This window comes from Schistocerca nitens, chromosome 5, assembly GCF_023898315.1.
Source record: "Schistocerca nitens isolate TAMUIC-IGC-003100 chromosome 5, iqSchNite1.1, whole genome shotgun sequence".
NCBI lineage: Eukaryota > Metazoa > Arthropoda > Insecta > Orthoptera > Acrididae > Schistocerca > Schistocerca nitens.
Window position 1 is genome coordinate 474,871,988 of NC_064618.1, and position 72,089 is coordinate 474,944,076.

Consider the following 72,089-nt stretch of genomic DNA (forward strand, 5'->3'; position numbering starts at 1 on the left):
TTACGCTTTTTAGTTAGGTGATTCTTGGAACTTTACGCGTAGGAGCGAAGGTGAATGCTAGCGTACTTCCTTTTAACAGTCTACTGAAAAATTCAGCCAAATAATAGGACAGATAATACACTCTAAGACAAAAAAAAGTTAGGGCGCACCATGAAAGAATTATTCGAATGAGACGGAAATCGGTAGAGGTGATATACGTGTAGAAAAAAACAAATTATTAAAATTAAAAAAAAAAAAAACTGAATGGTTTATTCAAGAGAAAGAGCGTCATAAACTGACTAAGTTAATAATGCGTTGGTCCTCCTACGGCCCTTATCCGAGCACTTACTTTACTTGGTATTGATATGCACAGGCCGGATACATTTCATCAGGTAGTGTACATTACACTGTGATCAGACGTCACAATGATAATGTGGAACGAGCATTGTCAACAGAAATTGCCTGTCAGCGCTAAAATGTTGTGCTATGTAGGGGCACCGACGTATAGACGTCTAGAGCGTGGCAGCAATTATAATAGTAGTGAAGTCTGTGCTGTTTGGCACACCCTCTCAGCCCGATCACTGAAACTGCGTAAACACGAAGGCACTACTATCCCGTCTTGGCTTCCGGCAGGGTACTACGTGTGCTAATTTCGATTAAAGTTAATTCCTGCTTGATACTTCAAGGTGTCAACAGCTAGAGGCCAGGAGCCAGCAAAGCGTAGTTTTTACTCAAGCACCGCTTGCTCGCTGTGTTGCCTCTTTTTTAGGTACATGCAGTGGCATGTCATGCGCAGCAGGCTGCACATGCACTGCACTGACCCACGCCTCCGTAATCTGTCTGTCACAAAGTAAATTTATTCGAACTTACACTGCGATGTTCTCTCGTCTTCATTCACTTTCAGCTAATTATTCATATTATATACGGACTGGAGAGTAAAATGGGTATTGAAATGAAATTATACACTTGTGGAGACCTTTTCAAGTCTCATACGTGTATGATATATATGTGTAGAATGAAGCGGCGAATGAAAATCTGTATCAATGCTAGGATTCGAACCCGGATCTCCTGATCACTATGCAGATGCATGAACCACTATTCAACAGTGGCGCAGCGATTTTGCAGAACTTCACGAATTACCGCAGCACGCCACTGTCCTCGAACTTAATTCCCATTCACGCTTCAGCCCACTTGGTATTCTCCCTAAACTCGAACAGTACCTCAGCATCGAACGAAACAGAGGACCTAACCCAGCCATACGTGCTTTAATCAAATGAAACTGTATGGTTCCAGAGACCTTTTCAAGTCTCTAACGTATATATATATATATATATATATATATATATATATATATATATATATATATATATAATCCTAGGGCATACACGTATCAGACAAGGCATACAAAGTAGTGTGGAATCATTACAACAAGAAGTCTATCTCACAAAAAGCCAAATTACGCCATTACGACACGGTGGTGCTCCCCGAGGCACTATATGCAGTAGAGACCACACTAATCCTAGGGCATACACGTATCAGACAATTAGAAAAAGTAGAACGGAAAATACTTAGGAAAATATTTGGCGCAACTAACAACAATGGAACTGTACAAACATACGGAGACAATCACAGAAAAGATTAGAAAACGCAGACTACAATTCTATGGACACCTATACAGAATGCCATCACACAGGCTGACCAAACAGATCTTTGACTGGGTAACCACTAGAAACAACAAATGGGTGGCAGAGGTAGAAAACGACCTGAACCAGCTCAACATAACAGCAGACACAATAAACGACAGAATAAAGTTCAGAAACATCATTAAGAAAAGTAAACTACATGAGATACAATGCGACAAACGAACAGGCATAAAATGGACCGAAGAACGCAAGCAAGATCACAGCCAGAAGATGAAAGAAATATGGGCAACCAAAAAGGCAATCAAGATGAAGCCGAAGACACAAAGCCGACAAGAAGCATGGACAGAGGACCGGAAACAGAAACACAGCGAGCGAATGAGGGAAGTTTGGGCAGCAAGGAAGGCAGCAAAAGGAACTGGCCATGTAGTTTAGTCCAAATGCGCTCTTTAAGGGCAAAACACCAATAATATATATATATATATATATATATATATATATATATATATATATATATATATATATATGCAGATGTCAGCATTTTATAGAGGGCGCGTAGCTGGAGTCAAAGAAGACTCTTGGATTAATCGGCGAATCGCTCGACATTTGGATAGGGGCGATGCCACTATTTGGCGATGTTGGCAGGACTGGATGAACCATTGCCAAAGACAGCGTCAAGAAGAGAGCGGAAGCAACAGAAAGTGAGGATCTAGCAATAGTCAGAGAGGCACTCAGAACCCCAGTTTCATCATTATCATCGATCCGACGCGCGAATGGTGCTTCAGTGAGCACAAGGACCATTAATGTTTGACTATCAAGAAGGAGATGTGCTCACGGCGGCCCTCGCACTGACTACCACTGACCTCTGTATACCAACAAGCCCGTTTGCGACTGTGTCGGACTTTTTTGGCTTTGAATCTCATTGACGAGCAGAACTGTCTTCATTGGTGAGTCTCGCTTCTAATTGAGCCCCGATGACCAGCGAAGACGTGTCAGAAGACGTCCAAGACAGTGATGTGACGCTAGACACGCTGATGTCCTCCACACAGCTCACATCCAGGACTGATGGTCTGGGCAACCCCGTTGGTTGTCATCCACTGTACCCTTACAGCACAATGATACGCTGACGACATTCAGGGCCTCGTTTTGTTGCCCTTCATGGAAAAACCATCCTGGACTTACGTTTCAGCAAGCTATTGCCCGCTCGCACACAGCGAGCGTTTATATTACTTGTTTTCGTCCTTGTCGAAACCTACTTTAACCATCAAGGTCACTGGATGTCTCCCCAATTTGTTTGGAGCATTGTGAGCAGTGCCGTCCTACCAGCTTGGGCTTTTCACGATCTAACTGGTCACTTGGACATAATTTGGCATGATATCCCTCAGAAGGACATGCAACAAAGTCACATATCAATGCCAAGCCGAAGAACTGCTTGCATGAGGGCCAGAGGTCGACCAACGTGATTTTGACCTGCACAGTTTATGATGCTCTTTCTCTTGAAGAAATCGTGCAATTTCTCTGAAATTGTAGTTATATGTTGGTTTATACATGTGCATCACACCTACCGATTTCCGTCCCATTTTGTTAATTCTTTCGTAGTGAGTCATATGTTGTTGTTTTTTTTTTTTTTTTTTTTCTCAGAGTGTATTTTGAGTTGGCTTATTTGGATGAATTTTTCAGTAGACAGCTGAAAGGAATTGAGCTAGCATTCACCTTCGTTCCTCCGTGTCAAGTTCCCATAGGTACTTAATGAAAAAGCGGAACACTTCAGTTGGCAAAACTGCTAAGTCGTTTTAAACAAAGGGTAAGGGAATTTTGTCACAATGATACGACTTAGATTCCATGGGGAACCGATTTCTTGTACATCTCATTTCATCCAAACCAGTACGGATCAAACGTAGAATATGACATTCCTAATATCATATTCATTCTAAGAATGTTACTGACGCCGGCCGCGGTGGCCGTGCGGTTCTAGGCGCTCTAGTTCGGAGCCGCGCTGCTGCTACGGTCGCAGGTTCGAATCCTGCCTCGGGCATGGGTGTGTGTGATGTTCTTAGGTTAGTTAGGTTTAAGTAGTTCTAAGTTCTAGGGGACTGATGACCACAGCAGTAGAGTCCCATAGTGCTCAGAGCCATTTGAACCATTTTTTGTATGTTACTGACACTTGTAATCACAAACAGCAGCATATTAAAAATACAGTTGAGCATTAACAGACTTCGAACGTCCATGATAGGTTCAGAGGTTTTGCATCACTCACTAAGTTCTGAAGATATAAGTAGCCGCATTTGTATGAAGGCGGAGAGAAAACCGATTAGCAAGTAAGATAATTTATAAAGTTAATTTGAGACTGATTATTTGGGGCAGTACTGTATTTGAAATAAATACAGTTAACATTCATTTAGCAGACACATTCCTTTTGTTATCTCTCATTTACCTAAGAGCATGTTCGGATAAAGTTGCAATATGTTATTTTCAAAATTTAAGTACTGATTTTAGCATGCACTTGTATTTAAATATATTGTTCTTAAAATAGTAATCATATACTCATGTGCTAAACTTAAGGACGAAAGCAATTTTCGCACAATGTAGTGTAACATTACTGTCACATGTCGCTAAGCGATATTGTTTCATTTTACCACATTACACATTTATTTTTTCAAAGTACTGGGCGTGTGTGACTGGGAAGAAAGGACTGCATTTTTCTCTGAGAAAGTGCGCGCCTGGTGTGGTCTCATCTTGTCTCAGTCAGCAGAAGGTGGTGAGTAAGTCTCTTTACAAGGAGCGAGTATCCCCGTGGAGTTTATCAACTCCACGGAAGTGTGGCCGCCTGCACTGGGAAGTTTCTGCTGCATTCTCCTGTTTTTCCGTGAACTAAGCGATACTCTGGTTCGCCACACTGGCAACAGCGTCGAGTTGGAGTCCCCCTTGTGGACTTTTTTCCCTCATTAAATTTGAATTCGTGAGCTGTTCAGATGAGGAAATTTTGCTACGTTTTATCGCTGTAATTTGATTCCCCCAACAGCGTGTGTAATTTCTGTTGATATTTTACAAAACATTAATCTCTGTCAATTTTTTGTAAATTGTTTGTATTATGGTATAAAGAGCAAGTAAAAATCTGTTATGCTGCCATATTTTAAGATCCCTTAATTGTCCTACATCTTTTCCATAGGTGACCTACGAAAAATAATCATAGCAAACAAAACTTCTTTAGTACCTAAGTTGTTGTTCTCACTTTGGTGATGTTTTCACCGGATACGGCGGCCAAACACAACCAACTGCTTTTCCGAGTTGAACAGGGACAGTGCCAAGTTTCTTGGTTACCCTTAAATTGAACATGCAGTCGGTCGGCGCCACGGCATTGATTCAGTACAAACTCCGTAATCTCTCGTACGATAATATACAACAGTTTTTCTGTAAGTGTGATCATGTTTGCAGAAACATGAGCAGAAAATACAGGTTTCAAAGAAAATTTACTGACACCCTTGTGTTCTTTAAAGTAAAATCCATCACGTCACTGTTAGGCAAACCCACTAAGCAAGAACTATTAGCTAATGAGCTGACCGCAGCAGGGACAAAGGGGAAACTATCAGTAACTAGCTGAACTTGCTGAAGCTATCCCAGCCTCATGGGATTGTAGCGTAAAGTTAGTTTCTCGACGCAGCTCTCACAGAATAGGTTTAGCGTGGGCGACTGGCGCTCGTCTGTGCGTTGTTGTGCGGAGTTGGCCGTTCGCAATTATTTTTTATAAACTGTGGAATCAGTGAAGGGAAGTTGCTCTGTGATGTTATCACTCGCTTATTCGGCTGAGTGCGCGCTCTCTATTTCAGCGTGGGTCAGTGGATTTTAACAAGCAGTAGCAGAGACCTCAGCACACAGGATGAACCGTTGGAAACTGTATGTACAACACAGAGCGGAGCAACATTAATCGCGTAATTAAAGAGTCTGAGGTAGTTCAGAGAGGCCACCTCAAATAAAGGCAGAACGAGCAAATAGACCGATGAGCCAAAAACTTTCTGACCACCTTCCTCTTTAGTAGCGCGTTTGTCTACCTTTGGAAATCAACAAAATAGCGATTCTGCGTGTCATGGACTCGACAAAGCCTTGGTAGGATTCCGGAGGTTTGTGACACTATATATTCACGCACAGGTCACGCAATTCCTGTAAACTACGAGCCAGTTTGAGGGAGCAAAGCAGGCGCCCAATAGCCTCCTGGATATGCTCCATTGGGTTCAGATCAAGCATATTTGGTGAACAAGAAATCATAGTTGAGTTTACTACCATGCTCATTCATACAACTGTATCAGGATTCTGTCCAATCCCTTGAGAATGAAATAACTGACACCTGCAGGGTAGCCAACGTGAACTGACTGCAGGAAAAACGTGAAGGAATCGAAAAAAAAAATGATTGTCGGGAGGACTGACTCAACATATATAAACCTCAAAGTGATCTAAAGTGAAATTAAAAGCGAAACTGATAACATTAAGGGTGCAGTGGGAATTCCACTGTTAAAAACAGAAGATAATGTGGATGGATGGGAAGAGCACATTGTCTGTGAGGGGGGAGGGGGGAAGGGAGGAAAACTAGTCTGAAGACGTGATAAAAGAAGAAATTGGAGTCGCAATGGATGACAAGGGATCCAGTATTAGTGTCATAATTTAAAAAATTTAAAGGAATTTTGGAATACTTGAGATCAACTAAGGCACAAAGGACAGATAACATTCCATCGGAATTCCTAAAATCATCGGAGGAAGTGACAAACGAAGGACTATCCAAATTGGTGTGTATAAACTGTGAGATTGGCGACCATCAGACTTTCGGAAAAATAACATCCACACAATTCCGAAGATAGCAAGGGCAGATAAGTGCGAAAACTATCGCACAGTCAGCTTAACAACTCACGCATCCCAACTGCTGACAAGAATTGTACACAGAAGAATGGAAAAGAAAATTGACGACCTGTTAATTGACGATCGCTTTGGCTTTAGGAAAGGTAAACGCACCAGACAGGCAGCTATTGTGTTGCACAAGACAAATAAACACGGGTTCACACGATTACTTGACCAATAAAAAGCGTTCAACAATGTAAGATGTCGCAAGATGTTCGAAATTGTGCGAAAAACAAGAACAAGACTCAAGAAAAATAAAGACAGGCTCATAGGATTAGTCGACCTATTAAAAGCGTTCAACAATGCAAAATGACGCAAGTTATTTGTAATTGTGAGAAAAACAGGAATGACTGATAGGGACAGAGGGGTAATGTATAATATGTATAAGAATCAAGAGCGAAGAATAAGACTGGAAGATCAAGAATGAAATGGTTGGATTAAAGGTGTGTAAGACAAGGATGCAGTTTTTCGCCCCTATTTTTCAATCTATACATCAAAAAAGCAATAACGGAAATAAAAGAAACGTTCAAGAATGGAATTTAAAATCAAGATGAAAGGACATCATTGATAATATTCGCGAATGACATTGTTATTCACAATGAAGACGAAGAAGAGTTATAGGATCTGTTTGAGGGAACGAGCGGTCTACTGAGTACAGAATATGGACTGACAGTAAACCGGAAAAATACAAAGATAATGAGTTCACCAGAAAAGAGAATAGCGAGAAACTTAACATCCAAATTGGTGAACACGAAATTAGGGTATTCAGTTAATTAAGCTATTCAGTTACGTTGGAACCAAACTACCCATGACGGACGAAGCAATAGAGCATAAAAAAAGAACTAGCACAGGCAAACAGGGCATTCCCGTCTAAGAAAAAAAAATGGTTCAAATGGCTCTGAGCACTATGGGACTTAACATCTGGGGTCATCAGTCCCCTAGAACTTTGAACTACTTAAACCTAACTAACCTAAGGACATCACACACATGCATGCCCGAAGAAGGATTCGAACCTGCGACCTTAGCGGTCGCGCGGTTCCAGACTGAAGCACCTAGAACCGCTTGGCCACACTGGCTAAGAGAAGTCTGCTGGTATGAAACAACGTTTCTGAGAATGTTCCTTTGGGACATATACCGCATGATAGAGAATCACAAACAATGGGAAAAATCGGAGACAATCTAAGAGCCTGATATGTAGTGCTCCAGAAAAATGCTGAAAATTAGGTGGACTGATAAGATAAAGAATGAGGTAGCTTTCCATAGAATCGCCCAGAAATGAGCACATGGAAAACACTGACAAGAAGAAGGGACAGGATGATAGGACACGAGTTACGACATCAGGGAACAACTGCTACGGTACTGGAGGGAGCCATAGAGGGCAAAAACTGTAGGGGAAGACGGAGAATGGAACACATCCAACACATAATTGAGGACGTAGGTTGCAAGTGCTACTCTGAGACTCTTTGGTCATATTTCGCCATCATATTCACAGTTACCCTGGGTAAATGCAGACAAATATTTCCACACCCTCTGTCTTCTCTACTGTCTTATCAACTTTCACTGTCCCTCGTATCTCTCCTCGACCTTAACATGGCAGAAACATCCGTTTCCATCAGAGAAAAAACCCTTCCGTCACACTCAATCGTTCAGCCACTTAGTCGTGGTTCTATTCCCGGCCGGGTCGGAGATTTTCTCCGCTCAGGGACTGGGTGTTGTTCTAATCACCATCATTTCATCCCCATCCACGCGCAAGTCGCCGAAGAGGCGTCCAATCGAAAGACTTGCAGCCGGCGATCGGTCTACCCGACGGGAGTCCCTAGTCACACGACATTTACATTTAGCCTCTTTCTCGAAGTTAATTTCAGTAGCATGAACGGCACTGTGAAACAACCTTCTGTATTTTATTAGAGAAGTGAATAACGTCTCCAGTTCCAGAAGAAAGTTATTGAGATATCTCATAAAGCAACATTCATGTTACCATTGTCCCTGTATGCATTCGTTACTCTTATATTATGGCGGTGCATACTCCGTACCGTTTTTGTTTTGCATATTGGTATTCCCGTTACTATGGGTTAATTTATCGATTTTATTTTTACGTTCACTGTTGCTATTCGATTTTACACATTGTCAACTTGTCATGTTACTTAAAAAGTCTCCGAACCACGCACGTGTCTCAGTCTCTGTTATGTAAGGTCAGACCTTCGTTAACAATCTGCACTGTGACGCTGTGTCAAAGCTTTTAGGAAGTCTAAGAATAAGGAATTTGCCTGCTGCCCTTCATCCATGGTTTGCAGTGGAACGCACGAAAAAAGCACAAGCTTTGTTTTGCACAATCGGTACCTGCTAAACCTATGTTGATTTGTGGAAAGAAAATGTTCAGAATGTAAAGTTGTCTGTTTCACAAAAGTAAGTAAGTTTAGTATCTGATTATTATTAGGTTGGGGCGTAAGTTCGTAGCGTTTTTGTTTTGCATATTAGTATTCCGGTTGATATGGGTTTATTTGTCGATTGTCATTTTTTATTTGCAGTTCACTGTTGATATTCGAGTTTACATGCTGTTATTTTGTCATTTTGTGATAGCGAGAGGAGCTATGGAGTTAGAAAATGCAGTGCCCAGTGGAGAAATCGGAACACATCCGACCTATTCTTTTGTTTGATTTCAGTAAAGGAGTGACAGCTGTGGAGGCAGCCAGAAACATTTGTGCAAAATTTGTGCCGTGTTTGTGCACATTAGTGGTTCTCCACGTTCAGGAAGATCTTCGGAGTTTGGTGAAGATCCTTTACATACATTAATCCACAATGATCAACTTCAATGTTCTCGAGAACTGGGAAATATAGTGAACTGTCATCATTTCACCATCGCGTGACATTTGCATGCAGTGGAGAAGGATCAAATATCGGATGTATGGATACCGGCCAAAATCACAAAAATTTGCGGGTGGCCTTATGTACTTCTCTGCTTACTCGTCATCAATTGGCTCGTAAACAACGCCGACCATCACTATCCTCTATCGTTTCGGTAGCGAGAAACGATGTCTTTATGTTAACATAAGGAAAAGAAAGGAATGGTTGAGCCCAAACGAAGGAGTCACCCCCCCTACAAAGACCTACCCACATTCACAAAAGACAATGCTATACATATGGTGGAATAGCGACAGTATGGTGTACTCAGAATTGCTTCCCCGAGGTGTAACCATCACTGCATACGAGGTGCGGCTAGAAAAAAACCGGACTGATGCTGGAAAAAACATTTATTTACAATTATTTACAATTTCATGTTATCTCCTTCAATGTACTCTCCTCCTCGGTCTCTACACCGCTCCATACGAATTTTCCACTGTTCATAGGAATGCTGCAGATCATTTTCGGTAAGTCCATACATTACTTCCGTCGCTTTTTCTTTTACTGCTTCAACAGTCTCAAATCTAGTTCCTTTCAAAGCTGACTTGACTTTAGGGAAAAGAAAAAAGTCACAGGGGTCCAAATCAGGTGAGTAGGGTGGATGATCTAAGATGGGAATGTTGTGTTTTGCCAAAAACGTTTTCACTGACAACGCACTGTGAGCTGGGGCATTGTCTTGGTGAAGGATCCATGTCTTTTTTCTCCACAAATCGTTCCGTTTTCTCCGTACTCGCTCACGTAGGGTAGCCAGGACGCTAATGTAGTAATGCTGATTCACTGTTTGTCCCTCTGGTACCGAATCAATGTGCACAATCCCTTTGATGTCAAAAAAAAAAAACAATCATCATTGCCTTGAATTTCGATTTTGACATTCGTGCTTTTTTTTGTCGTGGAGAACCAGGAGTTTTCCAATGCATCGATTGGCGTTTAGTTTCGGGATCGTAAGTAAAAAACCACGATTCATCGCAAGTAATAACATTTTGTAAGAAGGTGGGATCACTTTCAATGTTTTCCAGGATGTCAGAACAAATCATTCTTCGGCGTTCCTTCTGTTCAATTGTGAGACACTTTGGAACCATTTTTGAACACACTTTGTTCATGTTGAAACTTTCATGAAGAATCTGCCTAACACTTTCCTTGTCAACTCCTGTTAACTCAGACACTGCTCTGATTGTTAAACGGCGATCTTGTCGAACAAGTTTACCGATTTTTTCAATGTTTGCATCAGTTTTTGCTGACAATGGTCTGCCAGTGCGAGTGTCATCACTGGTGTCTTCGCGGCCATCTTTAAATCGTTTAAACCACTCAAACACTTGTGTTCGCGATAAACAATCATCGCCGTACACTTGTTGTAACATTACAAACGTTTCACTTGCAGATTTTCCTAGTTTGAAACAAAATTTGATGTTAACATGCTGTTCTTTCTGTACACTCAACGTTTTCCGACGCACAGACAAAACGTCAACTACTTACAACAGACGCCACGGGCAGACTGAGTGCAGGAGGCAGATGAAACTCGAGCAGTAGGCGGAGCAAGAGTCACGTGACAGGCCACGCGACTTTCAGCCTTATTGCATTCGTTTTATTGTTTCACCAGTACTAGTCCGGTTTTTTTCTAGCCACACCTCGTACATTTATTGTCAACAAATGAGACGTCTTGCAGACGCAGTCCAAGAACAACGACCAGGAAGACTGCGTGGAATGATGCTACTTCACGATAATGCTAGACTGACGAAAAACACCATACAGGATTTGGATTGGGAAGTTATTTCGCATCCATCTTATTTATCTGAGTTTTCGCCCTCAGATTATCACCTTCCCCGCTCTCTATCGAACAAACTTCAAGGAACTTCCTTTCTGGATAGAAATGCGCCCCCAATATGGCTCGACGAGTTCTTCCTATCTAAACTACATGATTTCTACAGTCATGGAATCAAAAAGTTACCTCGGCGTTGACAGACTCTTGTAAATAGTGAAGGATAACATATTATTGATGACTGAAGTATATGTTATGTGTATCTGTTAAGTTTAAGTTATTGAAAAACGCTTCGAAGTTATGCACCAACCCAATAAATGCTTCTTCCCAACCTGATCATCCTCTTTTCCCCGTATTATTAGCTGGGGAGCAGCCTCCTTAAATTTCCTTTCCCCAGAGCTCGCTATATGAGAAAAATTTGCCTTTTACACTTATAAATTCTTTTTATATTTCCAATTATCAGTTCTGTTGTTGTTGTCATTATTATTGTTATTCACTACTAGAGACAGCAGCTGAAGTTGTACAGGTACTACCTGCATTAAATTTACTAATTCATAGTGAGTACTACTCACATTGCCACTTCAGACACTCAGAGCATTGGTTAACTAATTCTCATACTAAAATTGTTATTTCATAGGGAACTTCGATGTAAGAAAGGTACTGTATGTATGAAAGCCTGGCCCAAGTAAGAAAGGGTCTGAAGGCCCTAATCAGATGAGGTTAAATAAATAAAATAAATAGATTAGTGGAGAAGAAGAAAAACGCATGGCGGGACGCATCAAACCAGTTAGCAGACTGATGAGTCAAAAATAAACAGAAGTCATGGAGCAACTACCTCATGTAAGTTTCATGGAAACTAGGGTGGATGTCTCGTACAGCATAATATAATACTGCTCCTACCTCCCGTCCGCCTAGCTGACGGCGGGTCTACACACGACTATCGACCTCTTTTAACAGGGAACATGATTCATCCGACCGGGTGACACATTACTATTGACCCACAGTCCAATTTCGACGATCCTGAGCCCATAGCAGTGTAAATGTCTGTGCTGTTGGGTCCGCATACTGACACGTAGGAGACGCCCACTTCTGAGGTCCATTTTGAACTCGGTGCGCTTGATGGTATGCTCCAAAATACTTGTGGCTACGCCAGCGCCGTACTTCGTCATCAGATCTGCACAGATAGTTGCCTATTCTGTTATATAGAGCGGGAGAGGCTCCGACTTCCAAGGTCTGTGATGTGGCGTGGACGTCCAGCAATTTATCGTCTACTCGTTTTTGAACCGTCCTTCAGCTGCTGTCGTAAACTTTTGCGGAAAGCAGCTGAAGGACGGTTCAAAATCGAGTAGACGATAAATTGCTGGACGTCCACGCCACAGCACGAACGGCTGACCAGTTTCGCCGTTTCCTAAATGCCCGTTCCTAGGCGCCGAGCCACAAAAGACTTCCCCTTGTCGAAGTCGCTTGTACTCGTAATAGTGGATTTCCCAAATTGAGCCTCCATCGTTGGTAGAATAATACCCCTGTCGTGTCTGTATTTCGGTTCTATATAGGGTGTCCCAAAATAACGTACACACTTTTTTAAACTGAATATCTCTTTAATTAAAGGAGATAAAAGTGCAGTTTTTGTGTGTAATTATTCAGAAGGCAATGAAAAACATAATAACATAATAACATAATAACATGGTGTTATTGTTGGCTCTACGGAAATGCGTGCTAAGGTGTTACTGGAAACCAGGGAATGTGAATAGGGTATGATGATGTTGGACGGCTGAATATGGAACACCGTCACCACCAAGGGAAACAATTGCAAGAATCTGATACGTTTGATATCAGAAGAACAGTACACGATTTGAAGAAGGGGCATTGCGGAAGGAAGAGATGTTGAGAAGACAATGAAAGGGTTGATGCAGTGATCCAAGCATACACACAATCACAAATAAATCTGCAAGGTAATGCTCTCGTGCGATTGGGCCCTGCAAATGCAGTGTTCCTAGAATTCAGTGGGCAGAGAAATGCCTTACATTCCAAGGCTTTCTCATGCTCTTAATGAGGATGATCCCAACAGATGACGTGAATTTTGACAGTGGTTCGTTAACAGAAGCGAAGAAGAGCAACATTTCCACGATCTAATTCTTTCGTCAGATGAAGTTAGCTTTAAACTTAATGGAACACTAAACTGCCATAATTGCGTGTACTGGGCCAGTGAGATCCAGTACGTAACACAGGAAAGACATGTTAATCTACCAGGAGTATGAGTCTAGTGTGGTATGTCTTCTGGAAGGTTAATTGGTGCACTACTCTGAAAATACTGCGACAGGTGACTCTTACTTAGAAATGTGGTATATGATAACCGTTAATCTTAATGACTTTTTTGAAAATGAAAATTATTGCTTTCAGAAGGGTGGTGCACCACATCACTTTCACACTGATGTGAGGGTATTTGTCAGTTGTACATTGCCTGCAAGATGGATAGGACAAAGAGGGAGTGTGCGGTTTCCAGCTTGGTTCAATGATTTACCTCCTCTAGACTTCTGTCTGTGGAGTACTCTCAAGAACACAGTTTACACTCCCAGACCACAAGCACTGCATGATCTTAGAGTGCAAATTGAGGAGGCCTGTGATGCTATTCCATTAGGATCAATATAGTTGGCATGTCGTTCTGTTCTAAGTATTTGTCAATAGTGTATTGTGGCTGAAGGAGGCCATTTTCAATATTTACCACCTTTAGTTGGACCTTACGGTACACCACAAACATTGTACTGTATTTTTATCTCCTTTAATTAAAGAGATATTCAGTTTCAAAGAGTGTATACATTATTTTGGGACAGCCTGTATATTTCGTACTGCGACACATGCACGCAATGCCACAAGCCGGCATTTAGCATCGCGGTGAGTTGTGGTCATTACGTTTCGGTTCATTCGTGTCTATCGAAATGCAATTTATCGGACAACTAGCGCAGAAACCCAGAGCTGCTCAGGAATTTCTTTATAGCTGTGTGTGCACGCCAGTACCATGCGGAATCTGGCCTTGACCTTACAATGTTTATGACGTTGTATCTCCTGAACTACGGGTCGTACAACGATATAATTTTGTAGTTACATTCAGCGGTATATGTGGATATTGTGTGCAAAATGTATTGCTAATGGAGGTAGTAGTGAATTTAAACGCCATGCATGGTGCGGTAGAATCTCACGCATCTCATCGCGTTTATAACGTCATATCTCCTGAACTGTGTCGTAAAATGATATGATTTTGCAGTTACATTCAATGGTATATGTGCATACTGTCTGTAAAATGTGTCGCGAATACAGTTAGTAGTAGAGAAGTAATAAATTATAACGTCGTGCCTCATTCTGTACTTTTACTGCATGAACAGCGGAAAAGTAGTAAACGAGAAACGGTTTGTAGGGTTTGTCAGAGAGGAAATTTTTTTAAAATGTTTGAAAGCATAGGTAAAGTTTGTTGCAAGTCGCTAAGTTCTCTCATTCTCAAATAATGGAGTAATAAATTCTTTGAATTTGCGCATCGTGGGTACGCTTCTGTTCGACCCCCACCTCCACGAAATCTGTCCATTTGTTTCGGAGGCGTGACCGGTATGGTCGCAGGTTCGAATCCTGCCTCGGGCATGGATGTGTGTGATGTCCTTAGGTTGGTTAGGTTTAAGTAGTTCTAAGTTCTAGGGGACTGATGACCTCAGAAGTTAAGTCCCATAGTGCTCAGAGCCATTTGAACCATTTTTGTTTCGGAGGAGATGTGGAAAACACACACACATTCACTTTAATAATATACATGTGTGTGGCAAATTTTATAACAAAACGCAACTAATTTTTATCATTTACAGCTGCCGAATCATGAGTAATTTCTTTTAATGGAAGTATATACTGCGCCGTTTTCTCTGGCATTAGAAAAAAAATGGTTCAAATGGCTCTAAGCACTATGGGACTTAACATCTGAGGTCATCAGTTCCCTAGACTTAGAAACTACTTAAACCCAACTAACCTAAGGACATCACACACATCCTTGCCCGAGGCAGGATTCGAACCTACGACCGTAACAGCAGCGCGGTTCCGGACTGAAGCGCCTAGAACCGCTTGACCACAACGGCCGGCATCTGGCATTAGAAGGAGCCTTCGAACAGAGCAGAGTTCACGTATAGAACTTGAGAAGAAAACAACGCCGCAAACCACCATCATGCATTCAGAACAGGTCCATCAAACGCCTGCGCTGCTGCACCAAACCTAAACATACAAGTGACACAGGTACGGTCCATGGGTTCACTTGCACAACTGCACCCCTTTAGTCGTCAGCTACAGAAGCGATCAGACAACCTGCTGGTGAATCTATTCTGACTTTTACAACAGGATAAAAACTGGTTCCGGTTTTCTTTAAAGTGTAGGAGCAACAGTGCAGTTGTACGCTGGATGGTATCACGATTGTACGAAGCTGTCACGCTCTGTTCTTAATAAAAACATATGAAAAAATTAATGAAACTGGAAACGCGAAGAAACAAATGCGCCATCGAGAAAGAACAGCAACTGGTGAGAGATCTGCATCTGGCGTATTAGCAGTGGTAACACATAATGCTTAGGTCAGTACAAGATAGTTTGAATGTGGGAGTAGAATCAGGCAAACGAGTCTTTTGCGATTCATTCACTCCAACGCGTTTCATTCTTTGCACATTCCGTTCCATCAATATGACAGTGTCTTTGAAACGGTGTCTACGGTACTGTTAAGTGATGTGTCTTTTCTATGTAAGATTTTGTTTAAGTGTGATGCATCGTTCTTTCCATGAGTTTAGTTCATTTAACGATTTACCCTGAGTCGTGTATGGTACTGGTTTCATGTACCGATATTATGTGCAATATGTCTGACACGTGAGTTCGTGGTGCTAGAGGCTTACGCGTTTCATCGTTCTTACGATATTGGGTCAATTATTCAATTTAAATTCAACCACTTTTTTCTCATTTCTAATTTCCTGGTTCGTTTATTGCGTACTTAAGTGTCATTTGGTACAAAATTTTGTCCTCCCCCATTTCGTGATCTCGTGTTATGAGACGCAAACTTCCTCTGAGGACAACGCTAATTTTGGTGAGTCCCATTAAATATTTCACTCCTCAGATAATATTCCCTACTTTTAGTAACAAATTTCCGGTTCTAATGCAAGAAATTCTAGATAACAAGGTAGGTTCTAAAGACGGATACTGGCTGGAGTGACGCTGTGGCTGACTCTTCAAATGCGTGTTTATTCGTATCTCACAAGCTATTTCAAGTAGAGTATTATCTTGAGGTGAGTAGTACGCGTTTGCGAAGCATGCATATTGAATTCTTTCGAACTGTGTCATTATTCAACTGACTAAGTCGTATTGACAGCAGTTATTCTGTGCTTCATACTTGACTACTGTGATTACCGTACTGGATCCACGTCCCATTGCATAGTGAACAACTATAAATTTTTCACTACAGCAGGATCTTGTGATTGCTCTTAGAGCTCACAATTATTTATTTTCTTATATTATGCTCGATATCTTTCCGTTGCAAATATAATGCAGGTGTGTGCCGTTCACGGCCCTCTTTTTTTCTGTTATTTTCCGCCTCAACCTGTATCTATGACTTAACTGTCAGCCGTGTTATTCAGCAAATTGATCTTTCAGTCTTTGTCGGCATAACCCCGATGAAGACTCATGCAACACCCACCCACGCTCCATCAGAACCAGTGACACCTTTTTGAATGTTGAAGAAAGCAACAAATCTTGCTACAATTAAACTGAAATTACTCATTCTAACCTGTCAGGAGCGAAATTCCAATGAACAGGCGAGGCAGAACTTTTATAACAAGGTGGATGTAGATAGATAAGCTGAAAAATTATTCCACTCACCTACAGCAACAGTTTCGAATTATTTCAAAATAAAATAGCCTTGGTTGGGAAATTATATAATATCAATGTCGCGTTTCACCATTTTGAGGCTTCATCGGATTGATATTAAATTCTCAACCAAGACAGTTTTTATTCTGATCTAGGCTTAGCAAGCAAGATGCCTGTAAATAAGGTAGCCAGTGTAGATAGGTGCCAAACGATGAATGTTAGTGAGAGCGCAGATCTCACAAGACCTAATTAAAGTATTAACCGTTGAATGTCAGTCGCTTTGTCATTTTATATATGTAGATTTAAGTCAGAGGACTAAATATATTGTAGTTTGAAACAATTGACTGCGTGCTTGCTATCGAAGTCTAAGCGTACGTGATGCTACACTCTCAAGTTACATCGATACAACGATAAAAATTATTATTACTTAAATAAAAGAAAACTTGAGATTGAAAGTAATACACAAGTTTTTGTTTATTAGTGGCTGTGCATGTATGCATAACAGTCTTACACGTCATGTGAGAACAGCCAGAGATGACAGACAGCTAACGACGATAGAAACACAAAAACATGGTGGTACTTTTCCCTGACGTTTTCGAATCGATACCTAGCTGTATTAAAAAGGTACTAATTACCTTCAAGATTGCGATATCCGTTAAAACGAAGTCTCTGCGTGTACAAAAATGGTTCTGAGCACTATGCGACTTAACTTCTGAGGTCATCAATCGCCCAGAACTTAGAACTAATTAAACCAAACTAACCTAAGGACATCACGCACATCCATGCCCAAGGCAGGATTCGAACCTGCGACCGTAGCGGTCGCCCGGCTCCAGACTGTAGCGCCTAGAACCGCACGGCCACTCCGGCCGGCTCTCTGCGTGTACTTGAATGCATTCACGCTCAGGAATGCACGTAAAAAGTGAAACTGCAAACTTAATATTGTATATTGTTCCTCCCAGAACAGCTGCTGAAAAGCGTTGACCATAAAACTTTCGTCTGTCGATTGTTTTTCATGAGTGGAGAGATTTTATGTAGCGCCGACGTTTACTAGAAGCTCACTCGTCTGGATCACGTATGCACTACACGGTGTACAGCTTGTTTCAGGGAAGGCACCAGACTTCCAACGAGCTAACTACTTAAGCTTCTTCTTCGCACGGCACGTAACTCGACGGAATGACATTACGATGAAAGCTCGAAAGTATCACTGCAGTCGAATCAAAAGTTATCTATGTTGCCACTCACATAAATCTTTTTTAGTGTTTCCATCGTATCTTAACTTGACAAAGTTAACTCACACTCTCCTCTATGTTCTTTTGTATTTACGAGTAAATTTTACAGAGTGATTTTCTTCTGTTCAGCGAGTAATCATTCTAGCTCCAGTATTCTACAACGATGGACAGTTTAAACACATTTCGCACTGATTTTAGTGGATTCACACCAGACAGAGCTTCTACCATCGGTGATTAAATGTTTCATTCAGTATATCTTGATCATAATCACAGTGATTAAGCGAGAGGCCAAGGTTACGTACGAGAGGAATCCGATCCTGGGTCACGGTCAGTACAGAAAGTTGTGAGGCATGTGCCCATTCATTAAGTACTAATACACTACCTGATCACTGGCATCCAGACGCCTATTAATGAACATTTATTTACGGTGTGTCCCTCCTTCGCTTGTAAAATTTGTGGTAAAGACTATGGGACCAAACTGCTGAGGTGATTGGTCCCTAGGCTTACGCGCTACTTAACCTAACTTAAACTAACGTACGCTAAGGACAACACACACACCCATGCCCGAGGGAGGACTCGAACCTCCGAGGTGGGAGCCGCGTGAACCGTGACAAGACGCCTGAGACCGCACGGCAACCCCGTTTGGCTATGACAGCTTGAACTCTCCCTTGGACACTTTCAGTTTTGTAAACCCTGACGCCAGTTTTGTAAAGGTCTCGTCGGTACTGTAATGAAGGTCGAGTTGCCACTGTTACAGTAGGCCGAGTTTGTGAGTTCGTGAAATGGCTTCTGGTGCTTTACACCGCTAAAAAAATATCTCACTGCCACTATCACATAGCTCTGTCCCAGGGTCAGGTAACAGGATAGATGAACAAAGGTTCTACAACACTCCAAAAAATCTGTAACAAAGACACACAAGTGAGGTAAAAAGTTTACTCATCTTTGTGTCTTGACGACTAAAAAGTCTGCAACACTGTTTGTAGTATAACACAAACACGGCCCTCAATGGCTAAGTGCAAATAATCTTACGTAGACTTCGCAGTACGTAGCAAATGCAAATACAACTGTATGTCATTGGTGGATTGTACTCGTTCGGCAATTGTCCGAGTCGAAGTCGATATCTTGATTCTCACAAGGGAACCTCCCCATCGCACCCCCCTCAGATTTAGTTATAAGTTGGCACAGTGGATAGGCCTTGAAAAACTGAAAACAGATCAATTGAGAAAACAGGAAGAAGTTGTGTGGAACTGTGAAAAAATAAGCAAAATATACAAACTGAGTAGTTCATGGGAAGATAAGCAACGTCAAGGAGACCGGGAACGCAGGAGCGCCGTGGTCTCGTGGTAACGTGAGCAGCTGCGGAACGAAAAGTCCAAGGTTCAAATCTTCCATCGAGTGAAAAATTTGATTTTTTATTTTCAGTTTATGTGACAAACTTTTATGTTTTTATCACTTTTTTCGGAGGTATATCACATCCACAAGAAAACCTAAATCGGACAAGGTAGAAGAATCTTTTTACCCCTTCGCCAAGTGTACAAGTTAGGTGGGTCGACAACATATTCCTGTCATGTCACGCACATGCCGTCACCAGCGTCGTATAGAATATATCAGATGTGTTTTCCTGTGGAGGAATCGGTTGACCTATGACCTTGCGATCAAATGTTTTCGGTTCCCATTGGAGAGGCACGTCCTTTCGTCTACTAATCGCACGGTTTTGCGATGCGGTCGCAAAACACAGACACTATACTTATTACAGTGAACAAAGACGTCAATGAACGAACGGACAGATAATAACTATGCAAAAATAAAGAAAAGAAAATTTTCACTCGAGGGAAGACTTGAACCAAAGACCTCTCGTTCAGCAGCTGCTCACGCTACCACGGCACCACGACGCACCTGAACTCATTTTGTCCATGATGTTGCCTATGCGACCCGTGGACTACTCAGTTTGTATATTTTTCTTATTTTTTCACAGTTCCACACAACTTCTTCCTGTTTTCTCAATTGATCTGTGTTCAGTTTATCAAGGCCTATCCACTGTGCCAACTTATAACTAAATCTGAGGGGGGTGCGATGGGGAGGTTCCCTTGTCAGAGCCGCCCGTGGCGCTAATGGAACACGCACAAGCGACGAGTCCCTATCACACCGGCACGAGCTCGCGTCTTTGTGCCTGTGGTGCTTTTGACCTGGTTGTATCTTGTTCGGAAAACAGAGCGTTCAGTCGTGTGTCTGAATGTCTACGAAGAAATGGCAGTCCATTCATTCTCAACAGCTGCATCCAGAGAAGCTAGTGGAGATGAATGTTGTCGACTGGAGCGAAATCGACGTTCTAACTCACCCCAAAGATATTCCGTGGGGTTCAGGTCCACACTATCGCCGTTGGCACTACACATAATGAGAGCTAGCGTTCTCCACATATTCGGCAAACCCAAACCCTCCAATCGATTGCCGCAGGGTATAGCGTAATTCATCTCACTCGTTCACAGTCATCCACTACCCAGTGCTGTCGGTATTTACACCACCTCAAACGTCTCACGACGTCTGTTGATTAAACCCGCACTACATGCGAGCACCCGAATATTTTTGTTGAGGTAGTGTAATACCAGCCGCTCGGAGTTTCTGCGTGGTTTGACACGCCACGTCACGGATTGCGCGGCCCCTCCCGCCGGAGGTTCGAGTCCTCCCTCGGGCATGAGTGTGCGTGTCGTTCTTAGCATCAGTTAGTTTAAGTAGTGTCTAGGTCAAGGGACCGATGACCTCAGCAGTTTGGCCCCTTAGGGATTCACACACATTTCAACATTTGTGTGATACCAGGAGGGTATCTGCTACATAAGAAATGCGATGGATTGCTTATGGCGGAGAAGTTTGTTGATATATCATCATACTTTCGAAAACAACCATCCACACAATCACGAAGATGGCAAGGGTTGATTAATGCCAGAACTACGACACAGTGACTCTACCCAACTGCACGGAATGCCCGCACGCCTCTCCTCACCCAAATTCCCACATTCCCATTCACACCTCTTCGAACTTGTTATTCCTCCTAAACTCGAAGAGCATTGGGGAGGCTCATCAAGTGTATTGTAATAGCACCTCAGCATCAAACGAAGCTATACGCTTTCGGAGATTGGGTTCGAATCACTGTCTTGGTGCAAAATTTTCATTCGTTGCTTCAGTCTGCGTATATACGTGACTTGGAAACGACTCTGGGATTATAGTGTATAATTTGATTATGTTTGTTGTGTTTAATTTTTTCTGTTGCGTGCCTAATTTTTCTACGGTGCCACTTACACTATTTAAATTTAAGTCGACGATTCCCGTAGTGTTACAGCAGCAATCAACATCCCCACTGCTTGGTAGCTGCAAGGAATGTAATCATAAATTAGTGTTTTTAGCTGCGTTTAGCTTGAACAGTGGCGCGACTGGCGCCAGTGTTCTTGCACTTACAATGGCATCCCTGCCATCGATTATAGGGTCACCATCTTTGCCTTTCGGGATTCAGACCGGTGGTTGGATGGTTAAGGGAGAGAGAAAAGAGACAGCTGAGTGGAGTTCGCAGGGTCGGAGGTGGCTTGTTGACGTTTACCGTGAGGCCTGTGGTACGACGCCTGTACGCTATGGGCAGGGTCAGCGAGAGATCCCGGCAGTGACTTGATGGGACCTCGGGTTTGGAATCGCGGTGGTGCACTGTTGTGTTTTGGGGCTTTTCTGTTGCGAGAGCTTGTAAAGGATCTTGTTACTGGCCATAGAAATGGAGATGTGTCTATGGCGTGACGGAGGAAATGTGTGATACTCGCCGCTGTTGCATGTTCAAACGCTTCGTCTGCCTTGTGTCTGTGCAGGAAATTATGTGAAGTAAATAGCTGATACCATGGGGACTTCTTGCTCTCACGCGTTGTTGAATATATTTCGGAATTACTGAATGGTGAAGATATCCCACGTGTAAAGCAAATGAAGCCATTTGCGCCATACTAAGGTAATGTTTTATTCTGCTTCAATCTGTGTCAGTTATATGTGCATTTATATGCCCTTCTATAGTTGCCGAAGTTATAGAAATGTTTAAACAGAGAGCTATGTGGAAAGGGATGTAAAGTTGACACCCTTCCAATAAGTGAATACAATCGAACTCTGTATTACCAAAGGTGCCTTTCGATACCAGCACCTACCTTGTGAAATAAGTGTTATTCGGAGGATGTCATGGTACTGTAAGTAATTATTATACACAAAATTGTTTATTTTGATTATACTAAATTGGTGATGTAATGTCGGTTGTGTGCCGCTGTAAATTACTATTGTATCCTCTGTGTGGCAGCCTAGCATTGTCAGTGGCTTCAGTAATTATTCCTGTCATACTTCGAGTTTTATATTCGCGGGTTAGCTTAAGCTAACACTGTTGAGTTGTAAGACCTATAAACAGGCAACTCAAACTGAGTATTCTATGAGCTCAAGACGATATTCTATTAAGTGGTTCCAATGTGTGAAATCTTATGGGACTTAACTGCTAAGGTCATCAGTCCCTAAGCTTACACATTACTTAACCTAAATTATCCTAAGGACAAACATACACACCCGTGCCCGAGGGAGGACTCGAACCTCCGCCGAATCAGCCGCACAGTCCATGACTGCAGCGTCTTAGACAGCTCGGCTAATCTCGCGCGGCTCTATTAATTGGTACCTTAATTTCTTATAGGTTAGAAGTATTTTACGTGTTATTAATATTCTGGTGTTTGCTTTGTCTAAAGAGGAGCTAGTTCTGTGAAGTAGTCGTTCATATTTTATAAGTGTGTTACGCGTTGTGCCGTTTCGTGTTAATTGTTTTTAAGAAGCTACAAATGACTCTGTGTATGTTGCAGGTAGCTGCAACTGACGTGTTCACGGGGGTCGCATCCTGACGGGGTTGATAGTGGCCCTTTTTACTACGGCACATCCGGCTAGCCTCCTTCAGCACCTCGGGCATGGTTGTGTGTGATGTCCTTAAGTTACGTAGTTAGTTTTAAGTAGTTCTGAGTTCTAGGGGACTGATGACCTCAGATGTTAAGTCCCATAGTGCTCAGAGCCATTTGAACCATTTTTTTCCTTCAGTACATGTGTCTCGCTTAAATCGTTACTATGTTTGTCAAGTGGACTCGGGGCTTACTGTAATCACCTTATATGTTGAAGTTAAGTATCTCCGTTGCCAGGGTGCGAACCTTCGTGGATATAGTCGTATTCTCATATGTAAAGATTGATAGTGTTATTCATTTGTTCTCGTCACATGTATGATTGTTTATCTTGTTATATTTAATGTCAGTGAAATGTAAATGTTAGCGAGGTCCGAATTGGGACGTTTTATTCTCAAAAAAACGTTCAAACGTGTGTGAAGTCTTATGGGACTTCACTGCTAAGGTCATCAGTCCCTAAGCTTACACACTACTTAACCTAAATCATCCTAAGGACAAACACACACACCCATACCCGAGGGAGGACTCGAAACTCAGCCGGGACCAGCCGCAGAGTCCATGACTGCAGCGCCTCAGACCGCTCGGCTAATCCCGCGCGGCGTTGTATTCTCCGCTTGTGGAAATGCATACATTTTGCCTCCATGTTTGGTGTTTTTATGGCTTCCACGTTAATTAGAATTACAATAAAAATAAATTTGGCAAAGGAGGTTTTCGTGTATTTATTAGTTCCTAAGTGAATCCTAAGTTAAGTGCAGGAACCCTACCATAGCTTACAAGAGGAGACTCACTTTCTTCTCCGCAATGAGGGAGTTATCGAGGCCGGTATTAGCGTGATGTGTCCTCTGGGTGACTAATTGTTAGTGCGTTATGTTTATCCGAGTCTCCCAGTGACGGTGCCTGGCAACTGGGGGCGCACCGTTGCTGTGGCCGGCGACCGGCCACGGACGCAGCGAGGAGCGGTCGCCGCCGCCGGCGTCAGCTGCTGCGCGGTCCGCCGGCGTGGCACATCCATTACGGGCGGCCGCGCTTCCCGCCGGCGCCCGTCAGCGCCCCGACGCCGCCGCCACTCGCCGCACGGTGCGCCGCTGCGCCGGCCGCCCGGCGATCCGTCAGCGGCTGTCAGCGGCGCCACCTGCGCCACGCTTCGCCGCCCTTCCGAGTCCGCAGTCCGTCCCGCGGCAATCTCGCGGCCCTGACCAGTGTGAAGTGAACGACTCTGGCCAGAACGAGGGAAGGCGCACAAGTCAAACACCATCCGTCTGATGTGAGCTGCTCACCGTCTGGCGGTGTCAGTGGGCAGGTAACGACAAGAAACTTGTAGCACTCCTATCTCGCTTGCTAAAGAATATTAACTGAAGCTTAAGATATGGCGACTACAAATGTATCTTAACGATGTCGAATTACACTGAAGCGCTAAATAAACTGGTATAGGTAAAACACATAAGCACTTTGAGTAAAAGCCTTAAAAGGTACTGAATTGGAAAAACACACAACAGTTTTTGCTGACTAGAAACAATATAAAAAAGTCCACTACAGCGTACATTAACAACCTTGCCTTTTATAGCCAAGTATACATAAACACAAATTTACCTAAGTTACAGCTTCCAGATGAGCAGGAATTCGTTATGTAATTGACTAGTTCTTACCACGAGGTAAAAGGAATTTTTCTTCTTTCTCAGAATACCTTTTACACGTGAGTCTAGTAATACTAGTTATGGCCAGTGGGAGAATGGATCAGCTCTTAGTGCCTTGCATTTGAAACAGTAGTCATTGCTGCCTTAGACTTTCACAGTCATGGCAGAGGCTAACAGTCGAATAAACCCGTAAGTAAGCTGGGAGGGGAAAGAAGCAATGCGAACCACAGATTTACTTTGACTCCCCCCCTTTCGTCCTCAAAAGTGAACAAACCGACCACCCTTTCTAATATTACCACCTACCCGCGGGTGGGCAGACGAGAATGGAGAATGAATGGCGGTACCCCCCCCCCCCCCCCCCCACAAAGAAAGGTTGGTATAATTAACAAGAATAAGTAAATTGAATTCAGTTGAACTTCGTAAAATCTGTTAACAATCAATACTAAACTTCTGGTGCGTTACGACTCCCAGGACTGAACCAACGCAGCACCTCCAAATACTCTGCCGAGCCGCCCGCTGGCAGCCGTTTCAACGGACGCAGGAAGGCGCGCCGATTTTCAGAACCTCCTCGCCGGTCGACTGCTTACGGGGGAACTGCAGATTAGGCCCCTTGCGGACCCACGCTCAGGAACATTCCTTTCGCGACGAGCAGTTAACGCCCCCATACTACGGAGCCGCTGCTCGCGTCGCTTACGCTGATGCCGCGATCTGCGTGATGTCCCTCTAGCACCGGCAGAGAAGTCGCTTCTTGATGCCCCGACTGCTACTCACTACGAGAGCCCATACAGCTACTTCTTAAACCCACGTGAACAGCACACTTTTCCCCTTTCCCGCTAGATGCCTCTAGGCTTCAATTGCGACAACGGCGCCACCGCCAGAAAACGGAGGGCGACTGCTTCACGCTACGCGCTGCGGCGCTCTTTTCAAAGCTAACTTTACTACGGCTCAGTAGGCATGCGTATTCAAGTACAGAGATCTGTAAACAGGCAGAATACGGCGCTGCGGTGGGCAACGCCTATATAAGACAACAAGAGACTGTCGCAGTTCTTAGATCTAACAACTGTTGCTACAAAAGGTTATCAAGATTTAGGTGAGTTTGAACGTGGTGTTACAGAAGGCGCACGAGCGATGGGACACAGCATCTCTGAGGTAGCATGAAGTGGAGATTTTCGAGTATGAGCAATTCACGAGTGTACCGTGAATATCAGGAATCTGGTAAAACACCAAATCTCCGGCTACGATGCCGCAGGAAAAGATCCTGCAAGAACGGGACCCCGGCCGCGGTGGTCTAGCGGTTCTGGCGCTGCAGTCCGGAACCGCGGGACTGCTACGGTCGCAGGTTCGAATCCTGCCTCGGGCATGGGTGTGTGTGATGTCCTTAGGTTAGTTAGGTTTAAGTAGTTCTAAGTTCTAGGGGACTTATGACCTGAGATGTTGAGTCCCATAGTGCTCAGAGCCATTTGAACCATTTTTGAACCAAGAACGGGACCAACTTAAGAGAAGTGCAGACCTTCCGTAACTTACTGCAGATTTCAGTGCTGGGCCATCTAAAAGTGTCAGCGTGCGAATCATTCAACGAAACATCAACGATATGGGCTTTCGGAGCCGAAGGCCCACTCGTGTACCCTTGATGACTGTACGACGCTAAGCTTTGCGCCTCCCATTGGCCCGTCGACACTTACATTGGGCTGTTGATGACAGGAACCATGTTACTAAAATGTAGACTTCACGGCCGGAAATGTCATGTCCATTATAATTATCCGGGCTGCTATGCCGTGGTCGGTTGATGAATTCTGTGTCAATTCCCAACGTTTCGTCCCCGTCTGCGGAGGACATCTTCAAGGGGGTCTGTAGCTCGATGGAAGGTCCAACACACCCACTGGCTCGCTACTGATTGCCGCTAAATTCCGTGTCCGCGTGCTCCCGAGGCGTGACGTCACGTGTTTTGAGAACGTCAGTGTAATTGGCCGCTGTCCGCTGCCGTCGATCGCCGTTGCCACCACCCAGTAGTGGACGGGTGGTACACATTTTCTTCAACACCGGCATCCATATAACGTTTAATTACAAGCCCTTCTCCTTTCGACTGAAATTATTAGGGTGTTTGGCGAATTCGATTGGCTCCCTGTAGAGCCTTTCGTAATATCCGCTTGTGAATGCTAGTACTTGCGTCTCCTCGACATGAATATGGTGGTTACCTGGTTGGAAAGCATGCTCCGCAACAGCTGATCGTTCCGTTTCTCCTCTTCTACAATTGCCCTTGTGCTCTTCCAAGCGTTTCGAAGCAGTTCTTTCAGTGGTACCCACATAAACTTCTCCACAGCTGCATGGGATCCTATACGTTCCAGCTTTTTCCAATGGTTTGCGAGCGTCCTTGGCAGGCTTAAGGTATTCCTGTATCTTCCTGGTCGGCTTGTAAATTACGGTAATATTCCGCTTCGTGAAGGTCCTCCCTATTCTTTCCGTTACATTTTTAACAAACGACAGGAAAACCTTAGATTTTGCAGTAGCCTGTACGTCACTATGATTTCTGCGTGGCTGTCTCAACGCACGTTTTATTTTGGCGGACGAATATCCGTTAGTGCATTGTGGAGATGTTCAATCTCAGCGTCGGACAACTCAGGTTCACAAATATTTCTAGCTCTGTCCGCTAACGTCTTGATAACACCCCGCCTCTGTTGTAGGCAACTGACGCAGAGTTCATCAACCGACCACGGCATAACAGCCCGGATAATTATAATGGACAGGAACCATGTTGCCCGGTCAGACGAGTGTCATTCAGACTGTATCGAGCAGATGGACATGTACAGGCATGGAGACAACCTCATGAATCCATGGACCCTGCATGTCAGCAGGGGACTGTCCAAGCTGATGGAGCCTCTGTAATGCTGTGGGTCGTGTGCAACTGGAGTGATAAGGGACCCCTCATACGTTTCGAAACGACTCTGACAGGTGCCACGTGCGTAAGCATCCTGTCTGATCATCTGCATCCTTTCATGTCCACTGTGCCATCCAACGGACTTGGCCAATTCCAGCAGGACTATGTGACACATCAAACACACGTCCAGGATTGCTACAGAGTGGTTTGAGGAACACTTTTCTGTGTTTGAACACTTCAAGTCGCCACCAAACACTCCAGACATGAACATTATTGAGCATATCTGGGATGTATTGCAACGTGCTGTTCAGAAGAGATCTCCACCCCCTCATACTCTTACAGATTTATGGACAGCCCTACAGGATTCATGGTGTCAGTTCTCTCCAACTCTACTTCAGACATGAATCGACTGCATGTCACATTGTGTTGCGGCACTTCTGCGTGCCCACCGGGGCCCTACACGATATTAGGCTGGTGTACCAGATTCAATGGTTCTCCAGTGTAATGGACAACGAACTTCAATAAAGATCGTAATTTCACGAAGCTACATAAAAGACAATACCATATACCACAGATTGGTTAGTTAACGACATCTATAGCCGCGCGGAGTGGCCGCATGGTTTGAGGCGCCATGTCACGGACTGCGCGGCCGCTCCCGCCGGAGGTTCGAGTCCTCCCTCGGCATGGGTGTGTGTGTTGTTCTTAGCGTAAGTTAGCTTAAGTTAGTTTAAGTAGTGTGTAAGTCTAGGGACCGATGACCTGAGCAGTTTGGTCCCTTAGGAATTCACACACACACGACGCCGTCTATAAACTATGTTTCTAACACAAGAGTGATCGTAAAAGTATGCAGCTACTGAGTAACAGTACTCACTCTCCGTCTGTCGATTTCTCCCAGCGCGCTCCTTGTGGTGCAAGCGTAGTTGGATCATAAATATACGAGCTATTCTCACTAGCGGTCGTGGCTTTTCCTCATGACTTGCTCTTCTGTAATAATACGCCTGCGCGTCTTAAACAGGCGTACGGTAGTAAACAAATAAATCAAATAAACAAATAAGTGATATTCCAAACATGTTAGGCTCAGATGACTTCGTCCCTTCCTTTATTTTCTTTACATTCATTTATTAACCTGATGATATGTACACTCCTGGAAATGGAAAAAAGAACACATTGACACCGGTGTGTCAGACCCACCATACTTGCTCCGGACACTGCGAGAGGACTGTACAAGCAATGATCACACGCACGGCACAGCGGACACACCAGGAACCGCGGTGTTGGCCGTCGAATGGCGCTAGCTGCGCAGCATTTGTGCACCGCCGCCGTCAGTGTCAGCCAGTTTGCCGTGGCATACGGAGCTCCATCGCAGTCTTTAACACTGGTAGCATGCCGCGACAGCGTGGACGTGAACCGTATGTGCAGTTGACGGACTTTGAGCGAGGGCGTATAGTGGGCATGCGGGAGGCCGGGTGGACGTACCGCCGAATTGCTCAACACGTGGGGCGTGAGGTCTCCACAGTACATCGATGTTGTCGCCAGTGGTCGGCGGAAGGTGCACGTGCCCGTCGACCTGGGACCGGACTGCAGCGACGCACGGATGCACGCCAAGACCGTAGGATCCTACGCAGTGCCGTAGGGGACCGCACCGCCACTTCCCAGCAAATTAGGGACACTGTTGCTCCTGGGGTATCGGCGAGGACCATTCGCAACCGTCTCCATGAAGCTGGGCTACGGTCCCGCACACCGTTAGGCCGTCTTCCGCTCACGCCCCAACATCGTGCAGCCCGCCTCCAGTGGTGTCGCGACAGGCGTGAATGGAGGGACGAATGGAGACGTGTCGTCTTCAGCGATGAGAGTCGCTTCTGCCTTGGTGCCAATGATGGTCGTACGCGTGTTTGGCGCCGTGCAGGTGAGCGCCACAATCAGGAGTGCATACGACCGAGGCACACAGGGCCGACACCCGGCACCATGGTGTGGGGAGCGATCTCCTACACTGGCCGTACACAACTGGCGATCGTCGAGGGGACACTGAATAGTGCACGGTACATCCAAACCGTAATCGAACCCATCGTTCTACCATTCCTAGACCGGCAAGGGAACTTGCTGTTCCAACAGGACAATGCACGTCCGCATGTATCCCGTGCCACCCAACGTGCTCTAGAAGGTGTAAGTCAACTACCCTGGCCAGCAAGATCTCCGGATCTGTCCCCCATTGAGCATGTTTGGGACTGGATGAAGCGTCGTCTCACGCGGTCTGCACGTCCAGCACGAACGCTGGTCCAACTGAGGCGCCAGGTGGAAATGGCATGGCAAGCCGTTCCACAGGACTACATCCAGCATCTCTACGATCGTCTCCATGGGAGAATAGCAGCCTGCATTGCTGCGAAAGGTGGATATACACTGTACTAGTGCCGACATTGTGCATGCTCTGTTGCCTGTGTCTATGTGCCTGTGGTTCTGTCAGTGTGATCATGTGATGTATCTGACCCCAGGAATGTGTCAATAAAGTTTCCCCTTCCTGGGACAATGAATTCACGGTGTTCTTATTTCAATTTCCAGGAGTGTATATCCTAAGGCCCTCTCTTACATCGCACCAGCGTTTTACACATACCACACTTTTTATGTCATAGTTGCTTAATAAATGACAATAATGTTAATACGATAGGTAATAATAAAATGGTATTAAAAGGATTAAAAATTGCAATGTATCTAATGACTAAGCGGGTAACACAAAAATGGTTGAAATGGCTCTGAGCACTATGGGACTTAACTTCTGAGGTCAGAACTTAGAACTACTTAAACCTAACTAACCTAAGGACATCACACACATCCGTGCCCGAGGCAGGATTCGAACCTGCGACAATAGCGGCAGGTAACACAACGATAATAATAATAATAATAATGTACTTTTACTCCTTATTTTTTTATGGCATAAATTTAATGAAAGAGGAGCATCCATATTGGAAAATGGAATCACCACAAAGCCATTGTAGGTATCAAAGTAATTATATCATCGTTAATTAATCATTTTCGTCTACCTGAATGCTCATAAATAATATTAAATAAACAATACAATCCAGAAGAACATAAACCACAATCATAATATCGTAGCCTGTTTCGACCAGCCATTGCTTAACTTATCTTCAGATAATAAAATGAGAAAGAAGAATCATTACAGAATCCATAAAATCTACCAAATATGTACATATCGATAGAAAACAATACAAACAGACGGCAACAATCCAGTTGGTAGGTGCGTTGAACCTTAGAAAAGGTCCGAACTTTGTAAACTTTTTATGTGTTACATGTAGGTGGTGTGCATTGTATGATCGAACGTGTCGACCTCTAAAACCCTGCACTAACTTGAGAGGAACTGTAAAACCTTGAAATTTTGCGAATATTTTCAATTTTTTTTCTTTGCATCCCATGGCAAAAACAGTTAGACCCTATTTTTAGAGTGTGCACTTTCGTACAGTTTCAAATGGTCAATTGTACGTTTGTGTCACATACATAGCCTGATCTTTGGTATTCTCGGCGCTCTCTTGGCACTGTTGATCTAGGAATACTGAATTTCCCAACGATTTCCGAAATGAAATGTGCTGTGCGTGTCGCTGGAACAAACATTCCTCGTTCAAGTCTGTTAAATTCCGCCGCGCGGCGATAATCTCGTCGGAAACCTCTTCACGTGAAGCACCTGAGTTCAGATGACAGTCCTCGTGCGCCACGGATCTTCAGTGGGGGTGGACTTCAGCCCGTGTGTGTATGGAGTGTCCAGCCTTGCGGCTTCTCCTCCCGAGTCGTGGTATGTTTGTCTTCCGAGCGATCCATGAAAATGACAGCCCTGCCAATGCACAGACCTTTTATACCTTGTGCACACGACACTACCGCCATCTCTATATCGCAGTCCCATTACTTCTCTCACCTGAGTGTATAATGTCACGAGTAATCTTTCCCCGCTTCGCAATTTGAACTGCTATTGCGTCTGGCTGTTTGAAAGCATCACATCACACAGGGAACTATTTTTCCCAGAAACGGTGCAGTTTTTCATTTTCGCTAGTCAAAAGTCGATTGAAGTAGTATCACACCCACTTCGTAAAGGGAAAAAAATATCTTGGGGGATCGCATTTACGTGATGTTGACGAGTGGCGAAGAATGATAGCGGAATTATCCTTCCTACTCGTCCAGAAATAGATTATTTTGAGAACAGGCTAACGCTGTCAGCAATACTGAATATATACGCCTTCGTCTGTGATAATAACACTGTCATAGTAACCAATCTTTGAGATAGGACTCTTCGTTATCATTACACTGCCTTCTTAACCACAATGTCTGTAGCTGTAGATAGTTAGGAGAAGAATGGCATTGGGCGGCACCTCGAGTGGGCGGTAGTCATTTGGTTTGGTACTTTGGTAACGGACGTCTCTTGGATATTCATCAAAAACTAGTGTGGTATTACATCCCAACTGTTTTTCCACATAGTCCACGTAAATCTTGCACACCGACACGAACATGGCTGTTGTAGTCAACGTTATGTAGATGATATCCACAGCCTGTTAGTGCACAGTTGTGTATCCAATGCCCCTTTTGTATCGTAGTGTATACAGCATATAGCGCTGACTTTGCGCTCTTAAAGATACCATCCTGAGTGAAGAAACGCATTAGAAAGAGTGCAAGGTCAAATCATCACCGGACTGCTTGGCAATGCACACTCGTTGGAAGAGAGCAAGGCGGTCGACTGTCCCTTTTTTGTCTTGAGTTTACATGGCACACGAAACTGAGTGTAGAGTAACAACATGGCACATGAAAGTGAGGCTAGAGTAACAACACTGTTCTTCTGATTGAGCTTCACATCTTCAAAATTTTCTCCCGCCATTTTGTTCATGCACTTGATGATCATTACACGAGCTAAACAACGGTTCAGCTCGTCGTGACAAGTTGTTATGTTGCTATGTGACACTATCTCCTTAGTCTCAAGGAGTGATAGATGTTCAGCGGAATGCTGGTTGTTCAGACGTTGCTGAAAATGTATCAGCGAACATCTGTTACTTGTTTATAGAAGTGTTCCAATCATGGCATTCCCAAAGTCCTACACAGCCCATTATGTGTTATGAGTGACCATGAGTCAACCCACCATAGCTCTTCACCGACGTTATTGGCTCGCATGTCTAATCGGATGCACGATCAGATTTTTTCAGTGTGACGAACAATACAGCAGCTTTCAGCCGCAAATCTGTGAACTTTCTGAGAATCCATTTTGTGTTTTTGGCTGATCCTGTCCTGATACTACACATGTGCAGTCTAAGCATAGTTCAAACGGTCTGTTGGATGTAAGTAAGGATTCATTTCTTTTACACATTCGATGTTCACGGTTCAATAATACACACTTTCGGCTTTCATGTTTTCATTAAGCTGTTCATACGAAAGTACTGAATCAATATCACAGCAGCAGGAGCACGATCCCGCATGGAGAAGTTCGGTGGTGAGACGGTGGAGGATGCCGACCACTTTGGTCCTCCCAAGACGGGCTGACCAACCGAAACGGAAATAAACATTGCACAAGCAGGCAAAGTGGGGGGGGGGGGGAGGGCAGAGGGGTCGATTTTTCGAGTTCATTAACGTCGACCGTTAGAGGCACAGTCCATTACGTTTTTTAAAATGTACAATTAAAGTTATAATGCTAAAATGTGCACCTGTTGCAGTTTCTTGTCATCACCATCATCATCATCATTTAAGACTGATAATGCCTTTCAGCGTTCAGTCTGGAGCATAGCCCCCTTATAAAATTCCTCCATGATCCCCTATTCAATGCTAACATTGGTGCCTCTTCTGATGTTAAACCTATTACTTCAAAATCATTCTTAACCGAATCCAGGAACCTTCTCCTTGGTCTGCCCCGACTCCTCCTACCCTCTACTGCTGAACCCATGAGTCTCTTGGGTAACCTTGCTTCTCCCATGCGTGTAACATGACCCCACCATCTAAGCCTGTTCGCCCTGACTGCTAGATCTATAGAGTTCATTCCCAGTTTTTCTTTGATTTCCTCATTGTGGAGACCCTCCTGCCATTGTTCCCATCTACTAGTGCCTGCAATCATCCTTGCTAATTTCATATCCGTAACCTCAACCTTGTTGATAAGGTAACCTGAATCCACCCAGCTTTCGCTCCCATACAACAAAGTTGGTCGAAAGATTGAACGGTGCACAGATAACTTAGTCTTGGTACTGACTTCCTTCTTGCAGAAGAGAGTGGACCGTAGCTGAGCGCTCATTGCATTAGCTTTGCTACACCTCGCTTCCAGTTCTTTCACTATGTTGCTATCCTGTGAGAATATGCATCCTAAGTACTTGAAATCGTCCACCTGTTCTAACTTAGTTCCTCCTACTTGGCACTCAATCCGTTTATATTTCTTTCCCACTGACATTACTTTCGTTTTGGAGATGCTAATCTTCATACCATAGTCCTTACATTTCTGATCTAGCTCTGAAATATTACTTTGCAAACTTTCAATCGAATGGCCATCACAACTAAGTCATCCGCATATGCAAGACTGCTTATTTTGTGTTCACATATCTTAATCTCACCCAGCCAGTCTATTGTTTTCAACATATGATCCATAAATAATATGAACAACAGTGGAGACAGGTTGCAGCCTTGTCTTACCCCTGAAACAACAGTTTCTTGTTGATGTGAGAAATCTGACGTTCCTTTGAATCTCTGTATCTTGTAACAAAAAAAAAAAAAAAAAAAAAAAAAAAAATTACGATACGTAAAAAACCCTTTTTTATTGGAGCGCAAAGGGAAAAGTTATAGGTGAAACTTCGAAAAACGTGCCAAAGCTTCGCAGTTTTTTTCAACTCCCTTCAAGTTAGCACAGGGTTATCGTTGTCGAAAATTCGGTTCTGCGCCTCAGACCACCTACATACAACCTGCTAGAAGTAAAGGAAATTATGACTTTCCGCACGGTGAAGTACCTGTCGACTGGATTATAGGCAGATAAGGAAATTCTATTGAATAACTACTTCAGCAATACAGTTACAGGCATCAAAGCATTTTCGATAACGCAATGAAAATATCTTTCAGTGTATGCCTTTAGGTATAATTTTATATCTTTCTGATCATGAAGTAAATACATCATAGATTTTATACATTCTGTAGCGGTTGTCTCTTCTGTTTATTTATTGACAGTCGAAAGATGACCACTGAACAGTCGAAACCGGTTATAGGAATGTGAAATATTCATATGAATGTGTTATAACAATAACAAGAAAAATAAAAATAAATCGTCAGTCAAATATTTAATCCCCAATTTTTCCCAAAAAGCTATAATATAAAAGTAACAATAAGATGAACTAATTTAACACTAACTGAGGTCATATTTCCTTAAACAACGGATATTTTCAGACAGAAATTTAAATAGGCTGCATTAGTTAAGGGCTTTTGGAAATGAGGAAGGTCTGGATGAAAAAAGGTTACTGAGTTGTAATGGGATAAGGCGAGCTACAGGATAAAAATGGATATTATTGTTGTTACAGTAGATGTATCATTAGTTGTCTTGTGAATCTCGGTATTCCAACTCGCTGATATTATGAGCGACTTCACGTTTTTGTTGTATAGCTACACTTCGATCAAGGTATCTTTGTATGAGCCGTTATGTGAGTCGAGTGGCAGGGTGGCATCCACTAGCTCTCGCACATTTCTTTCTCGTGTGCCACACACTCACGGTTCGGTTTTGAAGTAGATACAGTTTGCTTCAGTTTCTCCTCTCCCTCCCCCCCCCCCCCCAACCGTCCTCCGCTCTCCCTCATCCCTTATCCCGAAATAAAACTTCCCGTCGCCCAAAATTTTAAAGTCCCGTAGACACAACGACCTTAATAACAACGACAAAAATATGTGATGACGATGATGAAGCATTCTTCTGTACTCCTGGCGTTCCGTCATGCTGTTTGTAGCTGCGTACGATTCGTTTATCGTGAAGTCGTCGATCGTGTGGTATCTCCTTCCTCTGGTCCTCTCTCGAGTTGCCATTTCTTTTAATGCAACCCTTATTATGCAGTATATTCTCGTGGTCTGCCCTAGCCGACTTTCTTACGCTCTTCATCTGAAATAGTCCATTAGAAGCGTTACATACCGAGAAGCTTCCACTGTCAGCGCCATCTGCAGCTGACGCTGTAAGCGACCTTAACGTGATGGTGACACGTCTTTGGAAGAGAGAGTGCCTTTATGCACGTGTAGTAAAAATATGTAATGTGATTTTGTCCCTGTAACCCTCACACATGATGCGGGATTGGGTTTAGTTTGAAACTTGTCGCGTAACTGTTCAAAAATGGCTCTGAGCACTATGGGACTCAACTGCTGTGGTCATAAGTCCCCTAGAACTTAGAACTACTTAAACCTAACTAACCTAAGGACAGCACACAACACCCAGCCATCACGAGGCAGAGAAAATCCCTGACCCCGCCGGGAATCGAACCCGGGAACCCGGGCATGGGAAGCGAGAACGCTACCGCACGACCACGAGATGCGGGCTGTCGCGTAACTGTACTCCGTAGCATAACATGCTTGTTTTTCTAACTTGCAGTGGTCATGGAAGAGAGTAGAGAGTTTGTTTACATCCGTAGGACACTCCAAGGAGAGTTTCCGCATTCGGAGCAACATTTGGCCAGAGGCTCCAAGGTGCCTCTTTGATAACTCCCACAACCTTTCCTTCCGAAGGGCTCTGACCTACCCGTGTGTGCCTATACTCTAGATACGACAGTGAGTATTGGCGGTTGTGCTTCTGAGGATACTTCGTAGAGGTTCAGGATACAGAACCACCATACAAAATTCTGCTCTAAAGGCCGTCCCTGGTATCTTGGGGAAATTGCTTGGCTGTACAGTGAGAATCAGGATGTGTGCATCATCAGGTACCCATCGTGGTGTTGTTTGTCTCACCTGCTGACGTCTTTTAACAGAAGATCTCACGTGGTCATGGCTCCGTTCATGAAGTGGTGCTGCAACTGTTAGCTATTGTGGGAGAATACAGCTCTGTTTTTCAATACAGATCAAGTAAGTTTGTTTTAACGCATGCCTATAATATATTCAGTGCTGCACCCCTTGCCACAGCGCTACTATTATTGCTCACGAAAGACTGCGTAACATTTCAACTGTGTAGATCAGTGTTTAACAGTTGTGAATGGTAATATGGATCATACTTTATAAGCTCTTATTGTAGTTAACACTTCCCTGTATAAATCTCTCAGTAATTAAAACGCTTTAGGAATTTTCTGTTCCGTGACTTATCACTCGCGACCGTTTACTTCGTCCGCCGCCATTCAGCTCTGCCGGTAACAACAGTGGAGCTTCTATCTCGAACGTTCCGACCAATCACAGCCTAGGTAACTCCACGTTACTTCACGTGCTCATGCTTCAGTCAGTCAATGAAATGCTAGATGCATTAACTCGCGACCAAGACGCCACAATATCGCTATATTCTAACCACAAAGTATGGCTTGAAACATATTGCACAATATTAAGTTTTACTCGCTACCAGTTTACAATAAATAGTACAAGGATACCTTGTAATCATAGTGCTAAACGTTTTTTCTTTAATATTCCGCAAATATAGAAAACGAAATATATCCACGAGGACACACTGGTCTGATCCGAGGTGGCACCACGATATCTACTGGAGCAATGTTGTCGTACTTATCTAAATTCTATTCCCCCCTCTCCCTAAGTTTATTCTGAGTTTCACTGATTCATGCAATTTTGGTTTCCCTTACTTCTGTGTAATCTGACTCGAGTAGTGCACGTGACTCCTGTGATTATTTTACAATGCATTTACTCACAATTTTAAAGAAGTTAGTGAATCTTCATGAAATAGAAAGTTTTGTTACTCACATCCACCATGTGTGATCACGGGGCCACGAGATCCACTTTGGCTCTAAAGTCTAATTATTAGATGCGTCCCGCCCCTTCTACTAAATCATCAAGGCAAAGCTAATAAACCTCTGCTATGAATTTTGGTACCGCATTTTCCTCGTGTGTGGAATGAGGTGCACGTGCTTCAGTATCACCAATGAGAAACTAAACCTGTTTATTTGGAACATAACACAGTACCTTCCTCGCTAAACGGGTACCGTATTTTACGGACTACAAGACGCAATTCATTTCTTCTAAAAATTACCTCCAAAATTCAGGTGCGTCTTATACTCGAAAGTAAAATAAAAATGTCCAGCATTTGATTTAAAATTCCCGCCAGTCTTAAAAATGACCATATATTAGATGGCGCTGGAAACCTATTTCTATCTGGTAACACAGTATTCAATTGGAAGCAGCATTGCACCGATGCGACGAACATGAGTTGCGGGGATTCAGAAGCTTGCTAACACTGTTTCCCCCGCCCCCCATTCCGACATCAAATACCCACAACACTGTCTAGCCTATGATGCGTTATTGCAGTCTATGGTGCCAATGAACTTGAATTGAAAGTGATTTGCGTTATCGGTAACTGTACAATGCTTTTTTTTTGTTAGTAGCTAGTTTCGTAATGGAAAAACATAAAAGGTATTCATATAATGCGGACTGTAAATTGAAAGTAATAACATATGCAGAAGAACATGGAAACAGAGCAGCCCTCCACCAATAGGAAAACCATTCGCAATTGGCACGCTAGTAAAGAAGAACTAAAAATTGAGGAGAACTAGTTGTGCAAATAGAGAACTAGAAGATGACGTATTGAAATTAATTTAAGGACGCCGTCAAAATGGCACTGGAAGTAATGCAAAAATGGTTTAAATACACGCTCGTAGGCTACCGCTACGGTGGAACTTAACTGAGTTTAAGGGTGGATATGGTTTATGATGCGTCATGGACTTAGCGTGCGAACTAACACCAAAATATCTCAGAGAATGGCACAACAGTATTAAGAGAAAATAGTATCTTTCCATCGCTCTGTTATTCAACTTTGAAAGAAAACCAATGTGGAACTAAGCCAAAGAGCGAATATGGGTGAAACTCCACTGACATGTGATGAGCCGAGTAACAGAACTGTTGCCATGAAAAGTGCTAAAACCGTAACTAAAAAAACAAATGGACATCAATAGCGCACTACACTGTTGTCCTTTCATGTTGTGCTGATTGTATTAAACTTAATCCAGTGATCATTTTCAAGCGCGAAACAATGCCAAAACTTTCTGAAATACCGCCAGGTGTTGTTCACGTACATGGCAAGGGTTGTGTGGACAAGGATGGTGTGAAATTATGGATTAATAGAGTGTTGGAGAGAAGGAAAGCTGCTTTACTGAACAAGAATTGAGTTCTTGTGCTAGATGAGTTTAATGGTAATTTGAAAATTCTGTGAAGGAGAAATCGAGACAGCGAAATACAGTGCTTACTACTATTCCGGGAGGACCTACTTCACACAAATGCAACCTCTTGATGTCTCGATAAATAAACCATTTGAAGTGCATATGAGAGAGGAATGGATCAAATGGATGCTGGATGAAACCCAACATGAATTCACGCCGAAGGGAGCTTTAAAACGACCTTACAATCAAAGAAGCGTCTCAGTGGACAGAACAGTTGTGGTCTAGAGTGAGAGAATATATTATTGTTGAATCTTTCAAGAAGTTCGGCATAAGTGACGCTCTCGATTCCTATGAAGACTATCTTACTTGAAGTGGACAACGATGAAGACGAAGAGGGAGGAGAAGAAAAAAGTTCAAATGACGGTTTTCAGGGATTTTAAAGGTCAGTTCCGTTTTGTAAACCAAGAATTTTTTTAGTCTAGCTTTGCAGTGTAATAATAAAAACGGTAAAAAATTTAAACAATTACTTAAAAATTAACGGTCGCCTTATAGTCCGTAGCGTCTTGTAGTCCGTAAAATGCAGCACCCGCGTGCCTGTACGATTTATCTCATCTGCTAAAAATCCGACATAAAGATTTGACTTGTTTTGCAAACTCGTGGCTACCCCAGGTTGCTGTTTATAAGAGTTACTGTTCATGTGAAACGATTCGTCAACGACTTTTTGTTGATCCTCTCAATGGCTTATACGTTATCCTCTCAAGTATTCTGCGTCATGTGATGCTGCCCAAGCCATGCGTTTTTAGGTAAATCGATGTATTATTATTTTTTGTATTATCAATGGGCCGCGTGTATTAACAATTACCATGTGTAAAGGTTCGTCGTTTACAAGACTAGAAATACAATTCACCTTGGTAGGAGGTGTGTTACTTAATGCTGTTAATCTGTTGTTCGTTTTGTTCTAGTGAACTATCAAATGCATAGTCAGTGTAATTACATTGTGAATCATAACACTGTGATTCATAACCAGCAAACCTGTTTTAAATTAAGATATAATACGAGATTCTAACCTACTATGGATATACTCTCTTATAGTAATACTTATTCAGGGGTTGCGCGTTTTATGTGTAGAAATCCGACTTTAACTAAATTACGTCAGGGACAACAAACTTGGAAGTTTAAGGAAAAATAAACAAAGAGAATCCTTACGATAGGAAATGGCTTTCTAAAAAGGAGGCAGATACCGAGCGCATGCAAGCCGGTTACTTTCATCTGCCAACCCTGCCACTATTTACGGAAGAGCAGTTTACTTTCATCTGGTGATGCATGAACAGGAACCTTTCAGATTGTTCCTAGTGTGTCTCATCTTCCATCCTTCTCCGAAACCACATTTCAAAACCTCTAAGCATTTCTCTTCTCTCCGCTGAAATGACCGTATACAGCTACCACAAAGCTCAACATTTCGTACTAAACTAGTATTTTCCTGAACTGCCTTACAATGGGCCACAGAAAACACTCCTGTAAGTGAGTTTGGCTTTATAAATTCACCTTCACAATATGCATATTTGTTTAAGAAATTCGTCATAAGCAATTCATGACAGTTTGAGCAGAATACCGATTTTCACATCTACAACACTAGAAGAAAAAATGATATTTGTTACTCACTAAGAAGGCTGCAAATGGCTGACAAAGAAACTCGATATGCACTATCAAAATTTTTTAGTCATTTTTTAAAAAACGCAAATTGCCTGGCAGGTATCAGAACAAGTTTTAATATAACCTAATCACAGCCACTTCTTCACATTTATCTTCATTCCATATTTCTCACAGCTGATGTTTGGTACCATTAACATATTGTTATATAATAAAATATGTAATAAGTCTGAACATTATAAATGCGTGACAGGTAACAAATCAAATTTTAAATCTAAGCAAAAATCAATTATTCTGAACAACTCCTTATGTTCCATAGACGAATTTTTATTTGAAACTGGTAACCTGTAAAAGAAACTATTTTTTAGTTAGCTGGATGAGTGGCACAAAAAATAATATGTTCGTTAATGTTAAGACTAATAATCTATACATATCGTTCAACAAACTTGGTCCTCCGTATTTCGATAAAATAGTGTTCAAATGATCCACGAAGCACGTAAAGAAGTAACAATTGTTTTACAATATGTATTCTAGAATTTAATTCTTGATCACACATACTACTGGTAATTTTAATCCTGAGTAACAAATTTGTTTGCGTGGCCATACTTCACAGTAATCACAGAAATACTTGTTTTGTGAAACAATTTAATTTTCCTAAACGCGTTTCGCCTTTTCCTTGCTCGAAGGCATCATCAGTGGGATCTATGACGATGCAGTTTTGTTGTTTTTAGGTTATCAAACTGTTCAAATCGCAGTTTTTTATGTAAATAAGCAAACCGTAAATAATTACTTATTTACATAAGAAATTGCGATTTGAACTGTTTGATAATCTAAAAATAACAAAACTGTATGGTTATAGATCCCCTTCGAACAAGAATGGTTCAAATGGCTCTGAGCACTATGGGACTTAACATCTGTGGTCATTAGTCCCCTAGAACTTAGAACTACTTAAACCTAACCAACCTAAGGACACCACACACATCCATGCCCGAGGCAGGATTCGAACCTGCGACCGTAGCGGTCGCTCGGCTCCAGACTGTAGCGCATAGAACCTCGCGGCCACTCCGGCCGCCTTCGAACAAGAAAAAAGCGAAATTGGTCTGGGAAAAATAAATTAAGTTCCAGTAAGAAGAGGTGGTTCTATTTACTAATTCTAAGTCACTGAACTTATCAACTTATTCCATTAATTCATCACAAATTTTCACTTTTACTTTACTTGAAGTGCGTTAGAAAAACCATTGCTGTCTCTTCATATTTATCTTTACTGTATATTCGGTATGTTGTTCCCTTAATATTTCGTTGTATTAACAAAATGCACTTTAAAAAAATTATCGTAATAATAATGGTAGTACTTCGTTTTCATCAGCGCTTAGTACACTGCTTGAGAACAATTTCCAAGGGTTATAATTCAGAGAAATACAACTCTGGAGAAATATTCGTCCGATAATTTAAGAAATACATGTCTCACGCAATTGGCTTATGTTCTATGCTAGCAAAAAAATTCTCACAACTTCGAAGGAAAGGAACGGCAACAAAGCTATTCTGGTCATAGACGAGCCAATCGGGCCCAACTGACCGTCGTTATCCGTACCCAATGACGTCATCGTGATGCGATTTTTTTTTTTTTTTTTTTTTTTTTGGGCGGGGTGGAGTGCGCCGTCACACCGCACTCCCACCGTTGCTGGATTAACAGAAGTGGTGCGGCTACTACTCGGTAAAGTAGCTCCTCGGTTGGTATCTACGAGGCTGAATGCATACAGTCCCAGTCCACGCACCACGAAATAATCCCTCGCAGTACAGGGAATCGAACCCAGGTCCTTTGCGTGACACCCACTCGCGCCTGCTACACTGCTACGAAGGCGGACCCACGTCTCTGACCACGTCATAATTTACACGGTAGAAAATCGAAACGTGCAGTCACCATTTTGGGTATTTCACATAGAACTACGAGTGTGAACCCAGTTCCGCAGATTACATTGAGTTGAGAAAAATCATGCAGTACCTCCTAATATCTTGTCGGACATAATTTTTTCCGGCATAGTGCGAAAACTCGACGTGCATGGACTCCATACGTCGTTGGAAGTCCCCTGCAGAAATACTGAGCTCTACTGCCTCTATAGCCGTACATAACTGCGAAAGTGCTGCCAGTACTGGGTTTTATGATCGATCTGACGTCTCGATTGTGTCCGATGTCGTGTAATATCGGTGGCCAAATCATTTGTTCGGATTGTCCAGAATGCGCTTCAAACATGTCACAAGCAATTATGGATTGGTGACAATGGCGCATTGTCATCCATCAAAATTCAATCGTTGTTTGGGAACATGAAGTCCATGAATGGTTTCCAAGTAGCCGAACATAACCATTTCAAGTCAATGAACGATTCAGCTAGCCCAGAGGATCCAGTATATTCCATGTAAATACTGCCCACACCTTTATGAAGCCACCACCAGTTGCATAGTGCCCTGTTGACAACTTGGGTCCATGGCTTCGAGGAGTCTGCGCCACACTCGAACCATAGCGTCAACTCTTAGCAACTGAAATCGGGACTCATGTCATCAGGCCACGGTTTCCCAGTCGCCTTGGGCACAACTAATACTGCCACGAGCTCAGGAGTGGAGCTGCACGCGACGTCATGCTATAGTGAAGACAGTCGCCTCGCTCGTTTGCTGACGTGGCCCATTAACACCAAACTTTTCCGCACTGTCCTAACGGATACATTCACCGTACGTCCCACGTTGATTTCTGCATTTACTTCACACAGTGTTGATTGTCTGTGAGCACTGACATCTGTTTGCAAACGAACGCCGTCGACCGCAGCGTTGTCGGTGGTGAGGTGTAATGTGAAAAATGTGGTATTCTCTGCACACTCTTTACTCTGTGGACCTCGGAATATTGAACTCCCTAGCGATATCCGAAATGAAATGTCGATTGGCCCTAGCGCCAACTATTATTCCGCTTTCACAATCTGTTAATTCCCGTCGAGCGGCCATAATTACGTCCGATACCTTTTGATATGAATCACCTGAGGGCAAATGACAGTTTCACCAATCCAATGAACAGCCTTTTTGCACCTTGTGTACTCGATACTACCTCAACTTTGTATCTATCTGTATCCCACAGCTTTTGTCGGCTCAGTGAGTGATTACGCTAGTGAGTAAGGGAAGGGAACGCTGAGTTTTCTTTCCGACGTTTCCGCTTGCTTCGTGCAGGTTCACTCTTTCCCATTCTGTGTTACTTTTTCTCGATTTCCTATGTTTTGCCAATACCACTGTGGACTCGCGAATAGTGTTAAATTTCTTGTCGACAACTTCTATCAGCCATACAGTCTCCTTCTGATTGTAATGTTCTCTACAGGTGGTCAGAACAGGAGCCACTCCACATGGACAACAAACAAAAGTATCGCGTTTTAAACATAGTAATTTTATGGCACTCAGTCATACGTTATTTTATTTAACGAACGTTAACTAAGAAATGTGGAAAAATGATACGTGTAAAAATAAATTTTGGTGTCAAGACTGTATAACTCGGTGACGACCACACGATCATGTCCCTCCCCTCTTTCCCCCCGCCCCCCAACCCCCCCGCCGAGTTGGTCTGCGCCTGCACGTGCTGGTTGTGTTGCCTGTTTTCTAAGTATGTGCAAAGCCGTGTCGACCGTTGCTGGCTGCACGAGGCAGAGCACAGAAAACCAAATATTTTGAGAGTTTATGTCATCTGTAGAGACTCATTAAAATATTTTTATGCAAATAAAGCAAAGTTTCATCCATATTTAAACTGTTTTTGGAAAATATTTTCGTTCCTGTATAAACAGTTGTTAGCTACTATTTGTGGACTCACGAGTTTTCTTACCCATGCATTCTTCGTCAAGTGACTGTACTGAAACAATTCGGTTGAAAATTAGCTGTTTCACGTCAAAAACTCACGTCTAAGCCTGATGATGATTTGGCTACCTTCTCTTTATTGTTCATGACGTGAAGTTGCGTTTGATCTAGGAGTTCCACCTTCTCTCACGAGTCTTAAACCAAGAGTAAGCACTCTTTAAATACTGTTCTTTGTAAAATTCTGCAAGGCGGCTTCCCCTCACATTACTTTGTTGTTTTCCAACTATTTTTCCTTCTCTTAATGTTCCTATTGTCGAATTTCAATGTATTATCACAATTAAATAAAAATCTCCCTTAACTATCTGAATAATTTATTTTATCTCCTCATTCATTCTTTCAAACTCTTCATCATCTACTTACTCTCATTTCTGCTTTATTTTTCGTTAATGAACTTTTGATTTTGTGTTGATAACACTGTACTGAGCTGCCCAGAAGTCTTTTTACTCCTGTCAACGTAGATCGGTACCTGCGCCTTCCTCTTTTCAAATAATCTAAATTACTTATCCGCTTAAAGGATCCAACTTCTACTGTTCCGTTCCGTAGAACGCCAGCTTCGCTTTCTCGAATGACATCTTCCTGAATAATCTGCACCCACAGATTCGATTGGGAGACTATTTTAGTTCCGAGTTTTTCACCCAAGACAATGCCACTATCATTTAGTCCTGTAGTAGAGCTGCAGCTCCTCGGGAAATATAACGATTGTAGTTTCCACTTGCTTTCGGCCGTTCACAGTACCAACATAGCAGAGTCATATTGACTAGTGTCACGAGGTCAGAGGTATCAGCCATCCAGACTGTTACCCTCGCAACTATTAAAAAGGCTGCTGCCCCTCTTCAGGAAGTATGTATTAGTCTGTCCTCTCCATAGAACCGAGCGAGGTGGGACAGTGGTTAGCACACTGGACTCGCATTCTCGAGGACGACAGTTCAATCCCGCGTTCGGCCATCCTGATTTAGGTTTGCCGAGATTTCGCTAAATCGCTCCAGGCAAATGCCGGGATGGTTCAAGGGCACGGCCGACGTCCTTCCTCATCCTTCCCTCATCCAATAAGACCGATGACCTCGCTGCCTGGTCTCCTCCCCCAAAACAACCCATCTCATGTCCACAGATATCCTGTGATGTGGCAGCAGGTACTGTATGGCTGTTTGTGTCTCTGAGGCACGCAGACACCTGACCGCGTGAAGATCCATAAGTAGCGGGGACCGGAAAATTTCGTCTTCATATTGTGTTATTTTTAGGTACTGGGTGACGTAAAAGTCCGTAAACATTTAAAAATTCAATACTTCACAGAATAATGTGGACAGAGAGGTAAAAATTGAATCACATGATTGAAACGACATGCTGTTTTATTGAAATAAAAAAAAAGTGCTCAAAACGACCACCCGATGGCGCTTCATTTGAAACAAATGCAATAATTATCACAACAATAGTTATTTAGCAAAGACAATGTTCTTTATAACTCAGTATTTCGGACCGTCAATCATCAAAAACACCGTAGTCAAGGGACATTTTTGGGAACAGTACTGTACAGTATATCAGTGGGTATGGTGAGAAATTGCCATCGGAAGTTGTCTTTTAGCATCCCTAATGAGGTCGGATGATCGCGATAGACTTGCGACGTCAGCTAACCCCTCAGCCAATAATCACTCGTGCCTTACAGGGGGTTTTTATCGAACTGGTGATCATTTCCTTCACAGCGAAAATTGTGACAGTACTGTAAGTCGTTCGGATACGCTTCTTGGGGCGATAGGATCGTAAAGCTGGTGTAGCGGATTCTCCATTCTGATAGTAAACCTTCGCTAACAGTGCCTTTTCTGTTGCCGCATCTGACGCCCTCTCTCACTAAAGCTCATTTTATACATGATTATCATGTGGCGTCATTGGCATGTTGCTGTCTAGCACCATCGGTTTCCGCATTAGTTCTCGATTTCAATAAAACTTCATATCATTTCAGGAATTTGTGTCAAGTTTTATCTCCCTACCTACATTATTCCTTGAATTAGTCATTTATTAATGTTAACGGACTTTTGCATCACCCTGTACTGTCAGATTCTACATTCTGTTCACGTACACTCGGAAATACGTTTTAATCTGTGTACTACTTACACGGTGGATGTATGTTATGTACAGGGAGCTGCAGTAGACAGTTATTAAAAAGTATTAGGTATGTAGTGAGAGGGCTGTTAACTAGTGTGTATTGATATACTGTGATGCAGGTACACATGTTTCCCCACTCACTAATCATACATGCAGTCTGAATAAATTATCTGATAGTTTGCGCATTATATTATTGTGTCTGTTTTGTTATGGATCACAGCAGAAATGAATGGAAGGAGAAGCTTAACCTTAGAGGTGTCACATATCCTGTTATAAATATGAGTACTTTTTACCACTAAAAAGTAAAGAACCGTAGCTTAAGTCCGAAGTGTTTGATCATGGGACTGACTGAAAGGCTTCATTTATTGACCGTATTATCGATGAGCATGTAAGCTAATAGTTTCTAGGTACAACAATAAAAACAATAATTCTTTTGAAACTAGGTTTCAGTTCAAATTGATTTTTTATATCCTGTTTCGAGGTGCGCAGATAACGAAGCACAGCACAGTAATCATAATACGGTAAAATATTTAGCTTATAGTCACGAATCTTCATAATTCATATTAACCTTCCTCAAGATGTAAAGTACCTCCCGAAACATGTAGTGTGAGGACTAAATCAGCTCAGTAAGTGACGTTTGCGGACGTGATGTGAGCCATGGACGGAGGCGTTGTGATGACGCCGTTGCAAATTCATCGTCTCTTGCCCACATAGTGAACATACAGAATATTACCGTTTACGGTGACGAGTGTGATGTGTGTGAATTAAGGGAGGACAAAATTTAAAAACCTCCTGATCGTCAAAATGCTTAGGAAAAAAAATGAAACAACTCAAACAATGAGTTAAATGATCAAGAAATGTGAAACAAACGTTTACTTAAAGTCGTGTCCAAACTAGAAGAATAAATTCGAAGGATTCCATTAAAATGAGAGAAAGTCATTCAGCCAATATGAAAGCTTTCCTCTGGTTTCCCACTGGCACAACGCAAAGAACCCATAGTATCTTGGGTACGAGGAGACAGGCGGGACACGGTTACCGAGAGAAAGAGTGCATGCATTGTATTATGCAATCGGTGTCACATTGCGGATATTACACTACGGAGTACCAGGTACTGTATCTAGCTAGAAGGTGTGTTAATAATTCAAAAATTCTATCCACAATCGTCTTTTGAGGAACATGTGGGCTGGACATAAAAGCGTTAACTTCCGAGGCCATATGGGATTGTCACGGCGCGTTCTCATACTTATTGGGAAGTCGAACAGAGCCCAAGTATGGCGAAAGAAAAAATATGCCTCTAAAGAGCAATTGCTTTAATGCGATCAGGTACAGACTGCGTTAGAGTTACTTGATTTTTATCATTTAAAGTACACTACTGGCCATTAAAATTGCTACACAACGAAGATGAGGTGCTACAGACGCGAAATTTAACCGACAGGAAGAAGACGCTGCGATATGCAAATGATTTAGGCTTTTCATAGCATTCACACAAGGTTGTCGCCGGTGGCGACACCTACAACGTGCTGACATGAGGAAAGTTTCCAACCGATTTCTCATACACAAACAGCAGTTGACCGGCGTTGCCTGGTGAAACGTTGTTGTGATGCCTCGTGTAAGCAGGAGAAATGCGTACCATCACGTTTCCAACTTTGATAAAGGTCGGATTGTAGCCTATCGCGATTGCGAATTATCGTATCGCGACATTGCTGATCGCGTTGGTCGAGATCCAATGACTGTTAGCAGAATATGGAATCGGTGGGTTCAGGAGGGTAATACGGAACTCCGTGCTGGATCCCAACGGCCTCGTATCACTAGCAGTCGAGATGACAGACCTATCCGCATGGCTGTAACGGATCGTGCAGCCACGTCTCGATCCCTGAGTCAACAGATGGGGACGTTTGCGAGACAACAATCATCTGCACGAACAGTTGGACGACGTTTGCAGCAGAATGGACTATCAGCTCGGAGATAATGGCTGCGGTTAGCCTTGACGCTGAATCACAGACAGGAACGCCTGCGATGGTGTACTCAACGACGAACCTGGGTGCACGAATGGCAAAACGTAATTTTTTCGGATTAATCCAGGTTCTGTCTGCATCCGTGTTTGGCGACATCGTGGTGAACGCAGATTGGAAGCGTGTATTCGTCATCGCCATACTGGCGTGTCACCCGGCGTGATGGTATAGGGTGCCATTGGTTACACATCTCGGTCACCTCTTGTTTGCATTGACGGCAATTTGAACAGTGGACGTTACATTTCAGATGTGTTACGACCCGTGCCTTTACCCCTCATTCGATCCCTGCGAAACCGTACATTTCAGCTGAATAATGCACGACCGCATGTTGCAGGTCCTGTACGGGCCTTTCTGAATGCAGAAAATGTTCGACTGCAGCCCTGACCAGCACATTCTCCAGGTCTCTAACCAATTGAAAACGTCAGGCCAATGGTGGCCGAGCAACTGGCTCGTCATAATACGCCAGTCACTACTCTTGATGAACTGTGGTATCGTGTTGAAGCTGCATGGGCAGTTGTACCTGTACAGGCCATCCAAGCTCTGTTTGACTCAATGCCGAGGCGTATCAAGGCCGTTATTACGGCCAGAGGTGGTTGTTCCTGGTACTGCTTTCTCAGGATCTATGCATCCAAATTGTGTGAAAATGTAATCACAAGTCAGTTCTAGTATAATATATTTGTCCAATGAATACCCGTTTATCATCCACATTTCTTCTTGGTGTAGCAATTTTAATGGTCAGTAGTGTAATAGACTGCAAACTAAAACGTGTGGAAAGTTTTTGTTCAGTGGTATACAATTGATATATTTATGATTGCCCCGCTATTCCCAGTGTTGTCTGCCTCGGCCGTTCCCCGTCTTCTGGGGGAACAAAATGCAAAGTTTCCGCGGATTCCCTTGGTTAGAGCAACTAAAGTTCAGGGAACACCTGCACTTTTTCTTATCAAATACAATACTCAGAATCCAGTACAATAATGAGAATTTAAAACTAAACAATGAAAATCATGTCTCCCGCATATCTCTAGTGATGACAAAGAGCAGCTTGTGTTTGCTTACTATGCAAAGCAGACGGCTTGTAATGTTTCAAGTTGTAACTGCCTGTGTAGCTTTCTCGCATGGTTTCAGTCTACGCTTAGCACCGCTTGTGTCTGCACTGAATACTCGCAGTGTGATTTCTGCACTACTTTTGCAGTGTTAGGAGCTACGCGGCCGGCAGATAGTACCGGCGAGAAATGTGACTACAAATCAGGCGCGCGCAAGTCGTTGCGAGGTGCCCGCTATCGCTATCGCTATCGCCAGGGCGCGGGAAACGCGGCGGCGTCCGCGCGGCTGTTTTGCCGAGTGTGACCGCTTTAGAGCACTCGGGGCGCATATTAAATTCTAACTTTCTGGCCGCAGTAATCAGGAGCTTTGTAGCACGGCGGCGCTGTTGGCGCAGATAGCGCGCCCGTAACGATGCCGCCCCGAACACAATTCCAGCGGCTCATCGTGATTCCGGCCGAAAGGAAGAGTGGGAGGGAGGGAGGGAGAACGACGCGGACAAAAAGCCGCTCCAGGGGTCCGGCCCCCGACCGGAATCTGAAATTAAGCGAGTTACGGCACGGCAGCGGTGCGGTTGCGAAAACACGGGCGCTGCAGCAGGAGACCCGCAATCTGTCCCCCGTCTGCGGGTGGCGGCGCTGTCTGCGATCGCCACAGCCGAGTTTAGCGCGTTTTACACGAACGACTTTCTGCTCAAAATCGACCACTCGAACTGCGTCCGCCTTTCGTGCCTGCACGTAAATCAGCAACCAACCACTACGCGAGTGTGTCTATTACGTCGGTGATCTGTAGTGTGTGCCGAGTGTGGCGTTCTAACAAGGGAAACTCCCCATCGCACCCCCCTCAGATTTAGTTATAAATTGACACAGTGGATAGGCCTTGAAAAACAGATCAATCGAGAAAACAGGAAGAAGATGTGAGGAACTATGAAAAAATAAGCAAAATATACAAACTGAGTAGTCCATGTGCAAGATATGCAACATTAGGGACAATGTCAGTTGCGGAACGCCGTCGTCCGGTGGTTAGAGTGAGCAACTGCGGAACGAGAGGTCTTTGGTTCGAGTCCTCCCTCAAACGAAAATTTTACTTTCTTTATTTTCGCAAAGTTACGATCTGACTGTTCATTCATTGACGTCTCTGTTCACTGTAATAAGTTTAGTGTCTGTGTTTTGCGACCGCACCGCAAAACCGTGCGATTAGTAGACGAAAGAACGTGCCTCTCCAATGGGAACCGAAAACATTTGATCGCAAGTTCATAGGTCAACCGATTCCTCCACAGAAAAACACGTCTGATATATTCTATGCGACACTGGTGACGGCATGTGCGTCACATGACAGGAATATATTGTCGACCCACCTAACTTGCACACTGGGCGAATGGGTAACAAGATTCTTCTACGTTGCCCGATTTAGGTTTTCTTGTAGATGTGATAATCACTCCCAAAAAAGTGATGAAAACACAAGAGTTTGTCACATAAACTGCAACAAATGAATGCAACAGTTTCACAGTCGCACAGTTTTCCCTGTGCTCTGTCAAAACATATGTTTTTTACGTTTTCAAATGTTTCCGTGTGTAGACCGTAAAATTGTGCATATGTCCAAGCAAATCTGAACATGCCCCGGAATTTTGGAGAGCGAAGTTGATTACGTGTGAGAGGCTGAACTTTGATAATTGTCTGAAAATAAAAAATTAAACTTTTCTTTCGAGAGGAGATTTGAACCGAGGACCTCTCATCCCGCAGCTGCTCACGCTAACCACTGGACCACGGCGCTCGTAGGCTGACACTCTCCTTGATGTTGCCTACGTTGCGCATGGACTACTCAGTTTGTATATTTTGCTTATTTTTTCATAGTTCCACACAACTTCTTCCTGTTTTCTCGATTGATCTGTGTTCAGTTCTTCATGGCCTATCCCTGTGCCACCTTATAACTAAATCTGAGGGGGGTGCGATGGGGAGGTTCCCTTGTAAGTATCCGAGTAAGGGGCACAGTGCGCATGCGCAGAAACGAGGGACTATGGCATCGTCTGCTAACATCGTACGTTATAACCTACTCGCATCAGCAGTTCTGATTACGGTTCGATTGGGTCGCAATAGTCAGACATTAGGTAAGGAATCAATTTATTGCTCATATTACGCATTTCGGAATTTATGAGCGTGGCTCTGTGGCACTTGTGCCTGATCCGATAAACACTCCTGTTTCAGTTTAATTTTTATATTGTACACCTCCCCTTCCGTCCCCTCTCCCCTCGCCCCTCAATTCCTCCTTTCTTACCACACTCCACACCCTTCAAACTTCTACTCTCTCCGTATCGTATTTTGTAGTTCAGGATGTACAATAACACTGCGTACTTTATACCTTTACTTTACAACTTTTGTAAAGTGTTACAAGACGCTAGGTATTTTCATGTCTGAAGGTGCATGGCACCAAGTAACATTTCATAATTTTGTGTAGATATGAAGCATAATATTCCATGACTGATTTTTTTTCTATATTGAAATTATATCTCTAATGTTTTATAAAATACTGGTTTCCTCGTGCCCCCTCCCCCTCTCCACACTCCCCCCCCCCCAATTTTTTTTTTTTTTTTTGGGTGGAGATATACTACTGCACCGTATATTTCATAATTTGAGCTTCTAACTCCTGTGAAGCGTCAAAAGAGGCTACGGTTTTAACGTATTACGGTACATCGAGCCAAATGACATTTCTTATGGACATATTCTGAGATCCTGCCTGACTCATTTTTGTTTGTACTAAAATACTTCTCCTGTTTCAGTAAAAGATCGGTTTTGTTCATTAGCAGAAATATTTTTATCTATTTGATGTAAGCACAGTAGTGTTTGTTGGGTAATTTCTGGTACCGTATTTGTGTCTTACAGACGGGCTTTCCTAGTTATAACGAAAATATTGCATTGTCTCTACTCAGTCTTACTGCCTATATTCAAATTTTTGGCACGTATTTGTATTGATATTGAATATTTTAAGTTCCTAACGCTTGTGATACCGTTCAGTTACTATGATTGAAGCTTTTGACGATGTGTGGAGCCACATAAGCTGAATTTAATTAATATTTTGTGTAACTTTTTGTCATGTAAAGTCACTGCCATTTGTATAACGAGAATATTTGTTTTATATTACGATGGATCACAGCAAACAGACACAAGGTATAACAAATGTACAATAGTTGTTATGCATTGGCACCACTGTACGTTTCGTAATGCCACCTGGTGGAAGAAATGTCTTCTTTGTCCGCTCTCTGCAGAATTATGGCAGTAATCTGCGAAGGTTTGTGTAATGTTCAACTGTAAACGTATATCTACGTGCAGCAGTAGCTCCTGTGTAGATGTATTACAGCTTGTGCCAGATGTTTTTTAATCAAAGTGGAATGATACAGACATCCATTAAAAATGTTAGATACAAATCTTTTTGTATCTGACTTTTTGTAGAAATCTGATGATGGAGAAATTCCGAAATGGGTTACATGAGTAAGAAAGTCGTTCTTTGCCTGATGTTTGGCTGTTACCATTGCGACACAATGGACCTGTATGCAGAACTACTGATTATAATAATGGTCGCTTGCCTCCTGCGTTACTTTATGTGATGTTTATGTTACTCTATTCTGACGGAGCTCACTCCTGTTATTGAAATGGCTTTTATACTTTCGTTTCTGCTTAACCATTATTGTAATTGTTGCTTTGTTTTCATGACACGGTGAAAAGATTCACAAGATCCTAGTACTTTTTCCCACTAGAGAGACGCAATACCTGAAGGCAAAAAGGTGTTTACGTTTTACATAGAGATAGCATACTCTATAAGTAAATAAGAGCGCAAATAGAAAAATATGTTTCAGTCAAAATAATTGCAACAGTGAAATACAATTATTTAACAAGGAAAACAATTTTCGATTTGACATACACAAGGGGATCGCAGGGCAAAGGGGCTTTTGGGATTTTTTTCATATTTACGGTACACGACGTTGAGGACACGAATATCAGTCTTCCAGAGCAATTCAGTGCAACTACCAAAAGTTCTCAAGAAGTTTTCCCAATATTGTAATATCCTAAAGTAAGTATCCGACAGTCAGCGCGGTTATGTGGTTAATCTTTCGCCTGTCACGTACGCGTCCTAGTTTCGATTACCAGCCGTGGTAATTTTTTAAACAAGAATGCATGTTCCACTAATGATTCCGTGACGCATAGGAAACATAAAGACAAAAACATTTCATTTCTATTTTTTTAAAATTTAAACTTTCTTTATTAAGAATCTTTTATAAAAGATGGCCAATTAAGAATTTATATGTACGATGAAAACGTGATTTTTAATGTCATATGTAATTAGAAAAAAGTAGCCGTGTATTTTTCATAAAAATGACAATCAGGTACGTTTTAATTCGTATATAATTAATCAGTTTTAGATTTAAATGATGTAGGTATACGAACTAAATGGAGAAAAGGCAAAAGTTATGATCGAAACAAGATTGGAACCAGCAACTATCAGTATCGAGCGCTACTAGTTTTTTGCAGTCTTTTCATTCTTTACGCTTCACAGAAATTCCGTAGCACATGCATCTGTGTTCAAATATTTGCATAGGCTGGGAATCAAACCGACGCCCCAAGGTGGCATGTGATCATAGTCCCGTACCGTCTGTCGAAATATTTACCTTATTTTACATTGTTACAGACACTCGGAAAATTTCAAGATCGATTTTCTCGAGAATTTTTTTAAAGCTGCATCGAACTGCTTTGGCAGCTTGATATTCTGTGCTTCTTTTGCCATAAGTATAAAAAAAATACAAAAATCCGATTGCTGTGTGATCCGCTTATTAGTAAGAAAAGAAATACGACACAGCAAAAATGTCCTATTTACAGCATTATACATATTTTTCGAAGTGGTTGAAAGCCATCGTTCAAATTAGGGGTGGAAAAAATTGACCGGCTAAAACCGATACCCGTAGTTTAGTTCTGAATACCCTGTATTTTTGGGTATTTGTTTGGTCTCGGTTATAACAGGTGATTTTAGTATCTACTTATAATCGGTAAAAAAACACGAAATATTAATTAGTCGTAGCAGCAGTGCTAAAATTTTGCGTTTTTAAATAAATATTTTTTAAAGAATGATTAACTTTTATTCGTAAAACCTGCATTGCTTTAAAATGTGGCGTTATTGTAGAAAATTGGAAAAGCATACAGTGCTGTTTAAATTACAATGCCGACAGAAATGTGCAACAAACACGCAGTACTGCTGAGACAATAAAGTACCTGTTACCATTCGGTGTGGCGGATTAGGTTGAAAGTTGGACTTCTTTGATTTTGCTGTCTGCATATACAAACACTGAGACTTGATTATCGCGGGTAGTAGCGAGTGAGGGGTTGTCGAGGGGAGTGGGATGTGATCGGACGCTGGGAGTGGTGGAGAGAGGCGCGCGACATGAGAGGCTGCACCCTGCCGTGATCGTGCTAGTAGCGCCGGAGGAGGCTTTGGTATTAACTGAGGACTTTTTGGTAATTTCACTTTTCGCTTCACATATTGTTGGCTGGTTGTGCACTGGCGGGATTTTGTTGTGGCCAGAAACATGGTTATTGAGTATAGACACTGTGGAATGATTAAAAGTCTGTGTAAAGTTTGTGAGCAATTAAACCTCAATTTTCTGAATATAATAAATTTGAAGTATATATTGGTTTCTTTCATTTTTCTTTACGTCGTTTATGGTTAGTAAACCAAACCCCTCCTGATCGTTCAGTTTCAATGTACAAAAGTATGGCAGTAATTGTTGCAGTTAGGCTATGCATTGCACTCTCCATGGGTCCCATATTGCAACGTTTTAGAATGTTGCTGATCACGCAGCTGCAGCTGAGGAGACGTGAGAGGAATTTTGAAACTCGCAGTCAGATGGTTGGGAATGACTTTGGTCTACGCATTGTGGCTTCTGGTCTATGCAATGTGTGGTCCAAAAGTAAACGGATTCTTTTAGCTTGATTTACTGAGCAATACCAACTTTGTCTCCCTCAAACTAATCCCCCTTAGACGTAATGTACTTGTGCGAGCGCTGTTCCAGTCTGGGAAGCACTTGTGCAACTCACTTTTTGCTGTAGTGTCATTTCCTTCAGCAATTCCACTTTTATCCCATTTGTGGTGACAAAACAACGTTATTTCATCGTTCTCTTTTGCCTCGGGAGTAGAGAGAAGTCCTGGGGGAAGGGGGAGGGGGGGGGTACGTACGGCGAATACAGTGGCTAAGGTAACATAATGATTTTGTTTATTGCCAAAAAAATCACGAACAAACATTGAGGTGTGAGCGGAAGCATTATAGTGATGCAATTTCCACGAATGGATTCTCCACAATTCTGGTAGTTTTCTTCGGATTACTTCAGGCAAACAGCGCATAACTTCCATGTAGTACGACCGTAAGGCAGGAAATCATGATGCTCTGTCCCACACTGCAATCGAAGAAAACAGTGAGAAGAGCCTTCACATGTGATCGTACTTGTCGAATTTTTTCGGTATTACCTCTTCAGGTAGTTTGTATTGGAACGATTATCCTTGGTTTCAACGTCATATCCGTATACCCATGTTTCTTCACTTGTTATAACCTTTTTTATAAGTTCTGGATCGTTGTGGATTTTATTCAGAAAAAAATTCTTGGCTTGAGCCAAAGAATAAGCCAATATCATCAGAAAGCTCTATAGTGGTGATTCGGCGAGTATCCAGAACAATTTTCTTTACTTCTTCCGTACTAACGTCAGTAATTGATGAGCTGGGAGGCCGTCATCTTCCCCTTTTTCTCAGCCCTCTTTCAAACGTTTATACCACTCGTAAACTCTTGTCTTACTCATAGGGGATTCGCCAAAACCTACGGTTAACATTTCGAATGCGGTGCTGTACTTACCCCATTTAACAAGCAAACTTTAGTGCAAATTCTTTGATCCAACTTTTTCGAAAGTATAAATTCACCGATCACTCGAAAACACGGTTAACTTTTTCGGCCGTCAACAATAATCTAAATATTCGAAACAGTTGAAAATGCAAACATACATCAGCAACATGTGCACCAACAAGACGAAAAATTTGAAAATCGGATGTATGAAGCCCACGAAGTTAAAAAATTCCAGTTACTTTTTGATCACACCTTGTACGGTAGTTCTGCACTGTCGTCGTCGGACATAAGCTGTGTTACAGAATGGCAACATTTCTAGTCTGGAAGTATTTAAAGAAGTGCAATGCTCCATTTCCGTTAAAAGATTAAAAACGGGAAAAGCCACAGTGATATTGGGACAAGAAAAGAACTTAAAAGTTAATAGTTCATTCATAGTTACAATAAAAATAGAAAGCTACGGACTGATGCCTCTGTCTACATAACATGCCTTGTTTACGTGTTTGTAGCCCTTCAAAATGGACAAACAGACACGATAAACAGTTTTTTAACCTCAGATTTCATTCTTTTACATTGACTTTTCTTGATGGCCAAATACGAGTAGTAGTATGAATCCCGACTACAACATGATTTTTGAGCAGAATTTCAAAAAATTAGAATAACTAGGTGAATACTGCTGATTTTTGTAGTATTCTACCACTTATAACTTTTACAAAACAGCGGCAAACGATGGACTAACGAAGTTTTATTTTATTTGCATATTTAATTTAATATTTAGATTCTGTGTATCTTGAAAGTGAATGGTCAAAATTTTACGAACTTTGTTCGATTTGAACGTTCGTTACAGAAAATAACAGGAATAAAAAACCGAAAATCGGTTATTTCAGAAACTCGTTATTTGAGCGGTTTTAACGATCCGGTTAAACTGGTTTCGAGAAAAAAACGGGATAACAGTCCTTGCGAGTTCAGATGCCAAACTGCAAAGCAGACAGCTCGCACAAAACAGTTTTGGCCCTGAGTGCAAACGAAAATGACCACTTGAAACAGGCGAGACTCCAGTACACTGCAGTAGACTGCAGTAGACTCCTTCTCTGGAGCAGTCAAGAAAGAAAGCTGATCATGTAAACACGGCTTTAGTTTCGCAACTGTGGCGTTCCTTCGTTCCGTGGTTCAACACTTACAGACTAGGAACTGCATATGCCTTCTTGCTACCACTCTGTTTATCGGATAAGACTTAAGTGGCAGAAAACTGTTTTTACTTATCTATAATTTACTTTTTCCCTGTCGTATTGCGGAGGCGTCATGCTTGTACTTTCCTGATTTTACAGAAGGTTATACCGTATCTACGTTGGCCCATTCCTTCTTCACAGATGCTGATACACCTCTCTATTAAAATACAGGACTTGGAAGGCAGAAGGTTCGTACCACGCTATCGCATTTTGAAGGTGAAAGGCATTGATTCCTAATGTCTTCTATAGGTAATTGTCAGAAGCTGATATGTGTTTCAGGAAACTGATGACCCTCGGTTTCATTAGAACTATTTATTTATTTGCTACCGGTTTCGGTTAATGAGAATCATCTGGCGCCTGAATCAACGTTAAGAAGAAACATGACAACCAAACCTCGATGTAGAAAACGTCGTAAAAACACGCAAATACAAGACGTAACTTAGGAAAAATTAACTAATATGTGTCATATGTCAGTCATGTTCAGCCATAAAATCGCATAGTCCGTGAAACTCTCAAATACTAACAGAGAAAAACAGTAATTTTCCCAAATAGGAAGATTCATCATGTGCACACATCGGGAAACTGGACACGGTAGTCTGCACAAAGCATGAGTTGCCAAAATACTCGTAGCCTCAAAGACAAAACCACACAGATGTTCTGTCGATACGAGCCGTGACACACAAAGATAATTTTAAGATAAAAACAAGCATAATTACAACGATTACAGTAAAGTTACAAGTAATATTTGTACGAAGGAGGATAATGGGATGACCACTTAATCACAAGCATCAGTTACCAAAATCATTTATATACATTTTTTTTACAATAAGTGTTATATTCTCTTCACAATGTACTATCTGTTTAGCAGGCATTAAACTACAGTAATGTAAATAGCGAAATCTGTGACAGTAAACTCCGAAATATGATTAAAAGAAAGGTAGCAACAATGTTCATTATACATAGTTTCTGAGTACGACATGCAGTCCAGTGTAATACATGGCCCAACTGACAGGAACTCAGAAACAGATCATTATCAAGGAGATGAGAAAAAACTCACCAGGGTCACATAGTACTAGGTACATGTTGTTAAAATTCAGTAGCTTGGTAAAGGATATCGTAGTGATAGTATGCTGATGATCTTTCAATGAAATCATTGTTTCATGTCCATATGTGTGGCTACAATAATGTATCACCGTCACGTAACTTACAGTCAAACTAGAATTACACAGAATATATTTTCCCAATAATGAATAGAAAATCAGGTTCAACTGGTTTAGGCAACTGAACATTGTACAGATTGGAACGACTCGTGTGACCAGCAATTGGATAACTTAAGTAGTGGATTTCGGGGAAAAAATATAAAATCACTTTTCAACGTTTGCTGCTCATTGACACTCTTGAAAAGTCAATAGAGTATTTTGTGCAATGATGATGGGAGACAGTATCACAGCAGAGACAAGACAACCTTAACTCCAGGAAGCCATACCGCCATCATAAAGTAATCCTCTTAAGTACTACAATACAAAATCTCATACTTTACAAGATTGACCGGAAGGGTTAACATAACTTATCAATGTTGTTGTTGTTGTGGTCTTCAGTCCTGAGACTGGTTTGATGCAGCTCTCCATGCTACTCTATCCTGTGCAAGCTTCTTCATCTCCCAGTACCTACTGCAGCCTACATCCTTATGAATCTGTTTAGTGTATTCATCTCTTGGTCTCCCTCTACGATTTTTACCCTTCACGCTGCCCTCCAATACTAAATTGGTGATCCCTCGATGTCTGAGAACATGTCCTACCAACCGATCACTTCTTCTAGTGAAGTTGTGCCACAAGCTCCTCTTCTCCCCAATTCTATTCAATACCTCCTCATTAGTTATGTAATCTACCCATCTAATCTTCAGCATTCTTCTGTAGCACCACATTTCGAAAGCTTCTATTCTTTTCTTGTTTAAACTATTTATCATCCACGTTTCACTTCCATACATGGCTACAAATACTTTCAGAAACGACTTCCTGACGTTTAAATCTATACTCGATGTTAACAAATTTTTCTTCTTCAGAAACGCTTTCCTTGCCATTGCCAGTCTACATTTTATATCCTCTCTACTTCGACCATCATCAGTTATTTTGCTTCCCAAATAGCAAAACTCCTTTACTACTTGAAATCTCTCATTTCCTAATCTAATTCCCTCAGCATCACCCGACTTAATTCGACCACAATCCATTATCCTCGTTTTGCTTTTGTTGATGTTCGTCCTATATCCTCCTTTCAAGACACTGTCCATTCCGTTCAACAACTCTTCCAAGTCCTTTGCTGTCTCTGACAGAATTAGAATGTCATCGGCGAACCTCAAAGTTTTTATTTCTTCTCCATGGATTTTAATACCTACTCCGAACTTTTCTTTTGTTTCCTTTATTGCTTGCTCAATATACAGATTGAATAACATCGGGGAGAGGCTACAACCCTGTCTCACTCCCTTCCCAACCACTGCTTCCCTTTCATACCCCTCGACTCTTATAACTGTCATCTGGTTTCTGTACAAATTGTAAATTGCCTTTCGCTCCATGTATTTTACCCCTGCCACCGTCAGAAATTGAAAGAGAGTATTCTAGTCAACATTGTCAAAAACTTTCTCTAAGTCTACAAACGCTAGAAACGTAAGTTTACCTTTCCTTAATCTTTCTTCTAAGATAAGTCGTAGGGTCAGTATTCCCTCACGTGTGCCAACGTTTCTACGGAATCCAAACTGATCTTCCCCGAGGTCAGCTTCTACTAGTTTTTCCATTCGCCTGTAAAGAATCCGCGTTAGTATTTTGCATCCGTGACTTATTAAACTGATAGTTCGGTAATTTTCACATTTGTCAACACCTGCTTTCTTTGGGATTGGAATTATTATATTCTTCTTGAAGTCTGTGGGTATTTCGCCTGTCTCATACATCTTGCTCACCAGATGGTAGAGTTTTGTCAGGACTGGCTCTCCCAAGGCTGTCAGTAGTTCTAATGGAATGTTGTCTACTCCGGGGGCCTTGTTTGGACTCAGGTCTTTCAGTGCTCTATCAAACTCTTCACGCAGTATCATATCTCCCATTTCATCTTCATCCTCATCCTCTTCCATTTCCATAATATTGTCCTCAAGCACATCGCCCTCGTATAGACCCTCTATATACTCCTTTCACCTTTCTGCTTTTCCTTCTTTGCTTCGAACTGGGTTTCCATCAAAGCTCTTGATATTCATGCAAGTGGTTCTCCTTTCTCCAAAGGTCTCTTTAATTTTCCTGTAGGCAGCATCTATCTTACCCCTAGTGAGATAAGCCTCTACATCCTTACGTTTGTCTTCTAGCCATCCCTGCTTAGCCATTTTGCACTTCCTGTCGATCTAATTTGCAGACGTTTGTATTCCTTTTTGCATTTTTATATTTTCTCCTTTCATCATTCCTTTTTGCATTTTTATATTTTCTCCTTTCATCAATTAAATTCAGTATTTCTGCTGTCACCAAAGGATTTCTACTAGCCCTCGTCTTTTTACCTACTTTATCCTCTGCTGCCTTCACTACTTCATCCCTCAAAGCTACCCATTCATCTTCTACTGTATTTCTTTCCCCCATTCCTGTTAACTGTTCCCTTATGCTCTCCCTGAAACTCTGTACAGCCCCTGGTTTAGTCAATTTATCCAGGTCCCATCTCCTTAAATTCCCACCTTTTTGCAGTTTCTTCAGTTTTAATCTACGGGTCATAACCAATAGATTGTGGTCCGAATCCACATTTGCCCCTGGAAATGTCTTACAATTTAAAACCTGGTTCCTAAATCTCTGTCTTACCATTATGTAATCTATCTGAAACCTGTCAGTATCTCCAGGCTTCTTCCAACCTTCTTTCATGATTCTTGAACCAAGTGTTAGCTATGATTAAGTTGTGCTCTGCGCAAAATTCTACCACGCGGCTTCCTCTTTCGTTTCTTACCCCCAATCCATATTCACCTACTACGTTTCCTTCTCTCCCTTTTCCTACTGCCGAATTCCAGTCACCCATGACTATTAAATTTTGTTCTCCCTTCACTATCTGAATAATTTCTTTTATTTCATCATACATTTTTCAATTTATTCGTCATCTGCAGAGCTAGTTGGCATATAAACTTGTACTACTGTAGTAGGCGTGGGCTTCGTATCTATCTTGGCCACAATAATGCGTTCACTATGCTGTTTCTAGTAGCTTACCCGCATTCCTATTTTCCTATTCATTACTAAACCAACACCTGCATTACCCCTATTTTATTTTGTGTTTATAACCCTGTAGTCACCTGACCTGAAGTCTTGATCCTCCTTCCACCGAACTTCACTAATTACCGCTATATCTAACTTTAACCCATCCATTTCCCTTTTTAAATTTTCTAACCTACCTGCCCGAGTAAGAGATCTGACATTCCACGCTCCGATCCGTAGAACGCCAGTTTTCTTTGTCCTGATAACGACATCCTCCTGAGTAGTCCCCGCCCGGAGATCCGAATGGGGGACTATTTTACCTCCGGAATATTTTACCCAAGAGGACGCCATCATCATTTAATCATACAGGAAAGCTGCATGTCCTCGGGAAAAATTACGGCTGTAGTTTCCCCTTGCTTTCAGCCGTTCGCAGTACCAGCACAGCAAGGCCGTTTTGGTTAGTGTTACAAGGCCAGATCAGTGAATCATCCAGACTGTTGCCCTTGAAACTACCGGAAAGGCTGCTGCCCCTCTTCAGGAACCACACGTTTGTCTGGCCTCTCAATAGATACCCCTCCGTTGTGGTTGCACCTACGGTACGGCTATCTGTATCGCTCAGGCACGCAAGCCTCCCCACCAACGGCAAGGTCCATGGTTCATGGGAAGAGGTTCAGTTCCTTAATCACTGAAATTCACTCACCACCAAAAGTCTCTACGGAATACGATGTAGGATTCTCCAGTGGTGGCCGGCCGGTGTGGCCGAGCGGTTCTAGGCGTTACAGTGTGGAACCGCGTGACCGCTGCGGTCACAGGTTCGAATCCAGCTTCGGGCATGGATGTGTGTGATGTCCTTAGGTTAGTTAACCTCAGAAGTTATGTTCAAATGTGTGAAATCTTATGGGACTTAACTGCTAAGGTCATCAGTCCCTAAGCTTACACACTAAATTATCCTAAGAACAAACACACACACCCATGCTCGAGGACTCGAACCTCCGCAGGGACCAGCCGCACAGTCCACGACTGCAGCGCCTTAGACCGCTCGGCTAATCTCGCGCGGCAGAAGTTAAGTCCCATAGTGTTTAGAGCCATTTGAACCATTCTCCCGTGGTACGTTGTTTATGAAATACTGGGTATTTCAAAAAGCGTCATCCAACTTCAAATGACTATATCCCTACGTTTATGAAGACAGAAGCTTGGGATGAATTTCAGCCATGCATATGACTATCAGGTTTTCATTTTCAAAAGAACCATCGACTTCAAAATTGTATTTGACGTTACTGTCACGTATTGGTATGCGATATTAATTTATTTTTCGCCACTATTTTGTATTACTTTTGTGAGAATAGTGGAGCTATGTACTGGGAAACGTAACCTTGTGCCTTCTACGCTGGGGTGCTGTACCGTCAGAAATTATATGGCCTCTTCTATCAGCAGAAGCCAATCTTTGAATGTCATTAGGTTAAAAGCTCCTCCTCTGGAGATACAGGCAGTTTTTGTAAAAGTCAGGTAGCGAGCTGTCCCATCACTTTCGAAAGCCACCTTACGCCTGCTCTCCCTGTGATCAGTGAATACTGCGACCACCCTACAGTCCCCAGAGAATAATTGGATACGCCATATTTGTCTTTCTTCACATGAAAGAGCAAAACATCGCTGCATCATCGAACCAGCATGGAAGAGACAGTTTCGTACGCTCCAAAAATTTAGTTTACCAATAGTATTAGGTCACTGAAGACGTATTCTTGCCATGTAAGGCTGACAAGTTGTGAAGGCACTGTATCGATCGAGTACCAACTCCATTTTTAAAAATGTGCGTCTTGTACCCAAAAGTAGGGACGTTATTTGTGCTTACAACTGATTTTCATGGATTTAGCAACAACTCTTGGCAGTCACTTCGGCAACAAGACGTACTCACGCTTCTATGCACAGTGTTTTAAAAGTGGGAGTTGTTAAGGAGCAAATCAGTTAGAAACAATCGGCGGCCGTCTACCGTCTGGAGGAATGATTTTGAGGTATCGCCTCGTTCTGACCACCTGGAGTGGTTCGCCACACAATTGGAAGTGTAAGATCGCTATCTGCGGTAGCAAGACCCATAGTCTGAGCAGCTACCATACTTGTGTGTTTCTAATGTACAATTCAGGTTGCCGATTTGATTTCACTAGTTAACTAATTTTAACTTTTTTTCTGCATCTGGTTTGTAAATCGGTGGATTTACCTAATTTTGGCGTGCTGAATTCACTGGTTAAATCAGTTTTTCTCTATGACGTCGTATTTCCTATATACACAGGAAATGAAAAATGGTAATAGCGAAAATTGACACAATTAAGTCAAACAAAAATACGCATTCAGAACTTTTGAAATCAATAATATTTTGTATTTACACTCCTGGAAATTGAAATAAGAACACCGTGAATTCATTGTCCCAGGAAGGGGAAACTTTATTGACACATTCCTGGGGTCAGATACATCACATGATCACACTGACAGAACCACAGGCACACAGACACAGGCAACAGAGCATGCACAATGTCGGCACTAGTACAGTGTATATCCACCTTTCGCAGCAATGCAGGCTGCTATTCTCCCATGGAGACGATCGTAGAGATGCTGGATGTAGTCCTGTGGAACGGCTTGCCATGCCATTTCCACCTGGCGCCTCAGTTGGACCAGCGTTCGTGCTGGACGTGCAGACCGCGTGAGACGACGCTTCATCCAGTCCCAAACATGCTCAATGGGGGACAGATCCGGAGATCTTGCTGGCCAGGGTAGTTGACTTACACCTTCTAGAGCACGTTGGGTGGCACGGGATACATGCGGACGTGCATTGTCCTGTTGGAACAGCAAGTTCCCTTGCCGGTCTAGGAATGGTAGAACGATGGGTTCGATGACGGTTTGGATGTACCGTGCACTATTCAGTGTCCCCTCGACGATCACCAGTGGTGTACGGCCAGTGTAGGAGATCGCTCCCCACACCATGATGCCGGGTGTTGGCCCTGTGTACCTCGGTCGTATGCAGTCCTGATTGTGGCGCTCACCTGCACGGCGCCAAACACGCATACGACCATCATTGGCACCAAGGCAGAAGCGACTCTCATCGCTGAAGACGACACGTCTCCATTCGTCCCTCCATTCACGCCTGTCGCGACACCACTGGAGGCGGGCTGCACGATGTTGGGGCGTGAGCGGAAGACGGCCTAACGATGTGCGGGACCGTAGCCCAGCTTCATGGAGACAGTTGCGAATGGTCCTCGCCGATACCCCAGGAGCAACAGTGTCCCTAATTTGTTGGGAAGTGGCGGTGCGGTCCCCTACGGCACTGCGTAGGATCCTATGGTCTTGGCGTGCATCCGTGCGTCGCTGCGGTCCGGTCCCAGGTCGACGGGCACGTGCACCTTCCGCCGACCACTGGCGACAACATCGATGTACTGTGGAGACCTCACGCCCCACGTGTTGAGCAATTCGGCGGTACGTCCACCCGGCCTCCCGCATGCCCACTATACGCCCTCGCTCAAAGTCCGTCAACTGCACATACGGTTCACGTCCACGCTGTCGCGGCATGCTACCAGTGTTAAAGACTGCGATGGAGCTCCGTATGCCACGGCAAACTGGCTGACACTGACGGCGGCGGTGCACAAATGCTGCGCAGCTAGCGCCATTCGATGGCCAACACCGCGCTTCCTGATGTGTCCGCTGTGCCGTGCGTGTGATCATTGCTTGTACAGCCCTCTCGCAGTGTCCGGAGCAAGTATGGTGGGTCTGACACACCGGTGTCAATGTGTTCTTTTTTCCATTTCCAGGAGTGTATATATGGGCATGATGCGCATAAAAGGAACAAATTAGTTCATAAGATATTTTCACCTTTAATCCTCTTTGGTTTTTGAAAAATGCGATGATGGATCTCTTCTTTTGATTGCTGTTTCACCACTCTTCCTAACAAGACCGCAGCAGTAGTCACCCATATTCGAAGGGTTCCAATGACCTTGGTAGCGGTGTTCCATGGTAAGAATGTCTTCGTCAAAGCGTTCACCATTGTAGCACCACAGTTTAAGATAGGAAAGTTAGATTTGGTGCAATATTTCGAAGCGCACGAGTTACAGCCAGGTGTTGGCCGGATTGCAGTAAGTTACGCATACCAGCTGTTGCGAAGGCACATAGAGGCCACAGGGGTGTATAACTGCCGGAGAAAGCGCACACAGCAGTTTCCATGGCGCAAGTCACAGGCAGAAGAGGGCCACTGGCCAACCTAAGTGTTATGTGTATGTGATGCGAAGCGGTGCATTAGCGAAACAGAGGGGCGCAGCCGAGGATAAATACGTACTGTTTTCTAACGAGAGTCATTCAAGTGTGGCAGCTCTCCTGGACGGTGGGGCGTATCACACCACCAGGCTACACGCAGCAACTGATGGGGCTCCAGCATCCCAGTCCACAGCGGGTTGTTGGTTCGACCCTCTGAGGTCAATGTGGGGTCCGCAGCCAGCCAGGGCAGGCCACTCTTTAGCTCACTAATGGGGGCAGACGTCTCGGCTCCTGATACACATTGGAGACTTCCGAGGCGAGGGCCGCAGATTCGGACACCGTTGCCACCGCTTTCTCAGCTATGCCAGCGAGCAAAGAAGCAGCAGTGGGGCCAGTCTACTGCTCCTGGCGGAGCAGCGCAGAAACAACGAGGGCGGTGGCCGTTGAGTCGGCTGCTGGCGCAGCCATCCTGACGTAAACGGAACTCTACAGCTGGCATATAATGCTGGCACGACACAGCGTTGCACTGCACAGGCCACTGGAGTGCTTCCTCAGCATTTAGGGGCCCAGTGACGCAGACCGAGGTGAACAGAGCACTGTAGTGGAAACAAATATATCATTTGGAAAGTTCTCGACGAGTTTTAATACAGCACCTCCTGGCACCCTTCTTGCTACATTTGGTCATTCTGATACACCATGCTGATCGCTTATGGCTCCCAAATTTTCTGGGAAGAATTCAAGGTGAGAAGTAAAAAGTGAATTTTAAGCCACATTCTGCACCACACGTTCTTGTGCACTACTGGCCATTAAAATTGCTACATCACGAAGATGACGTGCTACAGACGCAAAATTTAACCGACCGGTAGAAGATGCTGTGAGATGCAAATGATTAGCTTTTCAGAGCATTCACACAAGGTTGGCGCCGGTGGCGATACCTACAACGTGCTGACATGAGGAAAGTTTACAACCGATTTCTCAAACACAAACAGCAGTTGACCGGCGTTTCCTGGTGAAACGTTGTTGTGATGCCTCGTGTAAGGAGGAGAAATGCGTACCATCACGTTTCCGACTTTGATAAAGGTCGGATTGTAGCTTATCGCGATTACGGTGTATCGTATCACGACATTCCTGCTCGCGTTGGTCGAGATCCAATGACTGTTAGCAGAATATGGAATCGGTGGGTTCAGGAGGGTAATACGGAACGCCGTGCTCGATCCCAACGGCCTCGTATCACTAGCAGTCGAGATGACAGGCATCTTATCCGCATGGCTGTAACGGATCGTGCAGCCACGTCTCGATCCCTGAGTCAACAGATCGGGACGTTTGCAAGACAATAACCATCTACACGAACAGTTCGACGACGTTTGCAGAAGCATTGACTATCAGTTCGGAGACCATGGCTGCAGTTACCCTTGACGCTGCATCACAGACAGGAGCGCCTGCGATGGTGTACTCAACGACGGACCTGGGTGCATAATGGCAAAACGTCATTTTTTCGGATGAATCCAGGTTCTGTTTACAGCATCATGATGGTCGCATCCGTGGTTGGCGAAATCGCGGTGAACGCACAATGGATGCGTGTGTTCGTCAAAGCTATACTGGCGTATCATCCGGCGTGATGGTATGGGGTGCCATTGGTTACACGTCTCGGTCACCTCTTGTTCGCATTGACAGCACTTTGAACAGTGGACGTTACATTTCAGATTTGTCAGGACCCATTGCTCTACCCTTCATTCGATCCCTGCGAAACCCTACATTTCAGCAGGATAGCACGACCGCATGTTGCAGGTCCTGTACGGGCCTTTCTGGATACAGAAAATGTTCGACTGCTGCCCTGGCCAGCACATTCTCCAGATCTCTCACCAACTGAAAAGTCGGGTCAATTGTGGCCGAGCAACTGGCTCGTCACAATGCGCCAGTCACTACTCTTGATGAACTGTGGTATTGTGTTGAAGCTGCATGGGCAGCTGTACCTGTACACGCCATCCAAGCTCTGTTTGACTCAATACCTAGGCGTTTCACGGCCGTTATTACGTCCAGAGGTGGTTGTTCTGGGTACTGATTTCTCAGGATCTGTGCACCCAAACTGGGTGAAAATGTAATCACATGTCAGTTCTAGTATAATATATTTTTCCAATGAATACTCGTTTATCATCTGCATTTCTTCTTGGTGTAGCAAGTTTAATGGCCACTAGTGCAGTTATCCAACAGATCATTCACAATGGGAACACAGTTTTTGTCTTTTCTGTTACCCAAAAAGCCCTTAACAATTGCTTTAAAAGAAGACCAAGCAGCTAATTAGATATTTGTGAGTCTGGTATCAATGGTTGGATCTCTCAGAAATTTTCTTATTTGTGGTCTAACAAATACACCCTCTTTCAGCTTTGCCTCACTTAATTTGGCAAACTTTTCTTTTAAGCAATTGAAGGTCTCACCTTCTTTATCTAGAGCCTTTACCAAGTTCTTTATAAGGCCCAACTTGATATGAGGGAGAGGCAAAATGATTTTATCGGGCTCAACCAATGGGGTACTGTTCACATTTACGTTTCCAGGAACATATGACTTCTGTAAACGCCATTCTTTGACTGTATAGTGGTTCTTTGTGTCACGTCTGTCCCAAAGGCACAAGAAGGTGCTGTATTTTGTGAATACAGCCTGTAAACCTGTAAGGACTGCAACATCTTTTAAAATCACAGCAAAGCTGCCATTCATAACTCTTATATTTGATTGACCCCAGCCGCAATGCCATGGTTTCGTATGTTTGTTTCACGTCTACTGCGTAAGCCAAAGATACCGATGGCAATGGAGTTAATAAACATTTGCCACTCCTGTGGATTATGTTTTACACCTAGCTGCAACATCTGACCATTGACATCCCTACATACGCACAATGAATTCTGCATATCGAAATATTGAGCGAAGGAAGCACCTCTTGATCTGAAACAGAAAATGTTTGTCCCTGGAGCTAGAAGGTTCCGTTGTTGCAGTCTCGACCACAAGAGTTCACCTTGCTGTTTCGAAAGCTTCAGATCGCGAACAAAATCCTTCTATTCATTTTGATTAAAGAGCTGAGGTGAAGTGTCATGATATTGAGGGCAGTACTCTTCTATATGTTCAGTACTTTCTGACACTTAACGTGGTGTATGGTTCCGTAGGTTTCAACTTACAGACAGGAACAGGCAACCCATTATCATGGGGTACAGGCAAATTTACTGAAGATACATTTTTATTTTATGTCTAGTTTTACTTGAATGTCCTGAAATCTTATAGGACAAAAGTAACAGTCTGAATAATGGTCATTAGGCTCACCCCACGCCATCGGAATAGCGAAAGGCACGGCTCGGCGTTTTCCTTTCAACCACTCGGTTAAGGATGTAATACAGGTTATGAGGTGCAAAATTTTTATCTTGATCACCGACAGGACAATCAAAATACAATTTATATGCCTCCTGAACCAAATCAGTGATTGTTTTTCTTCGAGCTTTTGGAGTGAATTTCCCACACACATAACAAAAGATGTCGGGGTGCATTAGACAGCAACTAGATTTACTAGTTGCCATTTTTCTTAGTGTAAGTTATAAACACAAAAAGTTTGTACTATATTTCACAGGAAACACTCACTGAGGATATCTTTCACACCATTGTATTACCACACCAAACATTTACTGACGATTTGTAGATCTTCTAGCTCTCCACTGCAAATCAAAAACAAACAATTAAACATCAAAACAGAAGAAGAACAAAAAGCAAAGTACTAAATACAAAAAAAAAAACCTTTAAAAACTCAAAAATGGTACGCGTTTTAGAACAGTTTGAAAGGTATATTCGGATTCTACAAACCAAAATACGTACTAGTCGGTGTATCACATCCCAGATGCAAAATGGCTGTTGAGTAGTGTTTACTGTAAACTGTAGTTTTGGATTCTTTAACTTTGAATTTACGAGCTGCACAGATAAGCATCTTGGTACATTACTATCCATGTAGTCTTCCAAGTAAATTTTGGTACCTCTCACAGTGTTTGCGTGTTTCTTGGCCAGTTTAGCTACACATTCACATAATTTTGCCCTGTGTCAATTTCTTCCAATTTTATGAAACATACAGAGCAACTAAACTCACTTCATGCGAAGACTTTGTTGCTGTCAGACGGTCCATAAGTAAAAATTATTAATATACCGTAACTTTGAAAGCCGCCTACTTGCTTTTAGTTGCCTTTTTATTAATTCAACTATACTTGGTTTGCGTAACTTAACTTCTTGCAGATCATGGTCAGATTGTGGTATAATCCTTACATTTCTCTCGCTTCCTTACTCGATTCAGTACCAGGATCAATAATGTAGGGGGACAGCCTGAAGTAATTAATTATTTAAGAGGTAAGATTCATACTCACACAACGTATAATGCTCGGGAGGACTTAGGTAACCGAGGAAGTCAGCCATCTAAACCACACACTCGCAAGCTATCCATATTTTTTATGACACCAAATGGTTGTACTACCTGTGTTATGTTCACTATAATGTTTACATTCAATTTAGGGAAAGTTAAAGTGGTGGGGGTGATGGTCCAAATCATCATAAGTAATACTGGAGATTTTTCTCTTTGCAGAGTTTTCGTGCACGTGAGCATGTAACATCTCGCAGTTTTATACGGTCATCGCCAGTTTGGTAGATGGCAGTCATTCTTCTCAATAAAACTCACCATTCTAATGACACGCTCTTGGACTGTAGCAGAATCGTCACTTGCAAAAGCCGCAACTCAAATTCCTCAAGAACGATCCATTTGTTCCACGCTTCATTTACCCTCAGTGATCGTCCTTGCGCTATATGAAATTCAAAATTTCACACGATTTACCTATTCACATTAAAATTATTATATTGGCTGTCATTTCTCCCTCTGGGGCTGCCTATGAGGATAGTTTGGATACAATACCGACTGTAGAAAAGTCAGTCACTCAGCAATTTATTTCAGTCGCTGACATTTCTTAAATATATCACGTGACTCTCACGTTTTTCCTAAATACCCACACATCTATGTTATTCAAGCTATGACCACATGCCCAATCTACCACTAAAAATCTCAAATATTTATCAAACTATAATCGTAGTAATAAGGTGAATTGAATTAGAGCTCACCTAAGAGCAATTTTTCTTAGAGCACCAAAAGATTGACTTCGTTGCAACGGATGGCGAGAAGTTCCATGATTGCACCTGAAATCTAAAACCCTAAGTAGGGATTTTAATATTGAAAATTACTACCAATGGTGGTCGTAACGAAAGATTAATTGCCAGTCGCCTGTAAGAGAATAAATTAGACACAGCATGACAACTCAATATACCTCATCTCTATTGGCTTCGAAACTTGGTATGGTGGAGACCATCACTGGCTCGGTACTCAGCCTGTGCAGCCCCAGAATCGAATAACCAGAAGTTGGTGACAACTCCCAACGGTCGTTCTGCATTCCCTGAAGGGCAGGGGAATCCCTTCAGTCTAGATGGGGACAGATGCATCTATGACTTAAATGACGCAAGCATTTAGGTTAGCATCAGAAATCCAGTAGGTAACCTGTCTTTGATACTCCATCATCCAGCAGACGATCTTCTCACATTGGGCCTCGTAAGGTCCAATGGTACCGACCGACCTCCGTGTCATCCTCCGCTGATAGGCGTCGCTGTATGCAGATATGGAGGGGCATGTGGTCAGCACACCGCTGTCCCATCGTTGACAGTTGTAGCGACCTGAGTCACTACTTTTCATTCAAGTAACTTCTGAGTTGGCCTCACAAGGGCTGTGTGCACCCCACTTGCCTGCAGCACACTGACAGCACTCGGACGGTGACCCATGCAAGTGATAGCCAAGCCCAACATCACTTAACTTCAGTGA